Source organism: Octodon degus, unplaced genomic scaffold, assembly GCF_000260255.1.
Source record: "Octodon degus isolate 3935 unplaced genomic scaffold, OctDeg1.0 scaffold00151, whole genome shotgun sequence".
NCBI classification, from domain to species: Eukaryota; Metazoa; Chordata; class Mammalia; order Rodentia; family Octodontidae; genus Octodon; species Octodon degus.
Window position 1 is genome coordinate 1,413,094 of NW_004524727.1, and position 62,885 is coordinate 1,475,978.

Genomic DNA, 62,885 nt, shown 5'->3' on the forward strand with positions numbered 1-62,885 from the left:
CCCCCACTATGTGCCATTGCTCCCCCATCCTTCTTTTGCCCCACACCCCCGGTTGTTCGGACTAAAAACTTCCAGGTCCTCTGATCCTTCCCGTGTTCCACCACAGTCCTCTCCCCACCACACCACATGTCACTATCCTGCCAGCCCCAGCTCAGGCCTCCCCCAGTGGTACCCCCACTGCACCCAGCCTAGCCCAAGACCCCTCCGGGGGAGTCCACCTGCCTCCCCGCCCTCCCCAGCCTCCTGTCACCATAAAGCAGTATGCAGTCCAGGAGCACAAAGAATTCAACCTTGACTTCCTGCTGGGCCCCTAAAGCTGACCTCTCCGCATTCAGCCTACACAGCCATGACTGAGCCACGTCCGGTCCTTCTATGTGCCAAGGGCAGTCCCTCGTGGGGACAGGACACTTGCCTTCCAGTTCCCTTGGCACAAAAACTCTTCCCCCATCTCAGCCCAACTGCTTCCCTTCCATCATGCCCATTCCTGCTCCAATGCTGCCTCCAGTGGACAGAACTTTGCTGACACGTTACCCGTAACAACTCTCCATCTCCAAGTGCTTTCTGGCATTGTCTTTTCATTTATTTGCTCACTTATTTTGTACCCCCTTTCTCCATCTGACATGTTCACCACGAACCCTAACACTTAAAAAACAGCTGCCTTGCCAGACTTGGTGGGGTACATTTCTAATCCCAGCACTTTGGGAAGCTGAGGCAGAAAGATCTCAAGTTCAAAGCTGGTCTGAGCTGCTTAGGAATTTGCAAGACCCTGTCTCAATTTTTTAAAGGACAGGGGGATACAGGTCAGTGTGAAGGTATTAGTTTCATTCCCCAGTACTGCCAAAAACACAATTCACAAAAACAAACAGCACAGAGCCCAGGGAGATAGCTCAGTAGAATAAGCGCTTGCCTGGCAAGTGCAGGGTCCTGAGTTCAATCCCCAGTACTGAGGGGAAAAAAAAAAAAAAAGCACATATTAACCCTTCAATAAATGAACAGAATTATATAGACAAAAAAAAGAAAAAGACCGCATATAAGAACGCCTGGAAGACAAGGAATTATTCTCTAAATTTTGAGAAGGAAGAATCTCATCACTGGTTTCAAATGTTTCAGGGACAGGGGCACAGGAAGAACGGCTGTTTACTCTGCTTTCTAAGGGCCAGACTGAGGCCAACAGTGATGTGCTGTCAATGGCTGTTTTGAAAACACTTCCTAACAAGCGCAAGATCTCAAAATGGCAATGCGCTTCCGCTAAAGGTTGTCTTGCTTGAAACGCTTGGACAGAGACTTGATCATCACTTGGAAGAAATAAACCAAACTTCAGGATGTGGGCCGTAATCCCTGATCAGTCACTCTTCCCCTTGCTGGATCTTAGCTGGAGGTTTTATAGAACAGAAGATCAGGACCGGGGCTGTCACTCCGTGCTGGAGCATGTGCGAGGCCTCGGATTCCACACCCTTTGGCTACAGAGATAGTAAAATAGTAAATACAAGGAGACTGGAGGAGAACCGCCGATCTGTCTCAGCCCATTTCAACCCCACGCTATAACTCCGATCGTCTACACCCATCGTCTACACTTGCAGGTGCAAGCCCGCAAGGCTGTTCACAGCTGTATCCCTGCGGCTGAACCACTCGGCTAGGAGCTGCCGTGCGCGCTTAGAACGCCGGGGGCGTCCGAATGAGCCATCTGTCCCCCACCGCCGCCGGGTTCTCCTCCTCCGCGCGGCCGCGACTGTGGGCACTTCTGGCTCAAGCCGCGTCCACGGTCACGAGTGGCGACCAGACTTCTCCGCATCGCTCGCACCCGGGGCCTCCCGGAGCTGGAGGCTGCTTAAGTCCGAGAATAACAGAGTCGGGGCCGGGGCGCGGGGAGGCGAACCCGCGAGAAGACCCCAAAGACTTCCGAGCGCAGGGAATCAAAACGCAGGCTCACCTCAGGAAGGGACTTGCCGCAGCTGAGACTGTAAATCTTCACCTCGTTGAGGCTGGAGACCTGCATGGTTGCGCAGAGAAGAAGCGACCCGGCTCGCAACAGCAGCTCCTCTCTCACACGGGCTACCGAGGATCCAACGCCGGGGCACGCTCGCGTGCGCGACTGGCGCAGGGTGATGACGCATAACTTCCTGCGCGTTGATGACCCACTTCCGGGCGCCGGAAAGCCGCTTGAGTTCCGGAAAGAGAGAAAAGTGGGTTGTAGGTGGGCAGCAATAAGGGTGAACTCTGGCTGCGCGGCGGGGGATGGCGGCGGTGCTAACGTTGCCAGGATGAGCTCCAGCTGTCCTTCAGAGCATCCCGAGCGGCAGGGGGTGGCTTTCCGGGTCGCTGCCCAGGCCGAGATGTTGCTGTTCCGGGTGGAGGCTGACCGAGCCAGTGAACTCGGCAAGCCAAGGGGGCCGAGTGAGAATTCCTGGGAAAGGTTGCTGTTTCGTGTTGTTGTTTTTTTTGTACTGGGGATTGATGTCCGTAGTTTTGTACTCAGCTATATTCTCAGCCTTTTTTTTATTTTGAATCTCTCGAAGTCTAGAGCTGCTGTGGCTGGGGTAGAATTTGGGATCCTTCTGCCTCAGTCTCGGAGTGCTGGGATTACCATCGCTGTCGTTGTGCCAAGTATCTGTAACGCTGCATTAGAAATGTAATTTGTTTGCTTATTTTTTTGGCGGTACCGGGGATTGAACTCAGGACCTTGTACTTGCCAGGCAAGCACTTACTCTACTGAGCCATCTCCCTGGCCCAAATCTATGTAATTTCAACGACATATGTTTACTATACAGTACTGCACAGTCCCACGATATAGTGAAAAATCCACGATAAATAAATTAGGTTAATATTGATAGGTTATGGCCCTAGTATGAAGTGCTAAAATGATTATGGTGGTGATCTAATATGGCCCATGTCCTTTAAAAAAAAAAAAAAAAAACCTTCCCAAGCCCACCACCTGCTTCTCCAACTCAGCCCAGGGTGTGGTTTACTTCCTCCCTTCCTGCCACCTCAGGGAAGACCCCCAATCAGCGCCCTCAGGTATATCTAGACATCCCCTCCAAACTCCACCCTTGGCAAAAGGCCATGAAAGCCTCAGCCTCCCTTCGTCCCAATCGAGAGAATTCCTTCCCCAAATTCTCTCCGTGTCCTCAAAGGAAATAAAGCCCCTTTCCACTTTTCCTTCTGCCTGTTTCTCTGCTGTGCCGGTTACCTGAAAAAAAATCTATCATATTGGTGCCATGACTCGGATAGATAAACAGTAGGTGAGGCTCCTGGGGGCCAGTCCCGAGCCCCTCTGCCTATCGGCCAACTTCGCTCCTCCGGGATCTGCCTATTTGCCATTGCCAGCTTGCATGCAACACTGGTCCATCTCACATCTGACGGGGAGCCTGAGCTCTCCGGCTCCCGGTTCTCTCTTTCAGGGGTTTGTTGTTTTCGCTTTGCCTTAGGTGTATACCTTTCCCTTAGAACGCTCGCCTGCCATCTTCGGAAATTCACGGGCCCTGCATCTGGAAGTCTAACCATCCCTGGTAAACCCCCCCCCCCAGGGATTCCCTATTGACCTCTGGTGACAACTGGAGGGACCAAGGTTTGGGGACTTCGCTTTTTCTCTTACCTTTGAGAGCTAGTGATGACTGCTGCCCAGGCTTAGAAGTCCGCTCAGCCTTAATTCGGTCCCTCGGGAATTGTTCTCTCCTGGGGTGTATATCCTTCACTCAGAACATTCCACTGCCATTGCCATTGGAAATATTCATTCCCAGAGACACTCCACTGGGATGCCTGGTTCGTAATCTTGGCTCCCTCGGCCTCTGGGAGGCTATAAAACCACGGCGATTAATCTTATGCAGGCAAACAGCTTGGCCACAACATAAATTCAATGGTAAAACCCAATGGTCTATAGAAAAAACTTTTGATCCACGAATTCTTCAAAGTTTAAAAGACTTCTGTCACCTCACCAGCAAATGGCAAAAAAAAAATCCCCTATATTCTGTCTTTTTTCTCTTTGAGGACACGTCCCTCCCTCCCTCAACGGCACAAAGGGGCCCAGATACTCTCAGCTCGCACTGCCCTGCCCGGGCCCCTCCCTCTGCTGCTCAGATCCTCTAGGAGGCGCTGCTCCTAACCCCCCAGCTGCAGCTCCTCAGCCTCCTCCACTGCAGTCTCCCCAGCTTCCAGCACCACCTCCTTTCATCTGCTCTGGCCTCTCACCCCACTGTTACTTCCTCACTCCCATCTCTTTCCACAGTTGTTTAAACCAAGACAACTCCCCCGCCCAACGATCTGACCCCTGACCGGCAGAACCAACAGCCAGAGCACCGTCCTGCCCTCCACCGCCCTGCTCTCCACCGCAGCAGCTGCCTACCCACTGCTGCCACTGCCCTCACCTCCACTACAGCTGCCACTTCACCTTCTGACCTCTCAACTTTCAGCCAGTCTACATTCCTCACATTCCCCCCTGCCCATCTCCCCTTATAACCGCAGTCTTTTCCTTCAGGTTTTTCGCTTTAACACTTTTTTCCCCCAACAGCCTGTGTCCCTCCCTCTGCTATCCATCAAGCTACAGCCAAGATAACAGCCCAGCCAGGGAGCACCCACTGCCCTTCCCAGTTGAGTCTGCTGCTCATCCCCCCCCCCCCATCTCTGTGGATTGTGACTGTGGTCTACACAGCCCTAATAAGCAGCGCAGCTTCTGCCAGCCTACAAGTCAGCGACTTGCACATTGTCAGTGCTGCTCTATTGTGCTGTGCCTAATCCTTACACCCTGCTCAGTTTGCTTGCTCCTGATACACTATATTAGACCTCAACATATATATTAACCATAAATAAGAGGTTTTTACCTTTTTCAAATTCTTACAAGAAATCTCTGCTAATTGACCTACAAAAGTTCTGACTAGTCACACATAATTACAAACCTAAAAAGGTCATCATAATTTAACCTGGTCAAAAATATATTTGAGTGCACTGATTTTATAAAGATGTTCGTGTGTTCTGTGTGTACTTGTTTGTTTTTATGTTATTCTATAAACATAAAACAAGCTGTTCCTTTATATGAGCTCTGAAATATAGACTTAAAAGTATGCTTTCTCCTGAGTTGCCAGCTGATCTAAATGATATCAAAATTAACTTATAATTAAATAAAAATCATTGCAATAGGGAGAGATTATTAGACAGGACTCTTGATTGGTGGATAAAGGGTGGCCAACCTTTGTTCATCAATAGAGAGCCCCACCCCATAATTTCCTTAAAAGGCACTCCTAATAATTTGGTCATTGGTTAAAATAAAGTTTTTTCAAAAATTAAAATAAGATTTTCTCATAAAGGATGCTCAATATATTAAATATATTTCATGCTTTCCAAATTACAGTATTCTACAATGTAAATTTTCTGTCAGATTTAAACACATGCCTTTCTCTTATGCTCCCGGTATTAATAATAAAAGGTTCCTGTCAAGCCAACATGAGGTCATCAGTCACGATAATTTCTCACTAAAACTTAGGTGCCATGTATGCTGCGTATACGCCATTGCATTGAGAGAGGCCAAAGCAAGACGGAGATTGCATCATCCGTTATAACTGTTCTCTATGAAAGCATAGAGCTGTTGTCTGGTAACATTCTACAGGGATTGACCTGCTTAGATGTCCATGGTTGGTAAGAAATAACAGTTCTCTGGTTACACTTTATATTTCTAGGTACTTGATACTCAGATAAAATTATAATAATTGAATATATTGCTCCAGACTAAGTATACTAGTTTAGACCCACATTTTCCTAAAAAACAATTGTTATGAATCACAATTTTATATCCCTATTTGTTCCTGACATTCATGCCAAGCTAAAAAGACAGATCTTGGCCCTTAAACCCCACAGGAAATCTTATTTAATTTAACTTTCCGTGTCTTCAATAATAGAGATCAAAATTAGCTATACACATTGCCAACTTTTGGCTGCAACACTCGAGACTCCCATCAAAGCAGGACCTTGACAACGTAATGCTGAGCCTAAACAGTGCTGCCACCCGAGCCAAGTGCTGCCCTGTCCGCCAGAGAGCAGGTAGTCATCCAGTTCCCTGCCCTCACGGGAAACCTTACTACAGCCAGAGCCATCAATGCTTGACCTGCTTGGTCTTGCTGCTGAAGAGCAACAACAGAGCTTGGGTTCCATGGCCCCCATCAAGGTACCTATGTCAGAATCCCAAGTCTCACTGGACATCTCAAGTAAAACTTTTCTTGCTGACACAGAGACCACTTACAGTGTTCATCCTGAGGTCTAAAATCATTATAGTAGCTTTACAGTCTCAATAGTAGGTGTTGATGGCTGACCTACATGACCCCTTCAGACAGGCCCATTCCTTGCTGACTTCAGACACTGTTCTTCACTCGTACTTTCCTTGTGATCCCAACCTGTCCCATACCTCTCATGGGAAGGAGAGACCTCCTCCAAAAACTCCACTTTTCTTTCAGCTCTCTCTCCCTCCACAGTACACACCCCACAAACCCAACCTCAGTGTACAGCCAGGTCATCCCTCCCCCTTCCCTTGTTGACCACATGACTGAGACACTTACGGTCCCGCTCGTGCCATGTAAGAGTCACTTCCAGGTCCTTGTCTTGGTCCAAGAAGCCAATATTTATGATCCCAAAGTTACATTATTGGAATCCCATCAAGTTGATTCCAATCTACCACTTACAGTGCAACCCACAGCGAAAATAAAGACGCTATATTTTCAATCATTCAGGAGTCAAGGGGCTCTAAGTTCAAACACGAAGATGGCTTCCCGGAACAAAAAGCAACCCAGGGCCTCACCCGGTGTTTTTTTTTTTTTTTTTTTAATTTGTGTGTGTGTGTGGCCACCTCAGCCCACCAGGGGGCGGGGCTGGCGGGCATGTGGTGCTGGGTGATTGAACCGTGGTCCCTGTGCTTTGCTAAGCTTGTTCTAAGTAGGTGCTTTAGACCACTGAGCCGTCTCACCAGCCCCCTTCACCCGGTTTTTATTCAGTGAGGGAGTGGCTTGAGGAAGATTGACTGAGTATTGTGGGAAGTAGGTGACCATTGTGAGCTGAGCTAGGTGAGTGGCCTACATTTACCTCCGCTATATGCAGAGAGGATATGAAGAGAAAGTAATTGCATTATAGCATCTAATGTTTTGGGGGTCTGGTGCTTCAGCTTTGATGTAGTCTTTCAAGCCCCAGGAAGTCATAGCCTCTGTCTCGAGGCTCGATCCCAGCTGGCGGCACGAAGCATTAGCTCTACTGTCCTGTCTCGACCTGGCTCACATTAAGGAGCAGCAGGTTTACCAGGGAAACATGCATGCCACCTTCAAACATGCATGTTCAAAGACTATCACCAGCACCTCAGCTAGACCATACACATTGCTTAAGGCCAATTGAAGGATAAACAGAAGTCCTAGCCAGCACTGTACAGAACAATATGAAGAAATAGGGTCAGGCTCAGTCAAAATGGAGACAGTTGCTCTTCTTTCAAGGAGAGCTGCTCAGGTGGTCCTCCACAGTGTCACACTGTGTTATTCCTAAACTAGTGTGCCTCAGAGATTCCACAGCATTTCCCTACATTTGTCAATACCTGATAGCCTCTGAACATCAAAAGACACTCAAGTCCGTATGCCTTTTTCACCATTCCCTTACACCCAGATTGCCAGGACCTCTTTGCCTTCGCATGGACTGATCCAGACACTGTCCAATCTCAACAGCTCACAGTTCAGAGATAGTCCTCACTTCTTTAGCCAACCCTTGCAGCTGGTCTCAAAACTCTTGACCTCAAGCCCAGCCTACTCCTTCAATATATCGATGACTTCCTCCTTTGCTCCCCTTCTCATACTCTAACCCTACAACACATAGCTACTCTTCTCAATTTTCTGTCAGAACCAGGTTATATGGTCCCTCCAAAGCTCAAATAGCCTTACCAAAAGTCACATGTCTTAAGACTCCTACTACTGGTGCGATCACAGCCAACCACAAAGCTCTCCTTCGTGACCTTCAGGTGCCCACCACAAAACAGCAAGTTCTCTCTTTCCTTCATCTGGCTAATTTCTTCTGCCTCTGGGTCCCCAACTTTGCTTTCCTAGCATAGCCTATCTATAAAACATCAAAATATTACTCAAGAGCCCCTTGACTCTGCTGCTCCTATACATTCCTCCTTTCAGAAGCTACAATGGGCCCTCCTAAGAGCCCCAGCTGTCTCTTTACCCGACCCAACTCAGCCTTTTACCCTGTATACTTCTTTACAGGGTCACAATACAGTGGGCATTTTACAACATAAAAAGAGACCATCTTTTCAGGCAGTGGCCTACCTTTCTAAACAACTAAAGACAACACAGTTGGTAGATGGACTCCATGTCTCCACACACAGCAGCTGCTACTGTAACACAGAAGGTTCACTTTAAGACAGTCTATCACAGTCCACTCACCCCATCATAGTCTTAGTGAGCTCATCACACATAAGACAATTCCAGCCCTAATGACTCCTCATATACAACAAACCCACTTCATCTTCATAGAGACTTCTATCACTATTTCCACCTGTAACCCTCTCAATCTTGACACCTTATTCTATAACTCTGATGAGACCCCCTCAGTACAGTTGTGTTAAGGTCCTACAGATGACCCCATGTCCCTTTCCTCACATTGATATCAAAAACTAAAAATCGATACTCCTCTTCAACATGGTCATGATAAAATAACACGTTCAAATCATAGACCCTCTTGCTTCCCCTCCTATGTCCTTTAATCATAATGACATACGTATTCATAACCTGCTGTCTTTTTAAACTTTTTCAAGGTTTCTTCAATCTTGGATGCGAGCCTTCACTAATAAAAACTTCTAGTCCAGCTGAAGCACCTGACACTAACTTCTATGTGGGCATAAACTGTTGTCCCATCAGCCATTCTCGCCCCCAAGACAATGAAGCAGTCTAAGAGACATGATGCCCCTTTTCATAACAACCAAAAGACGGGAATGATAGGTTCTGGCCCTAGTATGAATTGCTAAAATTATTATGGTGGTCATCTAATATGACCCATGCCCTTAAAAGCCCATCTTCCCAAGACCACCTCCCCCTTCTCCAACTCAGCCCAGGGTATGATCTACTTCCTCCCTTCCCACTGCCTCAAGGAAGACCCCAGTCAGCTCCCTCAGGTATATCTAAACATCCCCTCTAAACTCCACCCCTGGTAAAAGGTCATAAAAGCCTCATCCTTCATTCCAATCGAGGGAATTCCTTATCTTCCCCAAATTCTCTCAGTGTTCCCAAAGAAACTTGCCCTTTTTCCTTCTGCCTGTTTCTCTGCTGAGCTGGTTACCTGAAGAAAAAAAAAAAACAACAACAACAACAAACTATCAAATACTGCTTGAAAACCCACAAAACAGTCTGCAAAAGTGAAATCGCGGGGGACTACTGCAGTGTGTAACCATCATCACAGATTCTTTCAGGGCATTTTCATTGTCCCCAAAAGAAACCCCATTAGCAGTCACTCCACACCCTCACTGGAGCCAGAGGCAGCCACTAATCTGCTTACAGTTCATTTTTTATAACTTGATTTTCAGGTTTGTTTTCATAGTGTTATTGTTTTATCTTTAATATTAAACATTGTTAAGTCAAACATTTTCCTTGTACAAGGGCTGAGACTACCCTTGTCCAGTCAAACTAATATCCCAGGTCTAAATGCAGAACTATGATGGGTCATTTTGAGAAATTTGCTGTGTTCCGTTAGTGTGAAGTGGGTAAAGAGTTCTGTCCTGAGATGTCATTATGACGCTGCACATGTATGTACTGAGGCTTGAACCACGGCCTTCACACCGAGCTGCATCCCCAGCCCCTTTTTTATTTTGAGACAAGGGCTAAGTTGCCTGGGCTGGGCCTGAACAAATGAGCTTCCTGCCTCCACCTTCCAGAGTCCTTGCGTCACAGGTGTGGCTCACCATGCCCACCAAAAACTAGCTATTTAAATGAGGCAGCTAAATAGAAACCATTTACTTTCCAGAATATGCAGGATGCTTTTAAAGAAATCTTGAGTAATCTTGCACATCAATAAACTGCTCTCCCTTGCTCAAGGCTGCATTGTAGAAGTCCCTTGGACGGATTGCCATATACAATAGTGCTGTTAACCCTCAGGCTCCATTGGAGATTCTGGGTGCATTCTCTTCCTAATTTAGAGGATTAAGCACCCCAGATCACTGGCTTCATAGTCCTGTCTCTCGCCATTCCGGATCTCGCTGCAGCTTCCTTAGTGTGGGTGCTGTCATTGGGCTCTGAACCTTTGCTTCTCGAGGTCTGCAGTGTCCACCTCCTCCCTCCACACACACACACACACACACACACACACACACACACACACACCCCAGCATCCCAAAGCTCATCTGCTGAGTGTTTTGCTCATTTACTTAAGCCTCACTGTATACACACCGTTACACCACTTACATCTTTTTCCTGGTACATTTTTATTACCAACCAAGACCGCTATTTCACACGCCCTGTGATGACTGTGATACAGGTATAAGCACCGGTGCCCTGTGACAAATGGAGTTGTTATGTACTACAAACATGTACTGGTAAAAATAAATGCTAAAATTTCATTAAGTATGACGATGACCTGAGTGTAGTCCTATATTCAAGGGCTCTTTGCTCGGCAGTTTCCAACAGGCACTAAATCACCTAAAGGCTGATACAGATGTCCCTTTTTGAAGAGCTGGGGGCCGGCCAAATAACTCAGTGGATTAAAGCACCTGCAAGCAGAAGCAGGGGCTGGGTGTTCAATCCCAGGGCCTGCCTTGCAAGCCCTGCCCCCGGGGGGGGGGGCACTGAGATGGCAATTGAGATTGGCTGTGGTGGTGCCCACCTGTAATCCCAGCTCTTGGGAGGCTGTAAACAGGCAGATCACTACTGAGTCTGATGTAGTAGTGAGACCCTGAACACCCTGTAGATCCTTCCCTAAAATACAAAATAATAATAAATAAAAGAGCTGTATTCAGGATGATGAGGCAAGAGGATCACATGGTCAAGACCAACCCAGGCAATTTAGCAAGACCTTGTCTCAAAAAAAAAAAAAAAAAGTGGGGGGAGGGGATGCTGGGATGTGGCTCTGTCCTGGGTCTAATCCTCAGTACTGCCAAATAAGTAAATATGTTCATAAATAAAATAAAAATTAAATAGCCCATAAATCTGCAGTCCCTGGCCTGAGGGTTTGATTCCGGGATCGCTTTCTACTGAGGACAGAGCTGTGCTGCAGGGTTCTCCAGTGTTTCAAGAGTCATAACTGCCATTGTCACCAATCTTTTTTTTTTTTTTTTTCTTTTTTGCGGAACCAGGGATTGACCTCATGCCCTTGCACTTGCCAGGGAAGCACTTATTCCACTGAGCCATCTCCCTGACCAAATTTTTTTTTTCCCAGAACTGGGAATTGAACTTAGGCCCTTGTGCTCATTGTCACCAATTCAAAAACCAGCAAATGCTGGACATGGTGGCACACACCTGTCATCCCAGCACTCAGCAGGCTGAGGCAGGAGAATCACTGTTAAGTTCAGAGCCAGCCTGGGCTACATAGTAAGACCTGAACTCCAAAAACAGAAAATGAAAAAGCTGGGTTTAGCTGATTCCAGCACTGAAAAATAAGGAAAGGATGGTATTGTATCCCTGTATGGAACCTGCTTTCCTTTCCGGTCCTGAAACCCTGTACCCCCTTGCTGACCTCCGGGCCCACACCCTGCTGTGACTCGCTATTCCTGCCAGTGACCTCTGCACATGCCATTCTCGCTGCCTGGCTCGCTCTGGCCCATCTTCTCCACGCCTGGCCACCCTGTACCCTCTCTCTCCCGGCTCAGTGCCCCCTGAGAAACCCCAGACGCAGAGCTGGCCTGCCAACCTGCAGCCTCTGCAGTGCCCACTTACTGATTTCATGTCAGATGATCTGGGTTGACACTTCCACATTCTTTCTATTGCAGCGCTAGCTATGGAACCCAGGGCCTTCATACTGAGCTACATTCCCAGTCCTCTGTTTTTATTTGGAGACAGTCTCACTGTGCAGTTCAGGCTGGCCTTGAACTCACTATGTAACCCAGGCTGGCCTTAAACTCATGGCGATGCTCCTACCTCTGCCTCCCAAGTGCCAGGGTTACATACCACAAGGCTTGACACGTACAAGGCAGTTGCTGTACCATGAAGCCACACCCCTAATTTTGCACTTAGATAGAGCTTGTTTAGCTATGCTCTGTCCCCCCGTCTGTGTACAGACACACACACTTGCTGGCAGGCGGCTTCCTGCATTGTCACTTGGCTGTCTTGCTGTTGACTCTGTCCCACAGCCTTACACATTCCTGGGCCAGGCCAGGAGTTTGGGGGCCCAAGTGGGGTGGGAGTCCCCCAGAGAAGTGACATGGTGGGTGCTTCGAGGGTTTCTCGCAGCATGGATCTGCTGTGAGAGTGGAAAAGAGGCTTGCTCAGAGAGCAGGACGCTGATTCACAGGAGAGGTACAGCAGGGACTAGACAGTACTGGTAACCAGAAGCTTCCAGTGCCAGCTGGGGCTCTTTCCTGGCCATAAAAGAGGCCACATGGGGAATAGGTGACAGAAGGAGGAAGCAGCAGCATATGTAGGAGGACAAAGACAGCGCAGAGGAGGGAGGCAGGACTGTACAAGGCACAGCAGGCTGTGGAGGGAGTGTGATGCTGGAATCCAGAAGTGAGGGCAGAGTGGTTTCGGGTGGTGAAGAGGCCCAGGGTGTAGCCCCAGGAGTGGGCTGCTGACAGGACTGGCAGAAAGGTCCCCAGCACAGAGCTTAGAGGTGGGGCTGGTGCTGACCACAAGAGGGGGGAGATCCTACAGGTGATGGCACTTCATTCATCCGTTCATTCATTCTTTCACTCAGCCATCCATTCATCCACCTATTTGGTCATTCATTCATTCATTTATCCAGGAAGCACTGCTTCGTTACTTTCAGCTCTGGTGAACCAGGCAGTCACAGACCCCCTGTCATCACCTGCGCGCTGATGGCTTCCTCGTGTTCCTTCCTAGCAGTGCAGAGGTGTCCTTCTACTCAAGATGGAGGCTCTGTTGTAAAGAGGGGGCCGCCAGGCATTGTGGCACATATCCGTCATTCCAGCACTTGGAAGGCTGAGGTAGGAGGATTGCTGTGCATTCAAGCCCAGCCTGGACTACACAGTAAGACCATGTCTCAAAAAATAACAAAAAATTCTTTGTTATATCATTACCACTTTTGAAATGGATGCACTTGAAGAATGAGGCTAAAAAGAGCAGTGACTTCAGCTCGTCATATATCGTCACATTCCCAATGTGTCCATCACCAAATCCACGGCAGAGGGATGGAGCTTCCTTATATTAGCACAGAGGATCCTGGTGATTCTGTCACTTCAGAAAAGGACCTTGGAAAAAACTTTCACTGGTGTCCTGTGTGCTGTGCTGGCGCTCAAGCACTGAGCTACACCCACACTCTTTTTCAGTTGATGTTTATATATTTTTTTTCTCCTGCGGTGCCAGGGACTCAGCCTTGGCCCTCCGCACCCCCATCTTCATGTTTTATTTTGAGAGGGGGTCTGGCCAAGTTGCCCAGGCTGGGCCTGAGTTTGTGAACCTCCTGCCTCAGCCTCCCAAGTGCTGGGATGGCAGGTGTGTGCTGCCACGCCTGGATTTACTTTTTAGTTAGCCACAGGCTCTCACTGAGTTGTGAACTTGGACTTGTGAGCCTCCTTCCTTAGCCTCCAGAGTAGCCGGCACTGCAGGACTGTACCACCACGTCCACCTGGCATGGAAAAGTCTCTAAGGAAATAGGGAGCAGGAGCCCCACCCAGCAGCCCCAGGAGCCTCCCACAGCTGGGGTGGAAGTGTGGCCTCTGCACAGGTGGCAGTGGCTTTGGGGAGTGAAAGGACCGGGACAACAGGCCCAGCCACATCCTCACATGCCCGCCCGCCTGCTATGTTCTTGGCCTCTGCCCAGCTCTCCTCCCACGGCCAGCTGGGCCAGCCCATGGTGCAGTCCTTTCCTAAGCCCCCACTCAGGGTGGCACCCGGGCCAGGGCCAGGGCCAGGGCCACAAGGATGATTCAGAAGTAGGATGGATCATCCTCTGCTGGCTGCAGGCTGTGGGTAGTGGGCATAAGGAGGGGACCCAGGAGGCTTGTGCTCTAGAAACTCAGGGCAAGGTGCTGCAATGGAGAAAGAAGCCAAAGCAGGGGTGGTGGTACAAGCCGGGGGTCCTATCACTCTGGGGCCGAGGCAAGATGATCCCTACTTGGAGGCTTGGCTGGTCAATTTCATAACCTAGTGTCAAAATAAGAAAAAGATCTGGGGATTGAGCTCAGTGCAAAGGTTAAATTTCCAGTGCTGCAAAAACTAACAAGAATCAAGGGTGATTTCCACAGCAGGGAATCGTGCATTTGGTCATTTCTTTTCTCTTTTCAGGTAGTGTAAATTGGACCTGGGGTGTTTGCACTTACCTGGGTCCCCAGTCTTTTCACTGATTTTTAAATTTTGCAACAGGATTTCACTAAGTCACAAAAACAAAGAGAAAAAGAACGAACTACAAGTGAGTAAAGGATGTGGACAGACATCCCTACCTTCAAAGAAGATATACAGATGGCCAGGAAGTCCACAAAATGCGTGGCAGGGTGGTACGTGCCTGGAACTTAGGTAGATGAGAGGCTGAGGCAGAAGCATTACAAATTCAAGGCTACCTGAGCAGTTTAGCTACTTGCCATGTCTCAAAATGAAATGTAGAAAGGTCAGGAAGAGCTCAAGGGCAGAGGCAGTGAAGCCTTGAGTTTAATCCTCAGTCTTGAAAAAGAAAAAACTCATAAAAGTATGTTCAACATCATTGTTTTTATACAAAAGTACACATAAAACCCACAATCACATAAAATTTCACATTCAGTAAGATGGCCACACTTTCTTTGTTTGGCTTTTGAGATGGGTCTCACTATGCAGATCAGCCTAGTCTTAAGCTCATGGTGATCCTCCTGCCTCAGCCTCCAGAGTGCTGGGATCTCAGGCATGTGCCACCACAGACCTGGCCATACAAATCCTGGAAATTCCCTGGCCTGTTTTCTCCAAGAAGCAAGTGACAGAGCACAGTGATGGGTCAACTAGCAATGAAGAGTGTTTGGTTGAAAGAGGAAACAGCCTTTGAAATACAAGATGCTTTCGTGCTTGCTGTTACCTCCCTCGAGCAGGCTTCCTTGTCCCAGCCCAACGCCCCCATGGGCTGGGACCAAGGCTGCTTACTGCTCTCCCACAGAATGGGGCTGAGATGGCCATGCTAGTGCTGGGCAGCAACTGCAAATACACATCAGCCTCAGCAAGGGGCTCTGGCTGTTTATAAAGTTCCAGCTCAGAGCTCCTCTCAAGCCCCCACTTGGCAGGGGCAAGATGATTAAGCTGCCTCTGCTGGTGGCTTTAAGTCAGGATCTAAATGAAATTACAGTTTGGTGTCTGGCTCCCTTAACTCCCAGATGTCACCGTCTGGCTGTCGGGGTCCTGCTGCTTCTGTATTATGGCAACTTGTACCATAATTTCATGGGACATCACCACTCAATTCAGGAATAATATGTGTGTAAATTAACATACACAAATCACCCCAAACCATCTCCCCTCACCTGGTCCATCGAAAGAAAAATTGTCTTCCACAAAACTGGTCCCAGGCACCCAAAAGATTTGGGGCTGCTGATTTAAAACACATAAGAGAGTTGAGCATAATGGTACACACCTATGATCCCAGCACTCAGGAGGCTGAGGCAGGAGGATCATCTTGAGTTCAAGGCTAGCCTGCACTACATGGTGAGACTCTATTTCAAAAACTGAATAAAACATGGAGGAGAGGAGAGGCGAAGGGAACTCTGGCTCTTCTCAGAAATACTCTCCTCCTTCTGCCCGCAGGCAGAATGTGCTCCTCTCTCAGAGGGGAACTTGAACCTCAGGATAAGCAGCTTATCCGACTGAAGCACAGCCTGCTCCGCCTCTCCAGCCTGGGTCACCCTCATGGGACCGTCCCACGGATGCCTTGTGCTCAGAGCTGTCCCTGCAGGGAATGTCACTGGGTCCCTCTCCCAAACCAACAGGCTCCACAGGTGTCCATGGCGTTGGGCCCTGTGCCACCGGAGCAAGCACCCCGCTCAGCTGTTTGTTTTTGGAAACAGAATCCTGAAATACTCCAGATGGGAGCGGCTAGCGATGACAGGCAGCTGGGCCCGCCTTGTCCTTCAGGTCTCTCAGCCCAGAGACTGTGGGTCCCTCTCAGCTCAGTGCTCGACTGAGCTCCAGCCAGCATCGCAACCCTCAGTAGATGGCATGACATTCGGCCCCCAGCCTAACGCCAGCAAGAAGCCAGTAGCCGCCATGCCCTGGGCTCTTAGTAGGGACCAAGATGCATAAGCTTTCAATCTTTTTTTCCCCCCCCAGTACTTGGGGTAGAACCCCAGACCTTCACACTGAACTACACCTCCGCCTTTTTATTTTTGATTTTTGAGACAGGGTCTTCCTATGCATCCTGGGCTGGCCTTGAACACAGGGCAATCTTCCTGCCTCAGCCTCCTGACTGCTAGGATGACAGGTGTGTGCCACCACACACAGCAGATTTGTCTTTATTTCTCTGTAGTAAAGAAGCCGGTTCTCACTTAAAAGAGAACTTGAGAGAAAACCTGAAGTCTGCCCAGGTCCAATAAATACATGTGTGTAAAACCCACCCAGCAGCTGTGTGTCCCACCCTCCCCGCAAGCACCCTAGGCAGGTGATTCACACTCTCAGCCATGATAACTGATAGGCCTGGATTGTGCTGCCCTGGTAAGATAATTTGATAAATTTTAATCCTTAAAAAGCAATTGACAGATGTATATCATCTCAGTTATGCAAAAAGCTTGTATCTCTGGCTACAAATACGCATTAAAATTAACAAAGAGAACTTGAATGTTAACTGTGGTTATACACAGGTCATGGAGTAACGGGTATTTTTACTTTTTTCCTTATGCTTTTCTGTTCTCCAAAATCTTTTGATTTATTTTGTTTTAATTTTTTGAGGTAGAGTCTCATTATGTAGTCCAGATTGACTTTGAATTTGTGATCCTCCTGCCTCCTGAGTGCTGGGATTGTAAGTGTGTATTGCCATGCTTGGCTCCAAAATCTTTGAAATGAGCATAGAATTGCCTTCAGAAGGAGGCAAAGAAAGGTTATATGGAAAAAGCCCAGGCGACTTCTGCAAGAGTAACCATCACTGTACATTAGCCAATGAACTGAAGATGGAAAATATTTTGAATAGGAAGAATTGGAAGAAAACGAGTACTATTGTTTTGTTCATCAGGTGTGCAGGATGTATTGTGTCTGACTTTTTGGTAGTGTTGTGGGAATCAAACGTAAGCCCTGGAGCACACTAGGCGCGTTCACTGCCACGGAGCTGCCCCCATCTCTGACTCTCATTTTACAAAACTGATTAGGAAACCAGATTTGTAGAAAGAACGATGCCATTTGTGAAGCTCACGATACCTCTAAATGTGTCACCCACCAAATGCGGTGTCCAGCACCTGTCATCTGAGCACTCGCCAGGCCGAGGCAGGAGGATTGCCACAAGTGCAAGGCCAGCGTAGACTGGACTGCGTGGAGAGATCCTGGCTCAAAAAACATTACATAAAAAAATAGAAAAACACTTGCCCCAGTCTCCAAGAAGTGGCCTTGCTCTCTGACAGAAAAGGGCAGCACAAATCTCTGCAGGAGGCACCCAGTCTTGGCCGTGCAGCTCTGGGGTCTCCACTGTTCCCGGCCCCACCTTGGCCCTTCTGCGTCCCCATCCAAGCAGGCGACCCGCCCCAAAGTCCCGGCAGCTCCTGCCCTGGCCCGGCCCCCAGCCTCTCGCGTAGCCGGCCGGGTTCCCGTCCGGTTTCAGGTGTCGCAAGGGCTGACTAATGCGCCTCCTGTCTCAATAACAGCCCCGCGCGCGGGTGCCGGGAGTCCCCGCGCCGCCGCCGTCACCCAGCGACCACTTGAGCCACCTAGGGGCCAGGACCGGCGCTCCCAGCTGCCACAGGGCCACAGCGCGGTGTCCCTCGAGGTCGCGCCACAGGCTCCGGACGCAGGCGCCACACAGGTCAGTCGCTGGCTTTCTAGGGCAGGGTCCCCTCAAGCAGCAGCTCCAACCTCCTCCTGTGCTGGCCTCCAGCAACAGCCCAAGGTGTGGCTGTCTGCGCACCCCTTCCCTGCCCCCTCGCCCCGCTGAGCTCTCCTCTCCCCCAGACGCTCTTCCCCGTCATCTCCCCGGAAACTCCACGACTCTCCCCCAGAAGGACGCTGGAACCCTGCCTGGCCAGCTCAGGGCAGAGGAGCCCCGAACTCTTCCATTTGAACAGTACTGGGGGGTCAGACCCAGGGCCTCACTCCAAGCTCATCTTCAGCCCTTTTTAGTTTTTAATTTGAGACAGGGTCTCACTAAGTCACTAAATTGCCCAGGCTGGGCTCTGCCTTCAAATCCTCTTGCCTCAGCCTCCCCAGTGCTAGGAGGTCTGGCGTTCACCATCATGCCTGGCCTCGGTGGAATTTTTTTTTTTTTTGTTTTATTTATTTATTTCCATAATTTTATTGGATTTTTTTGTTTGTTTTATTTTGAACATTTACGGGTTAACATGGGGGTTTCCCCTGGTGATTTCAGCAGGGCTTGAACTGATATCATCGTGCAAACAATGCCACGATTTTTATTTATTTCTTGCGACACTGGTGATCGAACCCTAAAAATCCTGGTGCCGCCGTCACTGGTGCATCTGAAATTGTGCGACTTCAGTTTACTTTTGGTGGCGCTGGAGACCGAGCCGGGCACTGCCACGCTGGGCAAGTTCTCCGCCCCTAATCCCCCAGGTCCTGGCTCGGGTGTGAGCCCCAATCCCCTGACCTCGGACATGGGGCTGGGAAACCCGGGTGCGGGGTCCCGGCCAAGTTGCACTCAGCCCCAGCTCTGTCCTCTCGCCCTCCACCCGGCGGCGCCGCTGCGCAGACGCCCCGGTCCCGCCTCCGCTGGGTAGAAAAGGTGCAGGAGCCGCCACTCTCCGCGGCAGGGCGGGTAAGGCTACACGCTGGGGGAGCGAGAGGGACGGGCTGCTCCGCCAAGAGTGGGGATGGCGGGGACACCTGCGGGACATCCGCGAGGAGGGCGCTGTCGCAGGAGGTGTGGGCACATCGACGAGAAGAGCTTTGGGGTGGCGGAGCGGCCTCTCTAGAGGGCAACAGGCACCAAGGCCCCCTTTCCTTGTTTTTGAGAAGGAAGCTGCTTGGGCGCCCTATCATTTGGGAGGCTGAGGCAGGAAGATGGAAAGTTGGAGCCAAGCTAGGCAACTTAGTAACTTTGTGAAACCTGTCTCAAAACAAGTTATGGGGCCGGGGAGATGGCTCAGTGGAATAAGCGCTTCCCTGGCAAGCGCAAGGGCCTCAGTTCCTCAAAACAAATTATGTAAAATGGGCTCAGGGTGCAGCTTTGTGTAAAGACCTTCAGTCCAGGCAAGGAAAAAAAAATTCCCCTGGAGTCTGCATTAAAAATGGACTTTAGCTGGTAATGCATGCCTGTTATCCCAGCAAGGGGGAGGCTGAGGCAGAAGGATTGACTGGCATTTAAGGCCAGCCTGTACTGCAAAATGGGACCCTATTTAAAAAAAAAAAGTCAATAAATAAAGCTTACTTCTAGTGGTCCTGTAAAGTCCCCACCCTGGCCTCCCCAGGGGTGGCCAAGGGCAGCCTCCTGTTCTCCCATTTTATTCTGGCAGGGAGACCCAAGGACAAGAGCCACACTGGTCAGAGAGGTGGGTGGTCACTTAGTGCAAATGAGTGCCTATTTCTCCAATTTCACCTCCCCAACTTTTTTAGACTTATTTGAGACTGGGTCTCACTAAGTTGCCCCAATTGGGCTCCAACCTTTGATCCTCCTGCCTCAGCCTCCTACAGCGCTGAGAGAACAGGCGTGCGCCACCATACTGGGTTTGGGGAAGATTCACTGAGAGGACAGAGAGTAGGGAGCGCAGACACCTGACATGTTTCTCTCCTGTTCTTTGCTGTGTGTGTCTTGGTTCCACCAGAACCTGGGCAGGAGCACCTGAGGAGCCATGTCTGAGTTTTGGTTAATTTCGGCCCCTGGAGATAAGGAAAATGTACAAGCACTGGAGCGGATGAACACGGTCACCGCCAAGTCCAACCTGTCCCGCAACACCAAATTCACTATTCCGGACTTCAAGGTAAACTCCAGGAGGACAGCAGGAGCAGGGCACAAAGGGGCCACTTGCCCTGGGACACATGGGAGGTAGGGGCACTGTGAAGCCAAGCTGCACGCTTTTGCTTTTGAGACAGATTCTCTCTGTGTGGTCCAGGCTGGCCTTGCACTCACCACATAGGCCTAGTTGGCCTCGAACTCGTGGCCACCCTCCTGCCTCGGCTGGATTTGGCAAGGCTGACGGTCTTATGGGATCCCCAAGCACCAACCTCTGTGTAGCTGTGGCATTCACGGACTTGGTTCCTGGGACCATGACACAGCCTTACCCAAAGGTGTTCACAATACCAGGTGTGGTGATGGCGCACACCTGTCATTCCAACAGCCTGTGAGGCTGAGGCAGGAGGATAGTAAGTCTGAGTCCAGCCTGGGCACCTTAGGGAAATCTTGTCTCAAAGTAGAAAGGATGTGGCTCCGTGCAGAGTCCTGGATGCAGTCACCAGTACCAAAAAGAAAAAAGGTTAAAATCATGTTGCTTGAGAGAAATCAACCTCTCCAAGTATCGGTACCTGGGCTTTGCCATATCAGAACTACGCTGGGGTGTGGGGTGGTGCTGCAGATGAAGCCATCGTGCCTGTGTGCTGGTCACACGCCACTGCTGAGCTCCTCCTGCCTGCCTAACGTGGTCTCCAAGTCAGGGGCAGCAGCCTCTCCTTTCCAGTTCTGGGAAGAGGGCTTTCAATACAATTTGGATACTGCAGTCTTTCCACGATAAGAAACCTCATCAGAAATCAGCCCCAGGGACCTGGGAGATAGCTCAGTAGAATAAGCGCTTGCCTGGCAAGCACAAGGGCCTGAGTTCAATTCCTGGTTCTGAAAAAAAAAGAAAGAAAGAAAGAAAGAAATCAGCCCCAGAGGGCCATAAACTGAGCCCTACCCCAGTTCAATGTTAATAATAGCAAAGGGAGCCAGGCATGGTGGCACACACCTCTCATCCCAGCACTGGGGAAGCTGAGGCAGGAGGCTTGCCATGATCCATAATTCAAGGCCAGCCTGAGCTACACAGCAAGACCCTGTCTCAAGAAGAAAGAACAGGAGGATTGGACTGTTTTGGAGAAGAAAGACACGAGTGTGTGTGTGTGTGTGTGTGTGTGTGAGAGAGAGAGAGAGAGAGAGAGAGACAGACAGACAGACAGACAGACAGACAGACAAGGTGCCGCTAAGTGTGCACCACCACGCCCAGCAGAGCTTATACCTTGCAAGACTTGCTCTCCGATATATCTGTCTGCTTGTAGGAAGAAATGACCTGGGTCTGATTAAGACATCACAGCCCTCCCCAGCGATGGCTCTGTGGCTGCCCGTGTCTCGGGAGCCCCCATGTGTCCCGTTTGGCAGTTGGCCCAGAGTGGCCAGGACTATGTGACACAAGTTCCCCAGGGTTTTGGTTGAAATGGGACGTAAGGATCTACACTGGGAATCCTCTAACTTCTTCCTGCTCTTTCTAGGTGGGAACCTTGGACTCCCTCGTTGGTCTCTCTGATGAGCTGGGGAAACTAGATGCTTTTGCTGAAAGGTAAAACATGCTCTGTTTACTAAACACAAGGAGGAATTTGTTGCTGGGGACATGGTGCTCTTGCTTTGCCTGAGCCAAGGCAGGGACCTGTCTAAACTGGGTCTCAGCGTCATCAGACAGAGCAAGTGAGCTGGGGTGGGTTCAGGCCTGTAATCGCATCTGCTTAGGAGGCTGAGGTGAGAAGATTGAAAGATCAAGGCCAGCCTGGGCAATTTATCAAACCCACCTCTCCTAAAACATGGGGCTAGGGAGAAGCATGGTGGTAGAGAATCTTGGGTTCAATCCTTGGAACCACAGGGGGGAAAAAAAATCGAGCTGGTGCTAGTGTTGCTGTAGCTGAGAGGTTTGCAGATTGTGCTAGGTCCCTTATTGTTTTGTTAGCTGCAGGAAGCATGTTTATTTTATTTATTTATTTATTTATTTATTTTGAGATAGGGTTTCACTATGTAACCCAGGCTGGCCTCGAACTCCTGGCCGTTCTTCTGCCTCAGCCACCCGAGTTCTGGGATGACAGGCGTGCACTACTGTGCCTGGCTCATTTCTCCTCTTTGAAGGCAGTACTCTTGTAACTTTTGAGGCAATCCTTCCAGAGAGGCCTATCCAAGGAAATATGAATACAGCCTTAAAAACAGTTTCAGGCAAACAATAGTGTGCCTTTCTTTCCTTGCTTGGTGACATCTGTTGGGACACTACCTCTTGCTACTGTACATTCCTTTTTTCTTATTTTTTATTTTTTAGGGAAGAGTCTACAGGGTGTTCAGGGTTTCACTACTAGATTGGACTGGGACTAGTAGTGATCCACCTGCTTACAACCTCCCAAGAGCTGGGATTACAGGCATGTGCCACCACGCCCAGTCTCAGTTGCCATCTCAGTGTGTCCCAGGGGTGGGGCCGGCAAAGCAGGCCCAGGGATTGAACCCCTGGCCCCTGTGCCTATAATCTGCTGAGCTATTTGGCTGGCCCTAATTTTTCTTTTTTAGACAGGGCCATTCCACATAAAGTGGGGCTCACTACACACCGATTCTGTTGAGATTACTGCACACTCTTTTACCTGGAACAGATGAGCTCTTGCTGATGTGATTTCTCTATTGTGAGCTAGTCCTGTACTATTATAAATGATGAGCAAAGACTGGTGTGCGTGGCTGTAATCCCATGCTCGGGGAAGCTGAGGCAGGAACATCACAAGTTTAAGTCCAGCCTGGACAAGTTAGCAAGATACTGTCCCAAAAAATTAAAAATAAAAGGCTGAGGATGGAGCTCAGATGAGGGTTAAATCCATGACACTCTGTACTTTACACACATGTGCATGCATGCACGCGCACACGCGCGCACACACACACAGTGGAAATGTCAGGTGAGAGTCTTTCTGGGCAGACTCTATGGCTATGCCCACACTGACAGTTTCTCCTACCCACACACTCACCAAAAGTGTCTGAAAATATCTCAGGCTTAAAATGACGTTTGTTCTCTAAAACAGTATTACAAACTTGATGCATAATTGTTGGGATGCATTTATAGGTCACAGAATGGCATGAACAGAAAATACAAATCGTACATGATTCTGCCACCTGGAGACATGTTTTTGCAGTATGCATCGTGTTTCTGTTTTCTTTTTTCTTTTTTCTTTCTTTTTTTTTTTTTTTTGTGGAACCAGGGATTGAATTTAGGCCCTTGTACTTGCCAGGGAAGCGCTTATTCCACTGAGCCATCTCCCCAGCCCCAGCTCTGGCTTTTTTAAAGCCTCTTTGTGTCTGTAGGTGTTCTTATTTTAACTTTTTTCTGCTCCCCAGGCCAGTGTGTCTCATTGTAGCAGTTAGGAATGGATTATGGGATTAAAAATATGAAATTTGGTGCACGCCTGTAATCCCAGCACTTGGCAGGCTGAGGCAGGAGGACTGCTGTAAGTTTGAGGGAAGCCTGGGATGCACAGTGAGTTTAAGCTAGACTAAACTTATAGTGGGACCCCCATCTCAAAAAATTTAAAAAAACATGAAATACTTCACTGGGCATTTGGTGCACACCGGTCACCTCAGCACTCTGGGAGGCTGAGGAGGGTCACAAATTTAGCCCAGCCTGGGCAATCGAGCGATTTAATGAGGCCCTATCTCAAAAATAAACAATGGACTAGGGATGTAGCCCAGTGAAAAGGCTCTCTGTTCTGTAATCAGTATCACCAGAAAATTAAAAAAATTACCCCCCTCAAGTGTTATTTGATAAATAAGCGGGCTGTGACCTGGGTCTGTACTCCAGCAGGGTAAACCTGCCCATGCCGCCCAAGGCCAGGGCTGTGGAGCCGTCAGGGGGTATTGTTTCCGTGCCCTTTTATTATTTATTTACCTGGGCACCAGCGTGTTTTTCCATATAGCCGTAAGGCAGCTTTGCTGACGAGATCTTCGCTGTTATTTTTGGATTTATTCTTTCCTGCTGTCTCTCACGTACCCAAGCTCACGCCTCATTCATGTACACCTGAGAAGCCCAATGATTTTATCTTTTTTTTTTTTTTTAAGAAGAAAACTCCTGCTGCCCTCAGTGTCCAGGTACTGGGTGGGGGTGAAATGTGCCCTCTCAGCTCTTGGTGAGGCCTCCGGCTTCCGCAGAGCTTTGCTGACCTGCAGCCCAAGGGCATCACTGGTCTTGTGGGGTGCTGGTAGCGTCCCCCTTTTGGTTTTGATTTTATTTTTATTTTCTTGAGATGGGGTCTCACTATGTAACCGAGGCTGGCTCAGACTTGCTGTGATCCTCTAGCCTCAGCCTCAAGCGCTAGAATTACGCCTGGCACAGCCCCCCAAGGGCTGACTGATCACAGTCGCTCTCTGAGGGTAGATGTTGTAAAGAGAAAGCTCCTGGCCTCTGTCTGCACAGAAGGTTCACCTGGGGCCGATCTGGGGACATTTTGTTGGATTCAGTGATCAGACAGCAACTTGACACGTGTGTGCCAGGTGCCAGCTTGGTGGCCCAAAGTCAAGTGTGGCTGTCCTCTCATGGTGGCCATTTCATACTGTCCTCCCTACCCCAAGAACTCCAGCTTCTCCCGGGGCTTCCCCACCCCTCCCCATCCTGGTACCTTCAGATTTCTGTGCCTAGAAGTCTAGGTTTTTTGTTTTTTGTTTTTTGTTTTTTTCTGGAACTGGTGATTGAACTCAGGCCCTTGCTCTTGCCAGGGAAGTGCTTATGCCACTGAGTCATCTCTTCGGCCCCTGTGCCTAGACTTCTAGCACTGGAGAGATCCTGTCTCAAAAATAGAGGAAAGAAGGAAAGAAGGAAGGGAAGGAGGGAGGGAGGGAAAAAGAAAGGCTGGGGTGAAGGTCTTGGTTTAATCCCCAGTAACTTTCCCCTCAAAAAAAAAAAAAAAAAAAAAAAAAAAAAAAACCTCTGAAGAACAACACCACAGTGACATACGCTTCTCATGCTTAAGATCCTCATGTGGCTTTAGGAGTGACATGGAGAGTCACATCTGGTGACTTGTGCAGAAGCACAGGGGACTCTGAGGTCTCAAGCTCTACTGCGGCCTTTAAAGCTGGGTGCATCTGCTCACAGCTGGGACCTCAGGACCCCCAGGTTCTGTTTTCTATAAATGAAGTCACCTCCCATTCGCTGGCCACATGTTCCTGATGAAGGCACAAGCGTTAGTCCCAGGGGGCCATGGAGACCATGGGAGTGGTGAAGGAGGGGTCAGCACTGGGTGGTGCTGTGGCCAGCAGGCAGCGACCCAGGGCCTTTGCACTGAGCTGCAAGAGCCTCATAAAAAGTCTTCCAAGGGCCAGCCAAATAGCCCAGTGGATAAAAGCCCCTGAAAACAGGTGCACGGCATGGGGGCCCAATCCCTGGGCCTGCCATGCCGGCCACACCCCCAGGGCGCTCTGAGATAGCAATTGAGACTGGGTGTTGTGGCATACGTCTGTAATCCCAGCTCTTGGGAGGTTGTAAACAGGTGAATCACTATGAGTCCCATCTAGTAGTGAGACCCTGAACATCCTGTAGACCCTTCCCCAAAATAATAATAATAATAATAAAGTCTTCTAGGGCTGGGGAGATAGCTCAGCAGCATAAGCGCCTGCCTCACAAGCCCTGGTCCCACATGCCATGTCAGCTGTGAAATGTGGCGCACGCCTGTAATCCCAGCACTGGGGAGACTGAGACAGGAGGATCGCTACAAGTCTGAACTGTGTAGTGAGACCCTGTGTCCAATAAATAAAGAGGGAAAAAAAAGTGTATTTAAAAAATAAAATAAAAAGTCTTTGAGACAGAGTCTTGCTAAGCTGTCTAGGTTGGACTCAAACTTGCAGCCTCTATCTCCACTTCCCAGATGACTGGGATTACAGCTGTGGCCTGCCACATACTGTCATGCTGATTCACTGTGTAGCCCAGGCTGGCCTTGAACTGCCCTCCTGCCTCAGCCCCTCGAGCGCCGGGATGGCAGGTGTGCGCCACCGTGCTTGGCTATTCTGTTTATTGTTTATTTTTTAAACTTACATTCAATGCCTGTCATTTCAGCATTGTGGAGGCTGACATCGGAGAGTCACTGTGAGTTTGAGGCCAGCCTGGGCTGGGCAAGACACTGTTGAAAAAAACCAAACTAAACCAGAGCAAACCCATATCGGACTCAGTGCCATCCTACCCCCAAGCACTGTGCTTTCAGCGTAGAACTGATTGCCCAGACTTCTCCCTGCACACACAAGCAGGTGTGTGGCTTTTTATTTTGTTTTTTGCAAAGATGTGATGGTCACTACAAATAGCATTTACAGCTTGGCCCATGATAGTCCTCTTGTGGCAACACACAGATGACCTTCCTTGTTGTCCTTAGAGTCTTCTTAACCCTCCCATTAGGTCAGGTGGCTCCCCGAGGGTGACCTTGAGGTGTCCTTTCACCTGCAGCCATGCAGCTCCTTGGGCACAAGCTCTAGAGCTGGGTTAGCAGAAAGACAACTCGTACAGCTGAAATTATGGGATCAAAATATCCATGCAGCTGAGGGAAGAGGTGCACACCATTGTCCCAGCCCTCAGGAGGCTGAGGCAAGAGGTTGTCGTGAGTTGGAGGCCAGCCGGTGCTGCACAGTGAGACCCAGTGCCTGTCAAAGCACTAAAAAAGTATCTACATGTGAAACTTTTGGTAGATTTTTAGCCAAGTGTAATAGCCTGTGTCAGTGATCCCAGCCCCTGATGCTGGGATCCTGGAGTTGGGGGAATCTGAGTACCCGGCTTGCCTATACCCTGGACCACATGAACTGGTCTCAACTTGACAGTTATTTATAGCCCTGGGGATTGACCCAGGGTCTTTGCACTGAGCTATATCCCCAGTCTATTTTCATTTTGAGACAGGGTCTTGCTAAGTTTCCCAGGTAAGACTTGAACTTGTGACCCTCGTGCCTCAGCCTCCCAGAGTGCTGAGATGACAGATGTGCAGTGGCATGCACAGCTCTGGGTTTTTTCTAGAGACCAGGGGTTTATTTTCCACTGTCCAAGCAGCAGCAGGGGGCGGCAGGGAAGGTTGCACAGAGGAGCGAGCGTTCCTGCCTGCTGAGGGCCAACCCGGCGGGGCCTGGGGCTTGGCTTCTCCCTGCCATCACAGCGCGGGTCTAGTTCACATCCTCAGGGTTCTCTGTAAACCCGATTTTCACAGCTGCCTAACAATCCTGCGGCTGCCTCTCCCATGGAGGCTCCAAACAATTCCCTATTGTTGAATCTTCTGGCTAGTTCCAGTTTTTCACAGCCAGCACCAGCGCTGGAAAGAACATCACAGTATTCAGAAAATGTTTGCTGGTTTTCCTATTTCCTTAAGAAAGTTTCCCAGAAGTGGAATTACTGGTTCACAGGCTGCTAAAGTTTGAAGTCTGTCTTCTTTTTCTTGCGGTCTTAGGGGTGGAACCCAGGGCCTTCCCGCTGAGCTGCATCCCCGGCCTCTTTCGTTTTTCATTTCCAGACAGGATCCTGCTAAGTTGCCAATTTGCACATGCTGGGCTCACACTTGAGATTCTCCTGTCTCAGCCTCAGAGTGTGCAGCTTGGGCTGTTACCTGGTGTTTGTTGACACTGGCAGTCTTTTCCTACAGGCCCCCAGTGACACCCCATGAGAGCCCCTCCACCCCATGTGGGAGTCCCCTGGGGTGGCCCTGTGCTCTTACCCATGATTCTCGCCCCCCCCCAACAGCCTTATAAAGCGAATGGCGCAGAGTGTGGTGGACGTCATGGAGGACTCCGAGGGCAAGGTGCAGGAGAACCTGCTGGCTAATGGAGGTGGGTGTGCCGGGTGCTTTCCCTGGGTGGCCAGAGGAGTCCCAGAACCACGTGAGGGGCCCAGTTGGCTAGCGGCTGTGCACTCTGCTAACTCAGTGGATCTCGCATGCAGCTCCTGCTCTAACCTCAGCATCTGCTGTCTCCTTCCAGGGAACATGGGGTCTCTTTGTCTGTCTGTCTGTCTGTCTGTCTCTCATATTAGAAATAGAACTCGGGACCTTGTGCTTGTCAGGCAGGCACTGTGCTACTGAACTATATCCCTGGCCCTTTTGGGTTTTTAAGATATTGTTATGCTAGATAGTGCAGGCTGGCTTTGAACTCACTGTGAAGCCCAGGCTGGCCTCCAACATGTGGCCATCCTCCTGCCTCAGCTTCCCGAGTGCTGGGGAGACAGGGTGTACTATCATGCCCTGCTAAGTACAGTGTTCCTTACTGTGTCCCTGAGCTCCTCAGTGAGCTCGGAAATGGCGGGGTCCCAGGGTGTCTGAGCCCAGCATATTCGCAGCACACCAGTGCATCAGCCTCTGCTCTCCCAACAGGAAAAACCTCAAGCAGGCAACTCAGGGGTCCGGTTCCCAAAGCTGCACCCCAAACACCTTCCAGCCCTGGATCCCATTCAGAATTTCTGTTCTCTAGGAGATGACTCAGCCACTAATTGTGTCCCTTCTCTTTGAAAGCATTTGAAATGCATGGCACAGGCCAGGTGTGGTGTCATCTCAGCATCTGGGTGGCTGAGGCAGGAGGATCACAGGCTGAGCCCAGCCTGGGCAACTTAGTGACAACCTGCCTCAAAATGAAACATAAGGGCTGGAGATGCAGCTCAGGGCAAAGGCTATGGATACACACACAGTTCTCAGAGCCTTTGGAAACTTGAAAATTAACTGTTGAAATATCTGCAGAGAAATCAGTATCTGCAGAGATAATTAAAGTCACTACATATTTATTGAAAATGAGGGGCCGGGGAGATAGCTCAGTAGAATAAGTACCTGCCTGGCAAGCGCAAAGTCCTGAGTTCAGTCCCAGGTACGGCAAAAAAAAAAAAAAAAAAAAAAAAGAAAGAAAGAAGGAAAATGAGGCCACGCATAATTAAAATTCCTATCACACGTTAGAAATGGAACATGTATACATCTGTTTTTGTCCTTCCTGGACATGAGAAGGCCTTTCACTTGCTGGCTGAAGTTGATTCACGGAAATGTCCGCTCTTGCATTGGACTTTGGCACTGTGGGTCTTTGGGGTCCATTAACTGCACTTTATTACATTGCAGGCTTGAAGGAAAAAATGAAGTGTTTAAAGCGTAGGTTGTGTCCTGTGTGCATGCTGCGTGTGGTGTGATGCTCGAGTCTGGCTGCAGGGTACAGAGATCGGGTTGCGACAGTCCCTCCAGTGATGACCTCACAGCTCCGTCTTGATACCCACACTTCACAGATTGCAGCCATTCTGCTCCTTTCCTGTCCTTCGCCTGCTTCTCCCAAGAGTGCTGCATGCCACCTGGGCTTTGTTTTGTTGCTGGCTGGTTAGTTTTTGAGACAGTGTCTCGCTGTGTAGCTCAGGCTGGCCGCGGACTTTGAGCAATCCTCCTGCCTCAGCCTGCTGGGATCACAGGTGTGCACCACTGTGCCCACTGCAACTTCTCCTTTCCTCATGGGGCTTGGTGATTTGCCTGTGCCAGCTTCTTCTGGAGCTAATAGCTGTTCCTAGTGGGGCACAGAATGAATTAGATGGGATGAGTCAGGGTCCGGGTCCAAGGAATGCAGTCAGTGTTACCTACTCCAAAGACCAACATTGCCACTGTGAGATTCCAAGGCATTTACACCTCTGGCTAAATGGGGGCCAGCTCGCTTGTACTGCCCAGCCCCAGCACCCCCCACCTTGATTTCCAGGTTCTTCCTGGGGACTTGGTCATTGCAGCAGCCTTGCCCTGGGCTGCCCTTTATCCAGCCACTAGCTCCAGAGCCTAGGTGTCACTTCCCCCTTGCCAAATCATTGGCTCTGCTTCCTGTTCAGTGAGTCTTCCTCCTCTGAGGCCCCTTCTCCACCCCGCTGCCCATACCCACCATCATTTCTGTGTAGTAAGTTCAGAGACCTGTGTCCAGTTGTCAGTGCTGCATGCGGTTTTGATTTTTTTTTTTTTTAATGTACTTAGTACAGGGTCTATAGTGTCTCACTACACAGATCAGAGTCATAGTGATCCTCCTGTTTTCAGCTTCCCAAGCACTGGGATTACAGGCATGGGCCACCATGCCAAGTCTCAGTCACTGTCCCAGCACACCCCAGGAGCAAGGCCGGCACAGCATGCAAGGGATCGAATCCTGGTCCCTGCTTCTGCCAAGCAGGCACTTTAGTCTGCTGAGCTATCTGGCTGGCCCTCCATGTGTGGTTCTTGCACTGTCTGTGACCAGGCTGCCCTTGAGTTCAGGCAGCCCAGACTGGCCTCAAACTCATGAAACTTCTCTTGCCTCAGCCTTCTAAGTGTTGGGACGACAGATAAGTACCACCACACCCAGCTGATGGTCCCTTTTCTTATGCATAGGGATGTGCTTCAAAATGAGATTGTGCACAGAACTTGGGGTGAAAGATCCTACCCCAGAAGCTGTCTTTCCAGGGACTGGGATTCTAGGAACCACTTTAGCCCTGAATCACTCACCAGGCTTTTTGGAGAAAGAGGGGATGAGCCAACTGCAGTGGGTTATGCCTGTAATTCCCAGCCACTTGGGAGGCTGAAGCAGGAGGATTTTCATAGTCCAGGTTGTGTTGGTGAACTTGGGAGGAGAAAAGGAACAGAGGGAAGAAAAAAAAGGGGTGGGGGAGAAGGTAGTAAATCTGGGCTATGTCCTCAGTGCTCTCTAAACATCCACAAAACTAGAAAGGAGAGGCATGGGGTGTGGGCGCCCCCAGTTCTTAGGTGTAAGGGCTGACAACCCTGTGAGGCTGCTGAGCTTCACTCTGGCCTCTGGCCTCAAATCTGGGCTCCCCCAACTCCACAGGAGGTGGGACAGGGAGAGAGATTTCTGACGCAGTGGGTGTGGGCTTGGTGTGGTTTGATTTGGTTTTGGAAATGGGCACACTGGGAAACACCCATGTCTGCCCACTTGTGCTTTTGTGCAGAGGCAGGTGCTGGAGGCGCCCCACAGAAAACCATGTGCCCAAACGCCTCTTTAAAACTGTGGTCATTCTAGCACTTGGGAGGCTGAGGCAGGAGAACTGCAAGTTGGAGCCCAGCTGGACAACTTTACTTAGCAAGACCCTGACTCAAAAAACAAAGAGGGCTAGGGATGCAGCTCAGTGTGAAGACCCTGGGTTCAAGCCCCAGCACTACCAAAAATGGGAGCCTGCGTAATGACCAGCAGGGAGCTGGGAGCGAAGCTCAGGCAACTGCAAAGTGGCTGGGGCTGTCTCAGGAGGTCGCCAGATTGGCCTTTTTCACAGTGGGTCCCTTGGGCCACTGCAGAACAGGCTTAAAGACAGAAGTCCCTGTCATGCCACTCTCCCTTTGGCTGCAGGAGTGGGTTGCAAAGGGCTCTGGCTCAGGCTAGTGGCCACGTAGGGTCTGTCCACAGCCCTAGCCATCCCCACTCCTCCCTGCTGTGTCCTGGGCATGCCTGTGAGCCCAACCTCAGGAAAGCATGGGGCTGGTGCTGACTGTGTCATCCCTCAGTTGACCTGACATCCTTCGTGACCCACTTCGAATGGGACATGGCCAAGTACCCCACCAAGCAGCCGCTGGTGAGCGTGGTGGACACAGTGGCAAAGGTGAGATGGGGACATGGTGCTTGGGCTCTCAGGCACTGAGGTGGGAGGCCAGGTTCCAGCCCTGCTCAGCACCCCTGGGTCCTGTCCCCTACAGCAGCCCTGCTGGGCCCCTACCCCAGTTCCCTGCTTTCACTTTGAGATAGGATCTCGCTGACATGCTAAGTTAGTTGCCCAGGCTGGGCTCCAACTTTCAACTCTCCTGCCTCAGCCTCCCACAGTGCTAGGGTGACAGTCATGTACCACCACACCCAGCTGGCTGGTTGTTTCTGATACCTGTCCCTCTCTGTGTGACACACAAGTCACAACTGTGTCCCATCTTCTGTTGGCCCAGTGGCTGGAGAGAAAGTTGTGGCCTGGCAGGAGGAAAGCTGCCCTGTTCTCTGGGTCCCACGGGGCAGCTCAGGGGGAACCCAGGGCTTCGGGTCCCCAACACAAGGGTGAGGCTGGAGGCTCGGAGTCCAGGCGCGGCTCAGGTGGTGCCTGCAGCACAGCCTGGCAGTTCCCACAACAGGAGGCTGAGACCCGGATGCCCTCAAGGACCCTTGCCAGTTGGGCACACGGGACTGCAGCAGCACAGCACGTCCCTTCCCACGCAGTGTCTGGGGCAGCTGTGCCCCGCCCTGCTCAGGACCAGCCCAGATCCTTGAGGCCCAGGGTGTGGGCGGGAGCACATGAGGCAGGGGAGTCCATGGGGCCCGGGTTCTGTCCTGTCCAGGTGCCCAGGGTGAGGGCCCACAGCGGGAGCAGGGGTGGGGACGTTGATGTGTTTTGAGGTTTTGGGATTAACCCAGGCCTTTGACAGTGAACTGCATCTTCAGTCTTTTTTATCCATCTTGAGATAGGGTCCCAAAGTCGCCCAGGCTGGGCTCTAACTTGCAGTCCTCCTGCCTTAGCCTCCTGGAGTGCTGGGGTCACAGATGTGCTCCACCACTCATGGGTCAGGTTTTTTTTTAAAGTACAATAGCTGAGGAGACAGGTGGCTCAGTGGCATAAGTGCCTGCCTGGCAAGCACAAGGTTCTGAGTTCAATCCCTGGTACCAAAAACAAATAATAATAATATATTTTTTAAAAATGTGTTTAGTTGTTACAGAGTCTCATTATGAAGCTCAGACTCATAGTGATTCTCCTGTTTTCAGCCTCCCTAGCACTGGGATTACAGGCGTATGCCACTACACTGGGACTCTGGCCAGCTCAGCCTGCCCTGGGGGTGGGGCTTGTGCAGCATGTGGTGCCAGGGATTGAACTGTGGTCCCTGGGCTTGCCCAAGCTTGTCTAAGTAGGTGCTTTAGTCCATTGAACTATCTTGAGGGCTCCGATAATTTTTTTAAAAAATTAAAAAATATAATAACTGGATGTGGTGATACATACCTATAATCCCAGCACTTGGGAAGCTGAGGCAGGAGGATCATTGTGCGTTTCCGACCAGCCTGGGCTATAAAATGAGCTCAAGGTCAGCCTGAACTGCATAGTGAGACACTCTCAACAAACAAACAAACAAAAGCAAGATCAGGCTCCCTGTGGCTGGAAGTTGTTGGCCCCTCACAGGGCAGAACATCCTTTCAGTTTTGAATCACTGAGGGCCTGGTTGGGCACTGTCACCTCCTGCACTCCCTGGCGTGCTGACCCTCAGGGCTGGAAGCCATGATGTACCGGTGGTGGGGGACACAGGCCGCCCAGACACCAGATACCTGGTGACCGTTTAGTAAAGTCTCTCTGGCCCCTTCAGTCTGTCACCGAGTGGTTCCTTCACACAGCAACTGGCGCAGATCGACACTGACCTGAAGTCGAGGACAGCTGCCTACAATGCACTGAAGACGGCACTGGAGAACCTGGAGCGGAGGTCCACGTGTGTAGCCCCATGCTGGGACAGCGTGCCCAGGGAAGGGACGGCACCTGGGTGTGCCTTTGGTGTTTTGAGACAGGGTCGAACTGTGCAGTCTAGGCTGGTTCTGATCTATCTGCGCAGCCTGGTTGGAGGCCTTCCTGCCTCAGCCTACGGGGTGCTGCTATTTCACAGGGAAGCGCTGTACTGATATACCCTGCGGCTAGGTCCTGGCCCATCTGTGCCAAGACGGCCTTGGAAGCTAGCTTTGTGTTGGCTGTGGATTTGGCCACCGGCTCTGCAGGAGCACCCAGCAGCTCTGACCCAGCCTAAGCCCCATACACTTGGTTCAACCTGGCCCAGGCCTGTGGAGCCTGCCTCCCTGTCCCCAAGCAGTCACTTAGGAGTCTTTGGTGACTAGGTGTGGTGTGGCGTACCTGTCATCCTAGCACTCAGGAGGCTGAGGCAGGAGACTCACCTTGAGTTCAAGTCCAGCCTGGAATACGTGGCGACAGCCTGTCCACCGTGTCCTGGGCTCTGGCATCCAGGCTCTGGAGACTTTCCCCACCTGGCTGGCTCTGGGCTGCGGGACGGGCAGGCCCCTGCTGCTGTCACATGCTGTGTCCACTGTCCTGCAGGGGAAACCTCTTCACAAGGACGCTGAGTGACATTGTGAGTAAGGAGGATTTTGTGCTGGATTCCGAGTACCTGGTCACCCTCCTCGTCATCGTCCCCAAGTACGTGGCCCAGGAAAGAGCTGGGGTGGCCATGTCTTGGCTTCTTGCTCAGTGGAGAGGGCGGTATCCCCCACCAACATCCCTGTGTTGGGTCCTGGGGTGCAGGATGTGGCAGAACTGGGGTCCCTGGCCTTGGGGACACTGGGGCCTGTCCTGGTCATATCCCTGCTGCACTTCAGCCCCTTGGAAAGTGACTGTCTTCCCGCAGGACCAGCTACTCACAGTGGCAGAAGACATATGAGTCCCTTTCAGACATGGTGGTTCCTCGGTCGACCAAGTGAGTGATGCCCAGGCGGCCCTGGTCCCCACAGTGCAGCTGCCGGGTGCCACGCTGGTGCTCTGCAGATAGTGGGGCGCTGGGCATGGGGACACAGGTCGGTCATCCCAGCACTCTGGAGGCAGCAGGATCGCAAGTCTGAGCCCAGCCTGGGCAATCCGACAAGACCCTAGCTCAAAATAGGACAAAAAATAAAATAAAATAAAAAGCACTAAGGATGCAGCTTAGTACTGGGGAAAAAGAAAACTGGTGGAGAACAGGCTAATGCAGTATCCATCTCATGACTCAGCTCCGCCTGGCAGCAGGGAGCCGGGTTGCAGGACCACAGCTACAGCTACTGAGGGGACCAGCGTCATTAGGGAGGACCCAGGGTCAGTGGTGTGCAGTGTGTGCCCACCACCCTGGCTGGGAGAGCGAGTCTGGGGATGTTTGTTGTCCTCTTTCTTGCATCTGAGATGCTTGGGAATTTTGAGGGTTTTTTCCCCAGTACTGGGAACAGAACCCAGGACCTTCTCCTGAGCCCTCTCAAGCCCTTTTTACATTTTTTTTTTTTTTAAATTTAGAGATCCAGATGTGGTGGAGCACATCTATAATCCCAGCACTTGGGAGGCTGAGGCAGGAGGATTGCTGTAAGTTTGCAGCCAGCCTGGGCTATATAGTGAGCTCAAGGCCAGCCTGGAAGGGTCTCACACTCCCCAGCTGTGCTGATTCACACAGCAACCCCCACCCCTACTGCGTGGGGCACAAGGCAGCAGTGGGGTTCCCTCCCTGGAGGCAAGGTGGCCATCCAGAGCTCAGTGAGCAGTGTGAGGACAGAACAGTCACAGCCCCAGGACACAGGGCAGTGCCAGAGCAGACAGGAGCATCTGTAGGGAGGAGGAGCTGCTCTATACCTCCAAGTGCCCCCAGCTGTCCATGGAGCAGGGCTGGGACGCTGGGGTTGGGCACCTGGGAAGACAATTTAGAAAGATCTGGAGAATGGGGCCAGCCCCTCTGGAAGTGGCTCTGAGAAACAGGAGCACTTGAGCTAGTGGCAGCACACACTTGGGATCCCAGCTCTCAGGAGGCTGAGGCAGGAGATTCGCTGAGTTCAAGAACAGTCTGGGCTACATGTAGGATCCTGCTTCAAAATAACAACAACAACAACAACAACAACAACAACAACAACAACCAAAGAAACAGGAGAGGGGACCAGGCCACATGTCCAGAGACATGGGTGTGAGGGTCCCAGTTTCAGGATGGCCAGCGGGACTCGGAGATGCTGGGTCCAGGGGCTCCTATGTTGCTAGGACCTCCACACTCAGGGTCCTATGCTTGGGACATTATGTCCAGTTAGGACCTTTTGAGGTAGGAGGTGACATGGGGTGACTGAGGTCTCTGCCCCCCTGGGAATCTGTGGTGCATGGTGATAGCCATCAGCAGGGACCGCAGGGCTCCACCATGGTGAGCAGGCCTGGAGGGACCTGGCCTCAGTTGCATGGCACTCAGGACACAGCAGAGAGCTGACTGCTGTCACCCCAGACCCACAGAGCTACAGCCCAAGGGAGTTGTGACCACACGCAGCCAGCCAGGACATAAGGGACACAGGGTGCCCTGCGTAGTCGGCTACCAGCCCAGGGGACATGACTGCCCAGTGGAGCAGGGGCCCAGCTCTCCTCGCCCTGGCCTGGGGCGACCCTGGCGATTGTTCCAGTGAAAAAACTTCCCCCAAACAGATTGATTGCGGAGGACACCGAGGGCGGGCTCTTCACTGTGACGCTGTTCCGGAAAGTGATTGATGATTTCAAGACCAAAGCCAAAGAGAACAAGTAAGGGCTGGCACTGTGGGGCCACCTGGGTCCAGTGTGTGTCCCTTTATGGGAGATGTCTGTCCCCAGGGAGCCTCTTTTTTTCTTTTTCTGTCTTCCTTTGTTTTTGAGATGGAGTCTTGCTACATAGTGCAGGCTGGACTTGAATTTGTGGTGATCCTCCTGCCTCAGCCCTCCACGTGCTTCAGAAGTTTCCTAGTGACCATTATTGTTTCTTTGAAGGTTCATGGTCCGAGAATTTTACTATGATGAGAAAGAAATTAAGAGAGAGAGGGAAGAGATGACCAGGCTGCTGTCAGACAGGAAGCAGCAGTATGTGAGTAGCAGGGCAGGGCTGGGGTTCGTGCTGGGCGCAGTGCCCCTCAGTTGCCCGGGCCAGGACCCCTCCCAGTGCCACCTCCCAGCCCAGGATCCCCCTTTCCCCTTGAGCTCTTTGGGGGCCACCAGAGCAGGGCCTGGGGACAGAGTGACATTGCACCCTACTTGGGCCCTGCCCCCTCAGAGGGTTTGTCACCGGCAGCCCGCTGGGGGCAGTGGGTGGCAGGGCCACTCATCACTCCGCCTTTGGCTGTGTGGCTTCTGGGGCATCACAGCACCTGTGTTTACCTCACTGTTGTTCTCAGAGGAGAGTGCGTGCTTCCTGGGGCCACTTCTGGCCGGCCACTGCTACTTGCACACTGGGGGTGGGGTAAGCAGGCTGCCAAGCTCAGGCTGGCCTGGAACTTGCTGTGATGCTCCTGCCTCAGCCTTCCAGTGCTGCCACACCCAGGTGGGTGTGCAGAATAGTTTGGGGACAGCCGCTCTACCACTAGCTGAGGCCAGTGACTTCCAGGCATGGCTTCCAGCCCTTCTCCCTGTTCCCACGGAGGCTGTGAGGGTATCAGGAGAGGAGGGTGCTGGGTGGAAGGCACTCAGTGTCCCTGGAAAGTGGCTGTGCAAACAGTTGCCAGGACGTGCTTGGGACAGGACAAGGGCCACTGGAGTGCTTCCGGGCGGTGGCTGAGTGTCTGCCATACATGTCCACCCACCCCAGCTCTGCAGGGCCCCTGCAGGAGGGCCTCACCCTAGGACTGCACCCTACCTGGGCCACATCTGGTCCTGGGAGGACTTTCGTCCAGTGAGCCCTGGGTTCACTGAGCTGTGTCGCCAGTTCTTTTTGTTTTTCTCTTTGGGATAGGGCCTCATCAAATTGCTAAACTGCCCAAGCTGTGTTTGAGCTTATGATCCTACCTCAGCCTCCCAAGTAGCTGGAATGACAGGTTTGCACCACAGGCCCAGCTCCCGTCAGGGGACTTTGAGCCTCCCCCTGAGCACGAATGCAGAGACACCCTGCTGAGTGAGGCTCCCGTGGAGTCAGGGTGCTGCATCCTTGACTATCCTGTCCTTCGAGCAGTGACACCACAGCAGCCCAGGCAAGACGCTGTCCCTGCCTTGCCTCCGTCAGTGTGGCCTTTCTATGACTCCAAGCCCCGTTCACTGTCCCTAGAGGTGACAGGGCCAGCCTGGGCCCTACGCAGAGGAGAAGCAGTGGACTAAGACCTGCCTGACACTTAAAGTCAGGGCCACACACAAGCACCGTACCTGCCATGTGGGATTGGCCATGGCCCTCCAGGGTCCCCTAAGGGTGGGAAATGGACCCTAACTGGCTGGCCCCTGAGTCCCAGAACTCTGTTCCCTTTTGGCTTGGCTGGAAGCTGATGCAGCCCAGCATCTTGCATCCAGTGTTTAGGGGTGGGATTTCTGAGCCAACTTTCGCTGTGTGGCCCAGGCTGGCCTTGGTCTCATGATCCTCCTGCCTCAGCCTCTGTTTTACGAACATGCGCTGCCATCACAGCTTCCTGCATCCTTCTTGTTACCAAAGAGATGGGCTAGGTCCTGGCACACTCAGAGTGGAAGTGCTCTGCATTTCCCTATGTGAGGGATGGGAAGCGGGCTGTACTAGCTGCACAGTGTGCTTGGCTGGCCCTGTGTGTGGCAGGGGCACACCTGTGAGTGTGCCATGGCTATGTGTGCAGGGACACTGACCACCCTGGTGGACAAGCTGTGCAGATGGTCCTTTCTGTGGAGACCTGTGCTGCCCTGTGTGCCCAGGATGGGGTCCTGACCCAGCCCAGGCAGGGAGCGGGCAAGGGAGTGAACCCTGAGCTGGCCAGGCTGTGGCCCTGACACCTGAACTTGAGGGGGCGAAGGAAGGATTCTGCATATTGTGATGCGCTCGACGATTAATAAATCATTTCTATACCTTTAGCAAAATTCCTGTGTTGCTCTTAAAAAGGGATCATCCATCTACCGGGACCACAAGGTTAAGGGAGCCCCCCTAGGGAGCCCTGCTAGGCTCGCTGCGGGGCAGCCGGACAGAGAGAGAGAGAGTGAGGGCGAGGGCGAGGTAAGCAGCCCCCACCGGGAGCCCGGGGTCCCAGCTCGCAGCTCTGCCGCGCAGGTGTCTTTGGTACAACACATCTCTGCATTTCTTGTGTCTCTTGGGGCTTTGGAGGCCTTAAATTCCAGGAGCTGGAATCGCCTTCCTGAGGGTAACCCTCCCGCAGGGATTGGTGCTTGCTGGCCGGGTGCCTGTGCCCTGGCACAGTGGCTGGAGCTGGTAGCAGGCAGGGCCCTGCTCCCCGGGCTGCCCTGCCCCCTGGCCTTCGTGGGCAGCTGCCCCATAAAACTGGCACACAGGCAGCAGTGGCTGTTGCCAGGACTGGGGGCAGTGCCTGCCATGGCAGTGGGCTCCTCGACAGGCAGCCCTGAGGTCAGGGGCTGCTGGCTGCCCACCCTGGGCCTTGGCGGCCCCTCGCATGCGCTGGTGGCTACGCGGACTCTGCGTCCTGAGCCTTGCCGGGCCTCCCTCCCTCTGGTGCTTCTATGGCTCCTCAGCCGGTCCCTTCACCCAGGACCTCCTTGCCTGGCAAGAGGCCAGAGGTCCCATGGTCCTTCCTCTCACCTCCACAGGGCCCACTGCTGCGCTGGCTCAAGGTGAACTTCAGCGAGGCCTTTATCGCCTGGATCCACATCAAGGCCCTCAGGGTGTTTGTAGAGTCTGTGCTCAGGTGTGCAACCCAACTGTCCTGAGGGTGGGCGGGCACCCCCCTCCAGCTTCCTGTCTGGTTCTCGGGATCCTGGCTGCTGGCTGGCAGGATAGACCCTGGACATGGCAGTGCAAGCCTGTGAGCCCAGCACTCCAGAAGGCTGAGGCAGGAAAATCACAAATTCGAGCCCAGCCTGGGGAACTTGGCAACTTAGTGAGATCTCACCCCAAGAATAAAAGTGCTGGTGGAGTGCAGAGGTCCCAGATTCAATTCCCAGTATTCGGGGAAAATAAAAGATACAAGACTCAAACAGGATGGGTGCTGTGTGAGCTTCAGGCCATGTGGCGACCAGGTAGCTAGGTGACAGCCAGATAGCGGGAAAGCAGAGGTCACAGGGTGTCACCATGGTAGGTGTGGGGACAGATGACCCTAGGAGAGCAGAGGGGCAGAGGTCACCACTGACCCAGCTCCGGCACTCCCGGAAGACATGGTGAATTTGGGGCATTAGTCTCCCCTGTTCACTGGAGCTGCTTCCAGCGTGGATCTGGGGTCCTCATCCACCCCAGGTGACTTGGCAGGGATGGGGGGGTGGGGTGAGCAGGCTGCTTGAGGGCAGGGGCTGTTTGGAGCAGAGGGGAGAGTCTGGGGCCACAGGGGGAAGTTAGGTGCTCGACCCTTGTTCCCAGCCTGGAAGGTGGGTACATAAGCCTGCCACGTGGAATAGCTGCACGTATCCTAAGCATTCCAGGGTGCTAAGGGACACTGCTGTGAAGGTGAGGCAGGTGACCCCCACATTGAAAGAAAATCAGAAGGTGGGGGTCAGCCAGCTGGACCGCTGTACTCGGGCACACATCCTGTGTCCGCAAGGCTGGACTAAGGCTCAGTGTACTGCAGTCCCCAGTTTCCCCTTACCCTGCTTTTTAAGCTCTAATAGCAAACTCTGCACCCCTAGGATTCTTTGCGCACAGTGAGGACAGAGGTCTAGGAGGCAGGGCCACATGTGGCCCAGGAGATGAAACCATACAATGCCAGCAGCTGCCCTGGACTCAGGGTCACAGCAGGGCCTGGGCTTTGTTTTTGAGACAGGGTCTTGCTACATAGGCCAGCCTGGCCTTGAACTTGTAGATCCTCCTGCCTCTGCCTCCTGAGTGCTGCAATGACAGGCGTGCCACACTGACCTCTTGCCCTTGTGCAGCAGAGCTGGGTCTTCCACACACTGGGATCACCAAGTTCAGCCCAACCCATCTGTATCAATACTGCTGGGGGACCAGGTAGTGTTGGCCCAGTGGCAACTTCTGGGGCTTGGTCACAGCGGTCATCATCTGCAGGGTCAGCCTGTCCTGTCACAGCCTCTCCTAGCCAGACAGAGCTGGTCATCAGTCTTGTCCATGACTTTGGCCATTTTGCCTGAGTTTCTGATTTTATTCCCACACTGGGAACTGGTAGGGTCTTGCACTGAGCTGCACCCTCAGCCTTTTCTCAGTTTTTCTTAAGAAAGATTCCTCTTAAGGTGCTCGTCCAGTTGGGCTTGAACTTGGGAAAATCTCCTGCCTTTGCCTCTGCGTGCTGATGCGACAGGGTGCAGGTCGCAACCTCTGGAGCTTCCATTCCTTATTTGCTTCTGTCTACCGACAGGTACGGGCTGCCAGTAAACTTCCAGGCTGTGCTCCTGCAGCCACAAAGGAAGTCGGCCACGAAGCGCTTGAGGGAGGTGCTGAACTCAGTCTTCCGACACCTGGATGAGGTGGCAGCTGCGAGTACCCTGGATGTAGGTACAAAGCCCACTGCCAGTGGTGTGGCCAGTGTCCCTTACATGTTTAAATCACCTGTCAGGAGCCAGGGAGATGGTTCAGTGGAATAAGTGCTTCCCTAGGGCCTGAGTTCAATCCCCGGTTCCGAGAAAAAAAAAAAAAAAGCACTTATTAGCCCACTGGAAAAAGCCTGTCACCCATGGAGGCCAAGTGTACAGCAGGCAGGGAACACGCAGGCGCCAAGTACAGACCGTGTCTCCTCCTGCAGGTCTCTGTGGAAATCCCAGGGCTGCAGCTCAGCACCCAGGACTACTTCCCCTACGTGTACTTCCGCATCGACCTGGGCCTCCTGGACTAGGACCCTCTGGCTTCCTGCAGGGCAGGTGGCACTATGGCCATGGTAGCTGCTGGCTCCAAACCCTGAGATCCTGATTCCCATAGATGGAAGTCAGACACTGTGTATTTATTTTTTTAAGTTATAATAAAATGTCAGGCCTTTGGGCTGTTTCTAACAGAATCTGAATGGTTGCCTTCTGAGGGTTCCATGGTACAAACTGCCTGTCGCAGGGGATGGCTCTCTCCCTGGAGCTGTGTGGATGTCCCCCGTCTGCTGGAAGAGTCTGGGGACCTCAGGACACCATAGGCTGCCACCTACCCAGACAGCAGCATCGGGTAACCAAGGGCTTCTCTCCTGTTTGAAAAATGTTTATGGAGCCAGGTGTGGTGGTACATGTCTAATCCCAGCACTCAGGAGGACCTTTACAGGGAGGAGAGACCCTCACATGGGCTGAGGTTCACACATAATTTACTGGCTCCAGGCAGTGATGTGGATACCAATTCCATACATTTATCAGCATTGTCCAAAATATCGTTTTATTCTTTAATGGAAAAAGCCATTAATATCCCAATAAAGGAATCACATTTTAAAAAACCTACATGTAAGAAACAGGCTCCGGGAACATTCAAGCAGCAGTCAGGGAGAGGGAAACTGTCAACAGCCGTTTTCTTCAGAATATCATGCGGCAGAGCATACCAGACCTGCTGCTACAATTCAGAGTTTTTCAGTGTGTTGAGATACGAGGTGCACAGCCACAGTGCCTTCCAGTGGCCAGCCAGGGCCCGGGGAAAGGCCACCAGCAAATCCATGTGACAGGGCTGCACCTGCACTGCTAGACAAACCCGCTGGCTCCCAAGGAAAAGAACCAGGTCGTGGCTTGGACGCGCCTCTCACAACTCGTCCTTCTCCAAGTCATCCAGCTCCACATCGCTGAGGTCAATGTCATCCTCCACGGGCAGCTGTGTCAGAAGCCATGGTCAGAGGGACACAAGAGAGGCCCAGGCTGTTGGCAGGGGGCCCAGGCTGGCTCCTGCCTTGGCCCCAGCTCCCACTGCCCACATGCGAATGCCCAGGACTTGGTACTACATGGCTTTTTAATTTTTTGGTTTTCTGAGACACTGTGTATCCTAGGCTGGCCTGGAAGGATTCCTCCTGCATCAGCCTCCTAGGTGCTGGGATGGTAGGAGTGGACCACCATGCCTGGCAGAAATTCTGATTTGAAATTTAGCTGACAGTGAGAGCAACCTGACAGCACTGCTGCCAGTGACCTTGAACTGGGGTGCATGTCCAGACCATCAAGTGCATGCAGCACCACAGAGTTACCCATCTGGCCATCAGTTACCCATCTGGCCCGGGCGCTCACCTCACCATCCTTGCCATCCCAAGGCTCCCTTGTAACGATGGCAGGAAAGGCACCGCCACCCACAGGTGCTGTAGAGCCGCGTCCAAAGGACAATTCCCTGGAGAGACAGCAGGACACATTAGATGATGAGTGGATTCGGGGGCAGAGGCGTGTCTGGAGCGTGTGAGGCATCAGCCCTAGCATCCCCTCAGCACAGGCACTGTGGAGTTGTTTTTATTCTAAGACAGTCTTGCTAAAGCATTGAGTGACCAGGCTGGGCTCCAACTTGCCGTCCCCTCCTGCCTCAGCCTCCCGGTGCTGAGAAAGCGGGTGTGCCCCACCACGGCCGGCCTACTGCAGTTTTATACACCTAGTTTCCAGCCAAAACCCACAAAGGAGCCAACAGACACCAAACTGACCACCCAGAAAGTGGGGGGTTACCTGAGGAACTCATTGATGCCCTGCTCACTGAAGGAGCCCTTGAGCAGTGCGAACTTCATCTTGCGCGCGTTGATGGCGGCCATGGCTGGGTACCCGAACCCGCCGATGCCCAGTGCGCTTTCCAGCTCGGGCTGTGCGCCTGCCTCTGTCCACAACCACCTGCAAAAGCAACAGCCATTGGTACAAAGATGACTTTGAGCCAGTGCAGACAGCATGTCGTGAAATCCCCAGAGTGGATGGCTCTACCCTAAGACAGCTTTGTCCTCAGACCCTAAAGCGCGTCAACTCCACCAAGGATTGCTGTGCTTTAGCCTGAGCCTCACCAGCACCATCTGGTCTACGTGCACATGCATGCCTCTCGCCAGCCCGGCACATGCAGATCATCGAAGGGCAGGGTCCCTGATGACAGCAGGGCTGCCAAGCACCTGGGAGAGCTGAGGAGCAGCACGATGAACAGGAAGGACAGTGCCTAGACCCAGCCCTCGGGCGGCTCTGTCCTCCCTCTGTGCTCCACTTGCAGCCTGTAGCCTATCATACTGCCCTATCAGGACAAGAGACATCCCTGCTCTCAAAGGTGGTGCAGGCCTGCAGGGCACATATACCTGTGGGTGAGAGGGGGCTTGGCAGCAGGTGGTGGGCACTGGGTGACACTTCCTGTGCCTGTCCTGACTGCCAGTTGAGTGCTTCTGCCAGCCACGCCCTGGGTTCCCCCAGGGTGCTACCGCCTTGAAGCAGCCATAGACTCTTCCACCTTTAAGGTGCTTTTCTCGGGTATTTGGTTATACTGGCAAAAATCTAATGCAAACCCCAGCCGTCACATACATAGGGTTCTAAGAGGATCGGTGTGCTGGGGAAGTGGTCACAGTGTAGACATCCCAAGTCTCATACTGAGCCATGGCTCTGGAGGCTTATGGACCAGGGGGCGCTGCGCTCATCGGTGAATTCACCAAGATGAGGTCACAGCTGACTGCGCTGTAGGAGGCGGGGCCTGGCTGGAGGAGTTACACGCTTTGGGGTATAATCTGGAAGCTCTTTTTTGTTGTTGTCTTTTGTCGGTACCAGGGATTAAACTCAGGGACTTCGCTTACTCGACTGAGCTATCTACCCCCCCTTTTGTTGAGACTAGGTCTTGCTATGTAGTCTGGAACGATGTAGCCTCAGCTGCTTAAAATCACTGCGATCGTCCTGCTTCTGCCTGCCAAGCGCTAGGCCTACAGGTACGCGCCACCAACCCAGCCTGGAAGGGTGCATCCTTATTTCTAGCTCACCCTCTCTGCTTCCTTCACCAGGCCCTTCCACCATGCCTGTCCTGCCGAGGAGCAGGCAACCAGAGACTGAATCCACTAAAATCCTAAGCCGCACTAAACCTTTCCTCTTTTAAGCTGTGGTGTCTGATACACAAGCTTTGCATAAATAAAAACTCTGCCTTACTTCTCTTCCTCAGGAATAACAACTCTTTTTCTTTCTTAAATAAAAACACAGTGAGCATCACAGGTTCTGTCCACAGTGGGCAGAACCCAAGGGCACTGCCTCCAGGAAGCCCACCTCCCTTCCCCTCACGACAGCAGGGTCCCTCCTCACCCCCACATTTTCTTCTTGTATTTGTCTGCCAACTTCAGAAGAACTTCCAGGTAAGAGTTCCTGCCCGCCGCACCTGATGGAAACAAAGGGGATGTAAGGGAAAGGAGAAGAGGCCTCCACAGAGAAGACACTTGGGTGTGCCACGGCTCCCCACTCACCGGTGTCCAGGATGTGGGGCAGCACTGCCACCACGCACAGCTGGTGCTCCTCACAGGTCTTCTTGGCCACGTCTTCACTGATTATCTGTGGAAAGGGGGGCTGGGCTGGAGTGGGAGCTGGAGACACACTGACTATGGGGCTTGGGATGTAATCCTTTGACTAGCATCTCCACGACTGGAGAGAGACACAGAGGCTGGACCCAGGGGCACTTCCTGCACAGAAGCCCCGGCAAGGAGCTCCGGCCCTCTACCGCTAAGCTCCCATCCTGCAGACAGAGCAACAATGGCCATATCTCACGCAGTTCAGTGAGCTCACAGCCAGCCTGAACTACACAGCAAGACCCTGCCTCAAAAACCTAGAGGAAGAAAAAGCTTGATGGGAGCAGACAAGGATTACCTCCAGCAGCTCTGGAGGCGGGGCGTTGTCAGAGAACAGGTCCAGGGCCCTTGAGACGATGTCAGACCGCGTCCGCCCACCATCGTAGTCCACGGGGGCCTCACCTTTCTGGAAGATCTTGATTGTGGGAAATCCCCTGATCTGTTAACAAAGCATGAGGTCAGATGAACACTCAGTGCAAAGAAGTCACACCTCTGTGCCTGCTAAAGCCACCAGAGGAATGCCCAAGCACAGCCAGGCCCGCAGGATACCCAAGGGGCATGTACCCCACCAAGCCCAATCCCTGATGTTTGACATGGATGTGCAGTACACAGAACACTTTCAGAGGCCACAGGACAACTGGTTGAAGCTGGGGCAGCTGTGGACTCCAGGGGGTGACACCAGGAACCAGGAGCCTGAGTCTTGGCCTGGAACTGTGATGGTCAGCACATAATGCCACCCCCACTTTTTTTTTTTTTTTGCAGTACCAGGGACTGAACTCAGGCCCTTGCACTTGCCAGGCAAGCACTTATTCTACTGAGCCATCTCCCCAACAATGCCCCCTTTGAAAGGCTTGTTGTCCTCCAGGGCAATGTCCCTGGCACTCACCCCATAGCGGCTCGCCAGGACCTGGTTCACAGTGGCATCCACGGCTGCCAGCTTCACTCGGCCTTTCGTTTGCTCCTTCACTTCTGTGGCCGCAGCAGCCCACTCTGGTTCCAGGCTGGAGAGAGGATACCCAACTCATGGCTAGGGACCAGCCTCATGTGTCCCCACCCAGCCCACTCTGTGTCATCCCTGGAAGGGTCTCAGGAAGCACCATGCAGGAAGGACATGGACAACAGCGACACTCATCTTCCAGGGCCCGTGCCCACCCCAGCCACACCAGGCTTTCCTGAGATGTCCTGACAGGATGGGACGCCAGGTGTGAACGAACACCTGGCTCTCCTTGTGAAGCCCCACATGGCATCCTGGCAGCACTGGGCAGACAGAAGGTGGGAGTGCTTACTTTTTGCAGTGTCCGCACCATGGGGCGTAGAACTCCACCATCCACACATCAGGGCTGTCCAGCACGTTCTCGTCAAAGGTGTCATCCGTCAGCTCAATCACATCCTTCTTACCTGAGCCCTCGCTCCTGCCCTGGCACCAGATGCAAGCATCAGACCTCAGTGGGGCACCGAGAACCCCACTCTCTGTCATGGTGCTCCGGAACCACAGCTACCAAGCCTGAGTGTCCTCTGGGCACAGCACAGAGGAAACTGTCCCAGCCTCCCATGGATGCCAGAGCAGCAACATGGTGCTGTGAGGCCAGTGACTGCTCCCGACAGCACATACCACGTGCTGTCGTAGCTCAGTGGCAAGGTCACCACTCTGAACTCCTGGGGAAAGCGGCCTCCCACAAGGAGCACACGGCCAGCCCCATCCCCACCTCACCTGCCTCCCTGAGCTGTGGCCTCCAGCGCGGCCGCCCAGCCTGTCCTTTACCAACTGCCGCACGGCACTGAGAGCAGCATCCACGATGGCCTCCGCAGTCCTGCCACCTGTCCGGATGGAGGGTGTCAGGGTGGCACGAGCACAAGCACATGTGCTTCCATCCTTTCTGTCCATGTCCCCTGGCAGCACAGGGTCCTAACGAGTCCTGAGCTCAGGGCTGAAACCTGGGCCTGGCAGTGTATTCACCACTCAAGCCTGGAGCAGGCGTCCCCCTTGTGCTCCCACGGACACAGAGCCCCAAGCCCCAAGCCCCACCGTGAAGGCAGCTGGCACGCGCCCCACAGGAGCAGGACACAAGGACCTTAGCTGTGCAGGCCACAGCGCCACAGCCAACCAGCTGTGTCCCCAGACACACCAGAGGCACAGCGGCGGTGGGCACTCTGTAGCCCAAATTGTTATTCTAGCCAGAAATAACAGGAAAGCAGATGGCAGCTCAGAAAAACAAGTGACCATTTCCTAATAGTTACAAACAGGGTGTCCAGAAGATGAAGGACAGGGTCCCCAGTATGAGGACATCTCAGTGACCCCAATGTCCACCAGGTGCCCATCTAGCATGAGTTCCAGGTCAGCCTAGGCTACACAGAATTCCAATGCTTATTGTATATACGCTTTATGCTTACAAAGCATAGAGATGGGGGTGGGGGCAAACACCCCACAGTGACGCCAGCAGCCCAAACTCGTCCCCTCTACACTGCAGCTCCTCACTGAGAACCATGCAATGTGGCAAGAGCGACACCACTGCTGTCACTGCTGAAACTCTGTGAAAAGACCTGACCAGGTCTTTTCGCTAGCCAGCGCCTCACCATCCAGTATAACTAGGGCAGGGCAGGGCAGGGCAGACCGACCATCTAGAAATGAGGAAATTCACCAGGAGGAGCATGAGAAACTTGCAGGCAGCAGGGCTAACAAGTAACAGTTGCTATGTTCTTGTGTTCTTGCCTAGTTTGGTGGCACACACCTGCCATCCTGTACTCCAGGAGGTTGAGGCAGGAAGGTCCCACGTTCATACCCCGCCCAACTTAGCAAGCGTCTGCTCAGAATAAAAACATTAAAGAGTCAAGTGTATAGCTTTGTGTGAAGGCCTCGGAATGAATTCCAGGACTATAAAAACAAACAGAAACCTAAGTTCTCAGCTCCAAGGTAGAATACGAGGCGCATCCTTACCCTGATAGTCTTCTGGTTTGTTTTTGTTGGCTCCAAAGATCTTGATGGTAGGGAAACCCTGGACGCCATATTGGCCACCCAGGGACTGGTGTTTGTCTGCATCAACGGCCCCAACTTTTACAACATCCTGCAGGAAGAAAAGGCGGTCACTTGTGCTTCCTCCAGCTTGGACCCTGTATTCCTGCTCCCCAGTGGTCATAAACACAGCCCCACGGGTCCGAGGACAGGTGGGTGGGACAGTGACCCCAGGGGCAGTCCACTTGGCAGCAGGCCACTTCAGCACCCAGAACCCCAGAGCCTCCCCTGTAGGTAGGGAGCGTGTGCATCGCCGACCTTCAGTGCATTCGCTGCTTTCTTCCACTCGGGCGCCAGCCTCTGGCAGTGGCCACACCTTTGGAGAAGAAGGTGATGAGGGTCATCATGAGAGCTCCCTGGCCAGCAAAGACCGCTGAGGGAGGGTCCCATGACCCAGGACAGGACAACACCAAGACTCACTGACCCAATAAAAGCCCAGGGGACCATTGAGGGTAGGACCCTCAACTCCCTCAGGAAATGCAGATTACTAAGTTATGGAAGTCACATAAAAAAGGGTTGGGTGTGGCTTAGTGAAGGTGCTGGCACAAAACAAAATAAAACCCCACTGCAGGAAGCACAGCACCCAAGTAAGTACCCTCGGTTGGCTGAAAAGCACGAGACACCACACAAGAGCAGTGAATGTGTGCATACGCTCAGGTGTGCAGGGGACTGGGCAGGAGTACAAGGGAAAAATAATCTCGCAGGGACTAGTATTTTAAAGAGTTATTGCAAAATATAATACAGAAAAACACTCCAGGACCTGGGAGATAGCTCGGTGGTCTAAGCACCTGCCTGGCAAGCGCGAGGACCTGGGTTCAATCCCTGGTACCACATGCTGAGCCAGCCCTGGAAGCCCGGGCACGTCGTGTTGGCCCCAAAACCTGGCATGGTGGCACATGCCTGTAACAGCGGGGCTGGGGAGACTGAGATAGGAGGATCACCATGAGTCCAAGCTACCCAGTGAGACCCTGTACCAAATAAATAAATTTTAAAAAAAAACCAAAAAACAACACATTCCCCTCGCTGAGGTCACACATAGATGTGGGGCTCATTTTGCTGCTGTACGACAATTGTTTTTTTAATTTTTTTTTGAGATAGGGTCTCACTATGCAGTTCAGGGTGGTCTAGAACTCAAGGTGATCTTCCTGCCTCAGCCTCCCCAGTGCTAGGATCACACGTGTACACTCCCACACTTGGCTTGTGATGCCTGATTAATGCAACGCACAGCGAATCCCTGGGGGATACAGCTGCTATTCTAACAATGTGCTGACTGGGTCACTGCGACCATGTCAGGGAGAGCTTCCTGGGTGGCCCTGTCCCCTTCTCGCATGAGTGATGAGACTAAAGAGTCAGGAAACACCCAACATCACACAACTCCCAGGCACGGCTGCTCAACAGGTTTACTGATTATTTGTCAATGGGACCAGGGCCTCCCAAATGCCAAGCTTCCAGCCACTCCGGTCACACCTGTAGCGCAGCAGTTCTGGGCGGTGGGTGCCATGTTCCCTCCTGCCCGTGTACAGCATGGAGGGGCTGTGGGTGGGTATCACGACAGATCACCGTGTGACAGCCTTTACATGCACCTGGCCAGCCCTGACATGAGAGGCTGGGGACTTGGGGTCAGGGTGCACAACTGGCCAACTGGCTACTTCCTTCCCCAGCTCTTAGGCTGCAGGGATAGGTCACTGGCCCTGGCACCTGAGGTTCCTCAGCCTCTTGGTGTCCTCTCACCTCCATGACCTTTCAGCCTCCTGTTACCTGGGGATATGCTGAGGAAAACTCTGAGGGCCCATGGGAGTCTGGGCTGGGAGCTGCCGCTCCCGCTGAACGCACCGAGGCCCAGGGCTCTAGTCCATGTGGCCCGGCAGTGACCATGGCCACCTTGGTTCCTCGGGAGGGCATGCTTTCAGTGAAGCATTTTCTCTGGTACTGCAGCCCTCAAGGAAAAGGTGAATGGTCCATGACACAAAGCCACACTTGCAGCTGACCATGGTGGGGCATGCCTATAATCCCAGCACTAAGGAGGCTGAGACAGGATGATCTCAAGTTTGAGCCCAGCTTGCGCAATTTAGTGTCATAGTAAGACCCTGCCTCCAAATAAAAAAGGGCTCGGGATGTAGTTCAGTGCAAAGGCCCTGCGCTCCATCTCTAATACTACTCCCCAAAAAGTTTTTGTGAGCCTCAGCTCACAGCTCATCTTTATGGGCCTGAGCTGCTTGCACTGGCTCTGCTTGGGGACCTGCGGCTGCTGCTCCGGGGCAGTGAGTGTCACACAGTCCTGCAGCTTGCACTGAGCTTCTCTGCTCTCACACTCTGGGGTATTCTCTGCTTTACTGTGTGCAACGTCATATCCAAGCAACACATGGGGTAGAAACGTGAATCAGGCCATAACTGGGGTATTCTCTGCTTTACTGTGTGCAACGTCATATCCAAGCAACACATGGGGTAGAAACGTGAATCAGGCCATAATCCTGCCCGAATTGCACTGCATGGCCAGCCCTTCTCAAGGCAAGCAGAGTGCTCCCCCACTGGCCCTCCCTCTGCTTTGTGCTGACAGGACTTTTCCTCACAGACTCACTCCTGTGGGCCTCCTCCACACAAGGTCAGATCTTGCACTTTGAACCCCGCGGCCCACTCATGGCACGCTCACCAGGGCGCGTAGAACTCTACCAGCCACAGGCTGTCGCTTTGGATGACCTCTCGGTGGAAGTTGGTCGGCGTCAGCTCGATGACAGCATCACCAGAGGAGTAGAGACCATGGACCGCCAGGAACAGGGTACAGCTCACCAGGCCTACAGGACACAGGGCAGCAGTTGGGGGCCCTGCAGGAACCCCAGGGCCACCGGCCAGTCCTTGTTGCCCTGTCCTCCCTGCTGCCCACCCACGTCCTGGGGTCTCACCTCACCACACATGACTACCCCACTGCTCACGGCCAGCCCAAGACTGCCCCTTTAGGAAGGGCACCAAGATCATATCTAGCAGTGACCTCAGGCCACTCACATGGCATTCAGGGCCCAGGCATATGGGATGTCATGGTGTGAACTCAGGGTTTTCACGTCAACAGTGTTAGAGAAGGAGGACACTGACATCCAGATGTTAGGTGAGAGAAATTAGAAACACATGTTTAAAATAAATAGCACATGCTCCCTTCATGTAAGAAACCTTAAGTAAAAACAAAACAAAAGAAAGGATGGAGGACAGGCAGTCCAGAGAGCTGTCTCAACGGGAGAGAGGGCAAGACTCAGAGGGCAAACAACTGGGACACATTATGTGCATGGCCCAGCTCTCCATGAGGAATGTGACAGCTAGGTACCGTGAACAGACTCATAAAATGAAACTAATACGCCATCAAAAAAGGGGTAAAAAATAGGCCAGGTATGGTGGCATGTGCCTGTGATCCCAGCACTCGGAAGGCTGAAGGAGGAGGATCACTGAGAGTTCAAGGCCAGCCTGGGCTACAGAGTCCCTATGTTAAAAACCAATAAAGGGCAGGAAAGCCATTCAGCAGGCAGCCAGCCCCTCTTGGGGCTCTAGAGTCACCGAACTTCAAAGACTTTCTAGGAGAAACCCACACCCAACCCATCCTCCAGTGCTTCTCACAACATGGGACAGGGTCTGGGGATGTCCTTTCACAACCTGGTAAGCAGGGGCCCTGGTTGCTTCATCGTGGAACCCACTCTGAGAAGGCCACTATGCAGACAATGGCATCCCTGTAGGGACACTGCTGGGTGATGCCACCAGTGTGGTCTGTCATTCACAAGAAACGCTGCTGTGTGACCCCATTAAAATTAATTTTAATACTTCTTTGCCATTTTAAATGTGGTTGTCAGAAAATTTACGTAAAAGCTTTTATTGCATTTCTTTGTGTGGTACTGCTTGATTACCTTTGCTGCAAGAAAGGTTAAGTACAGCAGTCTGAGCCAGGGGTGGTGGTGCAGGACTCTAATCCCAGCACTCTGGGAGGCTAAGGCAGGAGGAGCCTAAATTTGAGCCCAACTCGGGCAACTTCACAAGATCCTGTCTCTAAAAGTAAAGGGCTGGGGATGCAGCTCAATGTGAAGACCACAAAAAAGCACAGGAGCCTCCCGTCAGCCAGAGCCCTAAGCAGAGACCATCCGAACTGCATGAGGATGTCAGGCTTGGCCCTGGAGATGCTCTACAAAGCTCTGTTATTTGCAAGTTTTGACAACTTGCTACAAACCAGATAGTTGCTCAGGACTCTGGAGCTACTGTGAAAATGTCTATAACGGTAAAGCCAAAAGCTCCAAAGGATTATAGGGATTTTCCTCCAATCTATTTGGGAAGGTGGAGCCATGTTACTAAGCTGATACAAACCGAACCTGGACTCTTCTGTTTTTCACTCCTGATGGTTCCTAACAATTCTGATACCTGCCCCAACAGGTAAGTTCCTGAGATTTTCTAAGGGAAGTCTGGCTAACACTTAAGAGAGCTGTTTAGGTACCATGAAGACAACAGGGTCTTTACTTCTGGAGACAAAGATGAGTGCCACACCACTGCTACCAGCTCCGCCTGAATGCCTTTGCGTAAGAACCTAGAGATAAGCTGGGTGTGGTGGCACACACACCTAAATCCCAGCTGTTCAGAAGCCCAGGAAAGAGATCACTGGGCCACATACCACCTCCCACCCCTTTGGTTGACACCCTGGAACGGACCATAAATTGTACCTTGGGAGGGTACATGGCTGCCGACAGTGTAACAGACTTTGGTTATCTTTCCCTCTTGTAACGGTAACGGGACTTTTTTTTTTGGGGGGGGGGAGGTCCAAGATAGGGTCTTGCTTCATAGCTCAAGCTGACCTTGAACTATGTAGCCCAGGCTGGCCTTGAACTTGCAATGATCCTCCTGCCTCAGTCTCCCAAGTGCTAGGATCCCTGGTGGGTGTGCCAGCCCAGCAAAAGTCTTAACAAGACTTTAAACTCTGCCTTTAAACTCTGCCTGCTCCCCTTAAGAACCTCCCTCCTCATACCCAAGGAAACCCTCTCCAAGGAACTGCCACCTAATAGGGTTAGAAGGGAATCAAATGCATGTTGTCACAGGTACATAAATTCTGGTAATTAAAGGTGTCCAAGAAGGGTCCCTTCCACCTGACACTCACAAACTCGTTTATGGTGACTATGATGACAAACAAAGCTGACGCTGACCATCAAGACCTGCTGCTGAAATTCACAGGGCCCTCTGCGTCCTAGGAACATCTGAGGGGACAGCACGCCCTCATCTATGGCTTCCAGCCTCCTCGCAGCCCGCAGCAGGCACCATGGGCCCGAGGGTCGGCGAAAGAGCTATCTCTGCTGACTGCAGCAACAGGACAGAATCAGCCTTTGCGTCTAGCCTGGCTGCCCTCTCTGGAGACCAGAGGCTACAATCCCCTTCCCTCTTCTACTCTGGTTGGCACACCGTGGCAGGCTACCTGGCCCCGAGTCACACAGCAGGTGAACGGAGCGGCCCAGCCTGGTCCCCGCACCTCCCGTGCCCGGGCTACATTACCAGCATCCGAGCGCGGGCTGTGACCCGGGCAGGAGAGACCTCGAGCCTGCCCACCACGGTCGCAAGCACTGACCCCTCTCTAGGGCCGGGGCTCTGAGGCGCGGGGAGTTCAAGCCCATCTCCACGGTCCCTGTCGCCAGACGCCCGGCTAAGGCACCACACCCTTTGTGAGCAACCATCAGTCCTGCCACAGGACGGGGCTCTGCTCCTTCGGGGCTCTTTACTTTGGGGGTCCTGATGGCCTTCTTACCTAGCAGCAGCCCTTTGGTATTTTGAGAAAAGATCTCGCTAAGCTGCCAAGTCGTTCAGGCTAGGCTGGAGCCTGCGACCCTCTTGCCTCAGCCTCTCAGAGCGCTGGGATCACGGGCGTGCGCCCCCTACCCGGCTCAGGATCGGTGTGTGGAAACGGCACACGCTGGGCAGCCAGGGCACAGCGCGGGGGTCCTGCGCACTCAGGCTACAGGGGAGGCCTGGACCAGGTTCCCCGTTAAGCCGGGCTAGGGACTCGGGCCCGCGGCTCGGCCCAGGCCTCCCCCCCGCGGCCCCGCAGAGTCTCCCACGGCCCCCTCGGCTCCGTCGAGCCCCCACCGCTCGCTAGTCCCGCGCCTACCGAGCCTTACGAACGCCATGCCGAGCCGCCGTCCGCACGCCGTCCCGCCTCGGCCGCGCCGCACGCCGATGGGCGGGGCAGCGCGGGGAGGGGACCCGGCGGAAGCGCTCAACGCGCGTGGCCGCGGCCTATTGGTCGGGACGGACATCGCTCACGCGTACGGCCAATAACAGGCGGCCGGGTAGAGGTTAGGGGTTTGTTTTTTCCACGGGGCGGGCCGTGCCTGGTAAACTGGGATCTTTGCGTGCGGCGTGGGTGCTCCGTGCCTTCCTGTCCCGCGTCTGGGGTACTGCCTGCTCCCTCCTTGTTCTCTCTGTCCTTTAGGGTGACCTCTTGAGTCGCCTCTTCTCTTAGCTCTTTTCTTCTTTTTTTTTTTTTTTCCGTGGTCCTGGAGATTGAACCCGGGCCTTTCACACTGCTAAGTTCTGAACCCTTTGCTATTCTTAGTTTGGGACGGGCCCTCACCAAGTCCTTAGCTGGCCCAGGCTGAGACCCTCCTGTCTCAGTCTCCACCACACCTGGCTTCTCCCCCAACCTCGTTCCTGCCTGGGGCCGAACAAGTCTGGGCCTTTGGCATGTTTATGGGCTTAGTAAACGACATGTTAGTAACTCATGTGCAGCCAAAAATCTCTTGCCAAGCTCCTTAAGCAACATTTTTGTATTTTTTGGTACTGGGAATTGCACTCAGGACGTGGAGCTTGCTAAGCAGGCCTGCCTGCTCCGGGCCTTAAGCAGTACCATTTGCTGGTCTTTGTTGCTTTCCAAATCCCCTCCTCCAGGGCCTTGAACACTCCCAACCTTGGTCTCCACAGAACCTGAGGTTTAAACTGCATGATTCTTCCTCCAAAGGCCTCCCTTTGGTGAAGGTACTAGCAATGCCTTTGTCCGGACCAAGTAAGATCTGCAAAAGTCAACTTTATTTTTGTTTTTTGAGGGGGACAGGGTCTAGTATGGGGCTGCTCTTGGCTGCCTTTACCTGTGCCTGGTGGACCCCAGCTTCAGACCCTGCAGTGTGGTGTCTCCAAGAGCCTGGTGTCTCGGGTTTGTCACCTGTGGTCGCGGCACCCAGTGCAGTGGGTTCAATGACTCCCATGTTCCATCCCCCGCCTTCCAGGCCTGGGCTGTGGGGACATGGAGCCAGCCCCAGGCCTGGTCCCTCTCCTTTCTTCCCAGATGTGTGACAAGTGCCCAGCATGGGGATATTCCGTAAACCTGGAGTGTCACTGGGGGCTTTGTGCCCAGAAGGGTCAGTCACCTGTGACTCACCTGGGGCTGGGAATACAGATACAGTTAGGACAAGCACAGAGCGGGAGAGCAGAGACCAAGGTCCCCACTCCCAGGCCCTGTGCCACAGAGGGGCCTAGGGAGGCCACCACCCCTGCCCAGGCCCTGCTGCCCTGTGCGAAGCTTGGGTAACACGAGATGCAGAGAGCATCACTTCCTGGGGGACTCACGGCACCCAGGGCTCTTCACCATGCGCTGGCGCCAGTGACAGCCTGTGGGCGGCAGGGCTGCGTTGGAGCCCTCTCTCCAGGTGATGGGATCCAGAGTCAGGTTCCGAGAGTGGAGCAGAGCACATGTGATGGGTGTCATGTCCCAGAGTGACCTGGAAGCCCCTGACCTCTGCCTGAGCCACTCTCCTGTGTCCCACCCTCCCACTCCAGAACCAGGCCGAGATAAGAGGCTGTCATCCTCACACTCTGGGAGGCTGAGGCAGAAGGATCTTCAGTTTGAGCCTAAGGTGGACAGTATAGTATCTTAGAAAGACCCTATGTGAGACCTAGAAATACAACACAGGGCTGGGGATATAGCTTAGTTAGAAGGCCCTGGATTTGATCCTCAGCACTGAAAAAAAAGCACTGGCCAGAGGAAAAGTGGGAGGGAGCCCCTGGTCTTCCCACAAAGCACTCAAGAGCCATCAAAAGCTGAGCAGCCCCTTCACGGGTTTCTCTGGACCAGGGACCTTGCAGGCCCAAACCCAGCCAAGCACTGATGTTGTCCACAATTCAAGCTTGTTACTTTTTTTTTCTAAATGTGGCACACGCACCTGTGATCCCAGCACTCGAGAGACTGAGGCAGGAGGACCATTATGAAGTTCAAGGCCAGCCTCGGCTCCACATGAGATTTTATCTTGAAAAAGAAAGCAAAGGACTGAAATCAGAAGTGTGGTGACCAGGGCAGGAGTAACCGTGAAGGACGCAGGGGTCTAGGATGTCTTGAAGGATGGGGACATTCCTGTCGTGGTCGTGGTGACTGTGTGGCTGTGTATAGCCATCAGAACTCCCCACCTGAAGACTGGCTGCTTCTGTGTGGATGGGCTCTTGCCACGGCCAGCGGTTGTGAGGAGTTGGAACAGAGCAGCCCTCCTCGCTGCCCTTGCCTGGGCCCCAGCCCTGTGGGGTGGGCAGGTGCTGAGCTGTCCGCACTACTCACTGCTCAAGGCCGGAAGGTGAAACTGACCCAGCCCCTTGCCTGGAGCCTGAGATCCCAGCAGCAGCAGCTTCCAGCTTGGGCTCCTGCCCCAGCAGGGCATCTGCAGGCATCCACGTAAGCCACAGAGCAATCCCAGGGCCTCTGCGCTCAGCAAGACCCTGCCGAGCCAGGTGTGCACAGGCTGGGCCCTAGTGTGCCATCCTCCTGCCTCCTGCAGACAGTGGTCCAGATGTGCACCACACACCTGGCTGTGGACCTCTTTGTCAGTGCTTCCCAGCGTGGCTGTGCTGATCAAAGCCCCTTCCTGACCCTCGCCACACTTAGCTCCTCAACTGCTGTCGAGGGAACCATGGCTAGGGTTGGTTTTCCATACAGGCCCTTGGACTGGGACTTGCACCTGTATCACAGGAGTAGTAGTGGCACAAAGCAGCCACCAGGGGGTGCTTCGGCCCTAATTCTATGCGAGTCCCTTTACACTGCATTTTCTACTTCAATAAAATGCGCACCAAAAAAAAAAAAAAAAAAAAAAAAAAAAAAAAGCGCACATTTTGAAATCAGCCCTGGTAGCACCTGCAAAGCCACCTGTGCCACACGGAGAGCCTGAGCTCAGGGACCCCGATCCATGGTGCTAGGGTCCTGGAGCTCCCACATACCAGACCCTGCACACAATGTGCTCCTACAGGGGGTTGGGAGAAATGGTTGTGGAGCTGGGGGTGGGGCTGAGCGCCTGAGAAACTAGCACTCAGGAAGCCAAGGCAGGAAGTTCTCCATGAGTTCAAGGCCAGCCTGGACTACACAGTGAAGCCCTAGCTCCAAAACAAAACAAGAAAAACCCCTCCTCCTGAGAACCTTTAAAGAATACTGGGTTGCATAGGTCCTGCTTTATCTTGGTCTTAACCATCCAGCAGAAAAGTATAAAAACAAAATATAAGAAGTAAAGCCATGCTGTTATGTTGAGCTGTGGGGGACTCAGGTCAACAATTTCTGACATTGCCAGTCAAGCGGGAGACCCAATACTATTATGGGCTACTGGACTATTCTGGACCATTTTGCTGAGTTCACATACCTATAATATTTAAATGACACAACTAAACAAAAAAAGAGGATACAGATGAATGACCATTTTGAATCTGTGTATTCAAAATGGTTAGGATAGATATATAGCTACAATCTCTCAATTGAATGAATAGAGGGATTTGTTCTAATGGTGTTTGTAAGTAGGATACCATGTCTGCATCTTGTGCAACAAATAACAACTAGGAAGACAATATGCAACGTGTTAATTATTGAAACTGTCCTACCAATTTGATTTGAAACTGTCTCACCAATTTGATTTGAAAGTATCTGATTGCTATTTGTTTCTCAATAAAATTATGGAAAAAATAAAATAAAATAAGGACAGGATATCATGTCTGCATCTTGTACTATGAATAACTACTACGAAGACAACAATGCAATGTATTAATTATTGTAACTATCTTAATAAAATTAATAAAAATAAAGTAAATTTACTAGAAACAAATAAAAAAGAATACTGGGCATTAGGGATTCTCTGGCTCACTCTTTCTTTCTTACGGGATTGAACTCAGGACCATTAGCTTGCCAGGCAGGTGCTTATTTAACTGAGCTATCACCCTAGGCCGGGATTCTCTGAATGGCAAAATCCCAAAAGCTTAGAGAGCAAGCAAAAAAATCCCCAGTGAATTGAGGTCTGAGAAGAGATTAAAGAGGTGAAAATCTGAAAAAAAAAAAAAAAAAAAAGTGAAAATCACACATCGGCTCAGAAGCAGGCTCTTCCTATGCTGGCCATGGATGCGGGCTGTAGCAGTGTATTGTAGAGAGAACAGTAAGTACTCTAGGGGAAGAAAGAACCTTCTGGAAACTCCGGATTCCTGAGTGGCTTTTCTTCTTGGACCTGAGGCCTCTGCTGTGCCTGACCATTCTGTGCTGACCTCCGGCGAGCATCAACCCCATGGCATTATTATTATTTTTTATGTGTTTAGTGCAGGGTCTCACTACACAGATCAGACTTGTAGTGATTCTTTCTGTTTTTCAGCCTCCCAAGCGCTGGGATTACAGGCCTGTGCCACCACGCCCAGTCTCATTTGCCGTCTCAGCATGCCCCAGGGACAGGGCCAACACAGCAGGCCAGGGATCGAGCCCAAATTCCTGAGTCTGCCTAAGCAGGCACTTTAATCCTGTGATCTATCTGGCCAGACCCCCATGGCATTATTTTTTGTCCCTTTAGACTAGGACTCCAAGAGTCACACTAGTCCCCTAGTGCTTGGCCTGGAATAAGCAGGTATTTAGTAAATATTTTTGTTTCTGTTTTTTTTTCCCCCCATTGGAGGTGGTTTGAGGCAGGGTCTTGGTATGTAGTCCAGGTATGTATGTATGATATGTAGTCCCTACTCTCACTGTGTAGCCCAAATTGGGCTTGACCTGGTAGCAATCTTCCTGCCTCAGCTTCCCATAGTACTAGAATTCCAGGCTGGCACTACCCAGCCCACCCATTGTTATTTTAGATCTGGGTAGCTGAGAGGTTTCAGACTCACCCAGGTCCCAGGACTGGAGGAGGGGACCATGTCCCCAAGTTGGTTGACACCCCCTAGTCCCCAGCTCCCACACCCCCGCACTCCCACATCCCCAACCTGCCATCCTACCCCCCATCCCGGAGCTGCCCTGAGGTGAATCAACACATCCTTCCATTCTCCTACAGGGTCACCAGGCTCAGCCTGGAGGTGGCAGGGCGTGCGTGTCCAGCAGGGGGCACCGCAGGCCAGGGCTCCAGCCCAGTTAGCTCTGGAGGAGGCAGTCCTGGGCTATCCTGGCTGTCAGACTGTTGGTGCCCTCCTCAGCCACCCCATGGACAGCAGGGGATCAGGACAGCCGGTCCTGGAGTGCGGGTGCGGCTCCTGCCCATGTGACCCCCTCCTTCAGCCCTGGGACCTGGGCGAGTATGAAACCTCTCAGCTACTCAGGTCTAAAATAATAATGGGTGGGCTGGGTAGTGCCAGCCTGGAATTCCCATACTGTGGGAAGCTGAGGCAGGAAGACTGCTCCCAGCTCAAGCCCAATTTGGGCTGCATAGTGAGTTCAAGGCTAGTCTGGATTACATACCTGCCCTGGGCCCAAGCAGTCTCCTCTCCACGGGGGTTGGCCTCTGTGACAGGCTCCCTAGAGTTCTGGGTTTAACAACACAGCTGTGTGTCCTTTGGGACAGTGACAGGAGGGGCCAAAGGCAGATTGGTACCTCCCCCAACTCTTCTGCCTTGGTTTGGGGAGTCAAACCCCAGCTGAAAGGAGGAAAACACCTCAGTCAGCCCGAGCCTCAGAGCTCATCCACCCCTCCTCTTTCTCTCTGATAAATTAAAATTCTTTATTTTCTGAGAGGCTCTCCCAGGGAGCACATATGTGATGTGTTCAAAACACACAATGAATGTTTCAATGTAACTTTTAAGAAACACACTGCCATGAACGCCCCTCAAAGTCTTCCCCTTGCTTTGCACACACTCATCCCGTCATCCTTACTGTTACCGCCAGCAGCTCTGGTGGAGTCCTCTTTCCTGAGGGTCTCTACCAGGTGGGATCACGGATATGGTGAATGTTGCTACTCAATTCCATCCAACAGAAAGGCAGGCCTGAAAAACATGCTGCTGCATCCTCCTCTGCCTCAGTCACCAGATCCAGCAGGGTACGAGTCTTGGCTCTTCCCCCTAGTCACCATGGCCACAAAAGGGAAACTTCTGCATCCATTCAGGACCCAGAGGCAGCCAGAACAGCGCAATGAATGACTTCAAAAAAGAGGACTCCAGGGAAGTGGCAAGGACGATAGGATGAGTGTGTAAAGCGAGAGAGGATGGGGGGGTCACTGCGATGTGTCCTTTCCTTCATTCTTATGTCTTACAAGGCATGAACACCGGCTGCGTGGTTCTCTGTCACTTCCACATCACAAAAGGAGGTTGCTGGGAGTCTGGAGTGCGCTAGGGTGGGCTCAAGGTGCAGGTGGAGAGGGTGATGGCGAGGACCAGGTGGTCACTGGATGTTGGCCACCAGGAGCACAGGCTGGAGAACCGGCATGCAAAGCCCTAGGGGTGGTGGGCAGGGGGTGGCCCAGAGTCAGTGGTTCCTAGGGACAGGGCAGGTGGACCCGTCCAGTTGTGTCCTCGTACCTGTAGCTTGGGCCACCTACTCCAGCTACCTCGGCCATCTGTCCTCCCCTGTCCCTGTCCCTGAGGAGGTGCCATAAGGGCCAGGTCACTTGCAAAGACACAGGGAATGACACCTCCAGGCAACTGGGGACAGCACTGTCACGCTGACAGCTCCAAAGCTTTGCCCAGTCACCTCCCTGTTTGAGGGACAGGATTCAAGAGGGTCCCTGTGGGGAAACCAGCCTACCTCCTGTGCCTTTACATGCATGTCCATGTCACAGACAGGGCTTCACCAGTCACCCTGGGCTTCTCTGCTCTCCGAGGACCCTCCTAACAGCCATTCCTTAGCCTCCTCCAGGGCAGCTGCCCTGTTCATGATGCTGACTGAGCCCTGATTTATTTGTTGTTCAGAAGATGGGGGATCTAACCTGCCTCTGCCTCCAAGGTGGTGCTTCCTGTCTGGCGCCTGCTTCCCTCCAGAACCCCTTGTGACTCCCACCTAGGCCCACCTTATCCTCTCCCTGATAAAGGGGAGCTGCATCCAGGCCCCTCACCTGCACTGTTCATTATCCAACACCAGGGGGCGATCTCTTTGGCACAGGGATAGAGGGCCAGCATTTGTGTGAGCATGGTTTGTATGTCTGTGTTTGTGTGTGTTTGTGGAACTGAGCCAGCTCGAATCCCCGGATCTCCCGGAACACACAGGAAGCATTCGATGCTGGCCCACCCTTGCACGTAGCAAGCCTCAGCACAACAGGTCCCTGTCCTGGCTCCCAGAGATGAAATGGCCAGCCATGGTGGCCCTGACAAGAAACAGGGCTTTGATTCTAAGACAGCTGTAAATATGACCCCCTCTGGGACCCAGTACTTGGGCTAAACCCAGAGCCTTTGCACTGAGCTACATCCTCAGTCCTTTTGTATTTTGAGACAGAGTCTCACTAAGTTGCTAAGTTCCCCAAACTGGGCTGGAACTTGTGAGGCTCTTGCCTCAGCCTCCCAGGCTATGGGTATGTGTTACTATACCAGGCTAAGATAATGATTTAAGAGTGACCTTGTGGCCACGTCTGAGCCTCATCTGCTTAATGGATGATAAGAGTCTGGAAAGCCACGTTGTACGTGGTGTGTTCCCTGTGATCCCACCACACGGGAGGCTGAGGCAGGGGGACCGCTGTGAGTTGGAGGCCCGCCTGGGCTACATAGTGAGATCTTGTCTGAAAAGGATCTGGAAAACCAAACGCAGGAGACCTGTGGCTAAACTCTGCTTTAAAGAGAAATGCAAGCACTGTTAATGATCCTTTCTGTGGAGCTATTTGAAATAGCAATGCTTTCAGGAGAGCCAGCCAGAGTCACTCACTGAAACCTGGTAAGGTGGGAGACAGCTGACTGCTGTGCCCTCTGGACCCGTGGCTGTGGCTCAGGAGCCTGGAAGCAGGTGTCCTTTCTGCACACGGCACCTGTCCCTGCTGTGGAGGTGCTGGGTTAAGCTGTAATTGGAGCCCAGGGAGTGCCTGGTCCCAGTCTGTAGGTTCCCGCCCCCCAGCATCTCAGCTCACACAAGCCCTACCTGTGCTCCTGTCTGAGGCTTCCAGGAGCTTGAGGTAAACGTAACCATGGTAACAGCCACACCATACCTGCCATTGCTCCCAATGGCTGGGGTAGCTCCCTGGCCACAGAAAGCTGTCAGGAGTGCTCACAAGGTGCAGAAGGAGATAAATGTCCCCTTGCAGGGCTGTTCCCGTGGGGAGAAACTCTGACCCTAGCAGGAGCCTGGGCTCAGCCCCTGCCTGGCTGTTGGCAGTGTGACCATGACAGGTTGCACCCCTTCTGGTCCCCCAGAGTCCCCGTGAGGAAGGAGATAAGGTGTTTTTGTTTTTTTAATTTATTTATTTATTTTTGACAACTCATACAGAATTTTACTTAACAAAGTAACAGGAATTTCACAGTATTTGTTGTAATACATGGTATTGTCTTACAACCAGCTATTCATATTACCAGATATTGGAAGAAGGAAAAATTGGAGCAAAGTATAAGAAATTAAGAAAAGAAAAAGTACAAACAATTGAAAAAAAGG

General features: G+C 52.3%; 3 protein-coding genes across 11 annotated transcripts in view; 1 reads left to right on the top strand and 2 right to left on the bottom strand.

The window, feature by feature from the left end:
- The window catches only part of Nol10 (nucleolar protein 10), a 44,108-nt gene extending 42,024 nt beyond the window's left edge, over positions 1–2,084 (bottom strand). Inside the window, exon 1 of the mRNA XM_004642346.2 lies at positions 1,931–2,084. Coding sequence (XP_004642403.1) covers positions 1,931–1,996 — 66 coding nt within the window. The 5' untranslated portion in view covers positions 1,997–2,084. The remainder of the gene's footprint in view (positions 1–1,930) is intronic.
- A 15,776-nt stretch (positions 2,085–17,860) lies between these two features.
- Atp6v1c2 (ATPase H+ transporting V1 subunit C2) lies at positions 17,861–41,634 on the top strand. 7 transcript variants are annotated; one of them, XM_023702381.1, is made up of 14 exons: positions 17,861–18,069; positions 20,039–20,194; positions 21,672–21,739; positions 27,887–27,972; positions 31,629–31,723; positions 33,478–33,569; positions 34,184–34,282; positions 34,491–34,559; positions 36,275–36,367; positions 36,590–36,683; positions 38,616–38,753; positions 39,320–39,417; positions 41,032–41,168; positions 41,416–41,634. In XM_023702381.1, the coding sequence occupies exons 2-14, from the start codon at positions 20,066–20,068 to the stop codon at positions 41,577–41,579; spliced, it is 1,362 nt and encodes a 453-aa protein (XP_023558149.1). In that variant the 5' UTR covers positions 17,861–18,069; positions 20,039–20,065; the 3' UTR covers positions 41,580–41,634. The 7 variants fall into 7 exon arrangements, with proteins under 7 accessions (XP_023558149.1, XP_023558153.1, XP_023558154.1 ...); XM_023702385.1 differs by having other exon boundaries at positions 38,643–38,753; XM_004642325.2 differs by having other exon boundaries at positions 17,862–18,069; positions 41,032–41,164; positions 41,416–41,603.
- A 369-nt stretch (positions 41,635–42,003) lies between these two features.
- Positions 42,004–54,264, bottom strand: Pdia6 (protein disulfide isomerase family A member 6). Of its 3 annotated transcripts, XM_023702378.1 has the most exons (14): positions 54,231–54,264; positions 53,694–53,882; positions 50,766–50,907; positions 48,374–48,431; positions 48,041–48,167; positions 46,817–46,923; positions 46,392–46,522; positions 45,992–46,106; positions 45,404–45,544; positions 45,007–45,091; positions 44,849–44,921; positions 43,268–43,426; positions 42,848–42,944; positions 42,004–42,443 (listed from the first exon to the last, which is right to left on the bottom strand). In XM_023702378.1, the coding sequence occupies exons 1-14, from the start codon at positions 54,247–54,249 to the stop codon at positions 42,375–42,377; spliced, it is 1,512 nt and encodes a 503-aa protein (XP_023558146.1). In that variant the 5' UTR covers positions 54,250–54,264; the 3' UTR covers positions 42,004–42,374. The 3 variants fall into 3 exon arrangements, with proteins under 3 accessions (XP_023558146.1, XP_023558148.1, XP_023558147.1); XM_023702380.1 differs by lacking the exon at positions 53,694–53,882; XM_023702379.1 differs by lacking the exon at positions 53,694–53,882 and having other exon boundaries at positions 50,766–50,937.
- Positions 54,265–62,885: the final 8,621 nt, after the last annotated feature.

Excerpts from the sequence above, each read along its gene's own strand:
- Pdia6 (XM_023702378.1), bottom strand. Across the intron at positions 46,523-46,816 it reads GCCACAGCTCAGGGAGGCAG|GGCAGGAGCGAGGGCTCAGG; the intron begins GTGAGGTGGGGA and ends ATCTGGTGCCAG. Across the intron at positions 45,092-45,403 it reads CGCCTCCAGAGCTGCTGGAG|ATAATCAGTGAAGACGTGGC; the intron begins GTAATCCTTGTC and ends CCCTTTCCACAG.
- Atp6v1c2 (XM_023702381.1), top strand. The coding sequence starts at position 20,066 with ATGTCTGAGTTTTGGTTAATTTCGGCCCCTGGAGATAAGGAAAATGTA. Across the intron at positions 20,195-21,671 it reads TCACTATTCCGGACTTCAAG|GTGGGAACCTTGGACTCCCT; the intron begins GTAAACTCCAGG and ends TGCTCTTTCTAG. Across the intron at positions 34,560-36,274 it reads GTGGTTCCTCGGTCGACCAA|ATTGATTGCGGAGGACACCG; the intron begins GTGAGTGATGCC and ends TCCCCCAAACAG.